Source organism: Nuphar pumila, chromosome 1, assembly GCF_984573655.1.
Source record: "Nuphar pumila chromosome 1, dmNupPumi1.hap1.1, whole genome shotgun sequence".
Lineage (NCBI taxonomy): Eukaryota > Viridiplantae > Streptophyta > Magnoliopsida > Nymphaeales > Nymphaeaceae > Nuphar > Nuphar pumila.
The window spans coordinates 48,330,979-48,403,067 of record NC_143249.1 but is presented as its reverse complement, the minus strand read 5'-3'; the positions used below and the strand labels follow the sequence as shown (position 1 = coordinate 48,403,067).

The 72,089-nt window shown below is 37.8% G+C and overlaps 1 protein-coding gene across 1 annotated transcript; it reads left to right on the top strand.

Annotated features, from left to right (window-relative positions):
* The first annotated feature begins 18,592 nt into the window (after positions 1–18,592).
* On the top strand, positions 18,593–67,098 carry OVA1 (methionyl-tRNA synthetase / methionine-tRNA ligase / MetRS (cpMetRS)). The gene is made up of 12 exons (XM_089997874.1): positions 18,593–19,064; positions 19,163–19,306; positions 20,687–20,836; positions 21,251–21,418; positions 22,655–22,779; positions 61,089–61,182; positions 63,806–63,904; positions 64,957–65,137; positions 65,269–65,384; positions 65,690–65,845; positions 66,214–66,342; positions 66,751–67,098. Exons 1-12 carry the CDS (start codon positions 18,756–18,758, stop codon positions 66,925–66,927), a joined length of 1,848 nt encoding a protein of 615 aa, XP_089854000.1. The 5' UTR covers positions 18,593–18,755; the 3' UTR covers positions 66,928–67,098.
* Positions 67,099–72,089: the final 4,991 nt, after the last annotated feature.

Below are 72,089 nucleotides of genomic sequence, written 5' to 3'. Positions count from 1 at the left end.
ATCATGCGTATATTGTCTACACATTGTCTCCATTTTCATCAAAATCCGTCTCTTTTATGCCATTTTTGTGATTTATGTTGTGTACTCTATAATGTAATTTCAATATCGTTCATTGCAAAGTCCTTATTCATTTTAGTAGAACGTCCACCGACGAAGTTGGGCGAAAACTTAGTCAATCACTCATGGAGGACATCAAACAAATGCACGATGAATTCACACAATGCAACATGATCAGTAATTTTGTTCGTATGAAACTAGTAGGAGTTGTCTATATACGTAAGTCATGTGTACGTACGTTAACAACATCATATCTGCTGCAAATAGACTATATCCGATTTCGTCAGTTATATTAAAAGCAACACACCAAGCAAAACTATAAGCATCGTCAGCCCGTATTTCATGGTATATCGGTTGTATTTTATGTTGCTTTTAGTTATTGATTTAGTCAAGTTGATTCGTATTTTAACATTGGTGTTAACAATGTTTCGGTTTCCAGACTATCTTACGTCGTTTGCCATACTCCAGTGGATTTAAAGACGGCCTACCTTTTTGGGTTAACGGTAATCATTGCAGAGACCTTTTGTCAAGTGAAAAAGTAAGTAAACAAACCTAGAGTGCAAGGTTACAACATAACAGTGTTAACAACATTTTTATGATCCATTTGCAGATATTGATTTCTACACTCTGGCAATCTGAAAAGCATTGGGTCTTATACATGATGGATTTATATGAAAAACAACTATGGTGTTACAATTCGTTGAAAGTTGACAGTGGTTTACGGCTTGACATTTCTCATCTCGTAAGATTCCATCTATATGAGTATCGTGTCGTGTACTGGGGTCATGAATTTACTTTCGGACGCATTATTCTCAGATCGGTTTCGTCAAAGGCATTTTGGGAGTCGACGTTAGCGAGTGGATTTATCGCACGACATACCATGCTCTTTTATAAAATAATGACGTTGATTGTGGCGTATTTGTAATGAAGTACATTGAAGCGATATACAATGGTGCAGGATCCTGTTTCGATGTTGTATGTCATTTCTTGGCCTCTGTTATTGGGGATTAAATGCATGTCTATTGGTTCCACATTACAATTTGTTTTTGCAGGTTGATATATCTGGATTTCGCAAAGAACTCTGCAAAAAATTAACGACCTTTCTAATTGCGAAGGAGAAACTAACAGAGCCGCCACGAGGATCTAAAAGGCAACGAACAACGGTGCCCACCACGTCAGAGTAATTTCATGTTCGTCTATTTCAAGTAGATTTTAGAGACGGTACAACCAACTTGTGTGTAATCTATCATATTTCGACCGAATATTAGAAGTCGTTGTTGACTGCATGAATCGCAATCTTTTTTTGCGGTTTGCATTTAAAGTGTCTCAGCAAAAGAGCGATTCCTGATCAACACACAAATCTTACCGCTATTGGCCTTTATCATGGGCGCATATCTTACAGCAAACATGATTTATGCATGCTCTAAAAAAACATGTATATGTTCGCCCAAAAATAATAATACGAAACAATGATAAGGAACGATTGTTGTTCTGAAATCGCAATATTCTTCGTCGTCATTGAATGCAAATCACAAGGAAAACATAGGATTTATACGGTAAGCATGCACAAATAATGAAAGCTTGTAATTGATAAAAGATGTGCGCTCAACCCGCATGATTGACAGTCGCAAAATTAGATTGCGATGTATGCAATCAACAAAAGCTTCTAATGTTCGAAATGATAATAGTCAACATCGATAGGAAATGCTTGATGTTTAAACATGACTTTATTGCTGACACTCACAGAATGAAAATCGCAGAAGAGATTCGCGATGAATGTGGTGAACAAGAGTCATTAATGTTGCTTTCGTAATTAGAAATAGTACATAGCGATAAGACAAGTTTGATGTTCAGAAATGGTGGTCTAACGCCATCTTCACTGCTACTACCATGAAATCTTGTGTAATAATTTGAAAATTTTTGGACTGTGAAACGACGTTTCCTTTAATTATGATATTGCAGACATATGAAAAAAGTCTAGACGGATACCTCAATTGCGTTGAAGTCGCCTATACACTCGATTCAAGAACAAGTCGTTTATGCAAGAATTGTCGGTATGTCGGTTCCTTATTCACGAAGCAAAGTGGAACACATCCTTAACCTGTGTGATGTGTCATTCATATATTAATAAAACGTCCTATCACCCTCTGCCAGTTTTCAAATAAATACGACAGTTTTAATAAACACAGAGCAAATCTCAAATAAAATACACTCCGCATTAATGAAATTAAACAATGTCATGTCAGAGAGCTATTTCCAAAACTAATCAATGTGATTGGACATAGTAGTTCAAATCACGGTAGCACGTAGAGTATGGGTTTGATTTTAGAAATATTTTTTGGTCTTATATAAATCCACAACTTTGGCCACCTGCGTCCCAACAAATCGCCTTAGGTGTAGATTATGGACTTACACCTCGACAATGGGTTGACCCGAGTCACTCTCATCTACCTATGCATTATATTCGTTCACTGTCGCGAAAATCTATTTCCGCGATTTTCGTTCACGGAGTGTGAGTTATACAAAGATTTCGGAACAACAACAAAATATCTTTCGTTGTGCAGTATTTTTAATTACTGAAGAGCAGCATTACTAGCATTGGTTAAGCGCATACAACACAAAACTATTTCTCGTTACGATTTAATTTTCGTAGATGAAGCAGTACAATGATTTACAAGCGTGTTTTATAAAGTTCAAATTATATTTCAACAGAAACAGATTTACAAAATTTATAGTCTTACAAAATTTGCCTACGGAAATTGGTTTAGACAATCTCAAAAATCTGTTACAGATCTATTTACATCATGGTAAACTTTTCTGGATCGTGTCGTCTGTTTCCTTTGTAAGTAATGTTGTTGGCTGATTATTTATGTCAGCCGACTTTTTAAACTCAATCAAATTTTGGCATATTTCGTCGCGTACTTCCAGTATATCTTTCTGCAACAAAATATGTAATATGAAACCAATATATAACAGGAATCCCTAATAACAAAGGATACAAAGCTCATACAACGTCGAAACAAGGTTCTTCTCCGTTGTATATTGCTTCAATATGCTTCATTACGAATATGCCACAATCGATCCCATTACTTTGTAAAGGAGCATCGTCAGCACATAGCAATATCCACTTGGCAATGTCGACACCCACAAGGTCGTTTAGGAATCCCGTCTGTTTTAAAGGGATAATATAGTACAGTCCAATCCACCTCAAATAGCTACGATTCACCTATAGACAGAAGCTTACCAAATGCATAGCGTCACGTTCTACACCACTGTGGCAGTCCAATGAGTTGTAGCACCATAGTTGTTTTTCCCGTAAATTCATCTCGTATAAGACCCAATGTTCAGGATTTTGCCAGAGTGTAGGAAGTAAAATCTATGAATCGATACAATAATTTATAAATCCATAGACATATCGTGATGGGGATGTTAGGACTAAACCTTGGAGAAGAGGTTTGTTCACTTACCTTTTCAAAATTCGAAAAGTCTACGCACTCATCATTGCTATTCCAATAAGGTAGTGCATCTACGAATCCACTGGTATATGGCTTTCGTCGGACGTACATTTGTTGAACGAAATAGTAAGGTTTAACCACCAAGAAACATGAGTAAGTCATAAAAGCAAATAAAACAATAGCAGACCAGACATACCATGAAATAAGGGGTGATGATGCATACTGTATTGCTCGTTGCGTTGCTTTGAATATAATTGACAAAATCACATATTGTCTGGTTGCAAAAATTTACGAAATTCAAAACATACAAACCGATGACCTAGAAAATGATAATGGTTATATACGTACAAAATTACTGATAGTGTTCCCGTCTATAAATTCATCTTGCATCTGCTCGATGTTATCTACGAACTCTTTAGGGCGTTGTCGCTCACCCTTGTCTATGGATGTTGCACTGAGTGCACCATGAGCGTAGTATTCAGAATTCGACATTGAAATTATTTTCTACAATAAACAACATAAGTCGAAATACGACATAAAAAGACAAATGTTGACTAAATCGGTCAGGAGGTTAAAAAAATATACGCCTTAAGCGCTAGTGCTGGTCCTGTGGATGTGGTTGTCTTCTTCTTCAGTGCCATGCCTGGTCGTATTGCTCTCATCGTCCTCTCCTTTGGCGTCATGCCTGGTCGTATTGCTCCTATCGTCCTCTTCTTCGGCGTCATGCTTGGTCATATTGCTCCCATTATCCTATTCTTCGGCGCCATGCCTGGATGAAGATATCGATGCCACCTTTGCAATGCAGCTACGGAATCGACGTTGTCAGTCAAATATAAAGGAAACGTCCTTTAACATGCCACTCTTTTTCGAAAATTGCCCGCAAATTAAATGATTGCATTTTAAATAAATAAAAAAACATTGTTTCATATGTCGCCCTTTTTTGAAAACCGCCCGCAAACTAAATGATTGTGTTTTAATAAATAAAAAATGTCGTTTGACATGCCGCCTTTTTTCGAAAACCGCCCGCAAATTAAATGATTGCGTTTTAAATAATTAAAAAATCGGTGTTTCGACTGCATATTATAACAATAGTTAAGTGGGAGATTGACCCAACCCGACCAAACCCAGTTTTCAGGTATGTATAATCTTTGACGATTATTGTATTGATTATCATATATGGATACATCGATATATTTATGCCACATACTTTCCTTATCGGTTTTTTAACAACAAACGTTTCTTATCGCTGTTGACTGATGATCATCAATAGCGATTTCTGAGCATCAAACTTTTCTTATCGTTGTTGACTGTGAAAGTGCACTAGGATCGAGGCAACGAGCACTAGAGGGGGGGTGAATAGTGCATTTATAAATTTCTGCGGAATATTGAAGGATTTTGCAAATTGAAAAGCAAAACACACAAAGAACACAAGATTTTATCCTGGTTCGATCTATCCCGACCTACATCCAGTCTCCAAGCAAAACCCGCTTGAGATTTCCACTATCAACCTTGTAAACTACAAGATCACACAGACCAAAACCGGTCCCACTTTCAGTAACAATCCTACTGAAAGCAAACAACTCCTTTACACCAAGGAGTCCTTCTTTTTACAGAAAATAAATAACAACTTACAATACAACCAATGAGCCTTTTTTTTTAATGCGAATGAGATGCAATTGGATTTTGAGGTTGTTGAAATACTCTACTCACGAATTCACTATCTCTCAAAGTGATTTGAGTGAAAAACTGAAGTGAAAATATCAAGTGAGTGAGAAAACAAATACTTGAATGAATAGGAGTGAAAAGCAATAAGTAAATGATTCAAATCGATTGAATTCTTGTTTTAATGAGTGTAAAATGCACTCATATTTATAGTTAAAGTATTCCATACGTTGAGAGTATGAAAGAGTGTCAAAACTGTCCATTTTGAACGATCAAAATGTTTGAAAAACAAAAAGACACGCCTTTTTGAAGTTTCAGGAAAACGGCAAAATTAGTCGACTGAAACATCAGTTAGTCGACTAATAGTTAGTTATTAGTAGACTAACAGTTGTCGTCGGTCGACTGATCTGTTAATCGAGCCGTTTGAAAATCTAAACTTTTGAAACTTAGTCGACTTGAGAAAAATTAGTCGACTGATAATATCATCAGTAGACTGAAAAACCTTTCAGTCGACTGCTGCTAAAATACTCAGAAAAACAAACATGCTGTCCGGTCGACTGATAAAAACATTAGTCGACTACTGCTAAATTTACAGAAAACACATATTCTGTTCAGTCGACTGATAAAACCATTAGTCGACTGCTGCTAATTTTCCAGAAAACAGATATTTTGTCCAGTCGACTGATAAAACCTTCGGTCGACTAATTTGACAAAAATGACGTTTTTAGAAAATATGGCGCGAAAGGATTAGTCGACTGGTAAGTCTATTCGTCGACTAATAAACATGAAAATTTAAGAAAAGAGTTTTCTAAAAAGATTTTCAAGAGTGTTTCTTTTAGAAAAGTTTTTCTAAAGACTTTTAAGGTGAAATGCAACCTAAATATGCACTCTAAGTAAGGCTCTTATAAGAATCTAAGAATTTTAATGAATTAAACAATTGCACACTAGTCTTCAAAGATTCTTCATTGAATTCTTCAATTTCTTCATAGCCTTAGCTGAAATGCAGTTGATTCCACTTGCTCATCATCAAAACCTTGTACTTGAAGTATCATGTATAGCTTCATTGTCGTAACAATCTCCCCCTTTTTTATGATGACAAACTTAATCAAAGATGAAGCATTTAGATGCATAGATGGAGATATTACTCCCCCTATCAATATGCTGCATGTATCATGTATAGCTTCATTGTCGTAACAATCTCCCCCTATCAATATGTTGCAAAACATTAAAAGTTAGCACATTTAAAGCACATATATCACATATTGATTGGTTTGCATTTCCATTCATCATTACTTCATGCATTCATTCAAAGCTTTCTTTCTTTTACTCTTAATTTTGCATTTCTCATGCAAGATCAAGATCTCCTGCAATTTCAATGTAATGCTATCTTTATCAATGTAATGCTATCTTTATCTTTTTCTCCCCCTTTGTCAGAATAAAAAAGAGTAAGGGCAGAAATAGCAAAATAGAGATACAAGTTTAAAATATTACAACCCATAGAGTATGAAAGTTTAGACAACAAAGATCAGAAGAGAGAGTTTAGCAAATCCTTAATGGCAGTTACATCCTTCTGAATTGAAGCAAGTTGTTGAGTCACATCTTCACAAAAAGTGTGTTGATGCAGCTCCAAAGCTTCCAATCTCTGCATAACTTCATCATGGTCTTGATTTGTCAAAAATTTGTTTCTTTTTGCATGAGATGAAGGTGTCGCAGAAGGTGATGGTTCTGAAATAGATGGTTCAGTAGGATCAGATGGTTCAGTTTGATCAACATTTAAAGGAGGCAGATATTTAATTTTCATTCTTTTAAAAATTGTTTGATCAAAGAACTCTTTTTGCTCAATGTATTTCTCATTTGTTAAAGGAACTTTGAAATGTCTAAAAATACGAGTTAAAAGACAACCATAAGGAAGAAATGGTTTTTGTTTCCACAAATTTGTAAAATACACATTGGTAGTGGCCAAAATAATTAAAAAAGTAACAATTCTATAAATTGAGCCAAAATAATCAAAAGTAACAACCCACTGAAAAGGGATGTCGATTCTCCACAGATTTTAGGCAAGATGGAAGAGACGATCCAAAAGTATCATATAAAAGTGAATTTCTGAGTAATCTAAGTGAAAAATCATGTCTTGAAGTAGGTGTAGGAGGAGGAGAACCTAAACCTTTTGCAGATGCAGACTTCGTACGAGGCATGGTTAAAAATATAGTTACCAAAAAAATGTCGGCTTCCAAACGATTTCCGGCAGAGGAAAATGTTGTCCGTCGATGTGAAACAGAAACAGAGGAGGATACGATGGCTGACGGAGAAGAGAAGTCGATCACAAGGGGATTCCGGTAATGCACTGTCACACAAGAGGGTTCCAGCGTGTTTTGAAGATGCGCCAGTTTCTGCAAGAGGATTCTGGCGTTTCAAGATCACGGCCAGAAGACTCCGGCGTCTCCTTGTTACGACAAGAAAATCCCGGCAAAGATGGAATCGAACGACACTCTGAGGGTTTTTTGGAAGAGAGAGAGGCAAAAGAGAAAGAGGGTTTTCAGTTTAAGGGTTTCGTTTTTAAGAAAAACGAAAAGGTACGAAAACGAAGTGAAACGATGCCTGTTTTTTTTAAAAAAAACAGGTGTTAAAAAATCCAAAGGGTATCGAGTCCCTTCATTTAAAAATTTAAAAAAAAAATTTAGTCGACTAAAACTTTATCGGTCGACTAAAAAAGTGCGACTCATTCTAAAAATATCATCAGTCGACTAATATGGTGCGATTCATTCTAAAATTTTAAAACATCAGTCGACTAAAATTTTATCGGTCGACTAATATAGTGCGATTTTGAGATTTTGATCAAAAATCAATATTTTTACAAATCCAAAAATGAGCAAATACCTAGTTCTCTCCTAATTCTTATAAAATCTTCATTTTTAAGAGGTTTAGTGAAGATATCGGCATGTTGTTCTTTAGTGGAAATAAAATTTAACACAATATCTCCTTTTAACACATGATCTCTTAAAAAATGATGTCTAACTTCAATATGCTTAGTTCTTGAGTGCTGAATAGGATTTTTAGAAAGATTTATAGCACTAGTGTTATCACAATAAATAGTTGTTGTGGAGTAATTCAAACCAAAATCTTTTAAGGTTTGTTTCATCCATAGTACTTGTGAACATGCTAAACTAGCCGCTATATATTCTGCTTCAGTTGTTGAGAGTGACACTGAATTTTGCTTTTTACTAAACCAAGAGACTAAGGAATTTCCTAAGAAATGACAAGTTCCACTAGTACTCATGCGATCAGATTTACTTCCTACAAAATCTGCATCTCTATATGAAACTAAATCAAAGGAAGATGATTTTGGGTAAAACAAACCGAAATCTGAAGTATCTTTCAAATAACGAAGAATTTGTTTTACTGCAATTAAATGAGATTCCTTTGGATTAGCTTGAAATATTGCACACATACAAACACTAAACATAATATCAGGTCGACTAGCAGTTAAGTATAATAGATATCCGATCATACCTCTGTAGAGCTTAGTATCTACACTTTTACCATTTTCATCTTTATCAAGAAAAAGTAGTTGTACTCATAGGATTCCTTCTTGATTTAGATGAGTCCATCCCAAATCTCTTGAGAAGTTCTTTTGTATACTTAGCTTGATTGATGAAGATTCCTTCTTCAGTTTGCTTTATTTGAAGTCCAAGGAAGTAGTTTAATTCGCCCATCAAGCTCATTTCAAACTCTTCTTGCATAGCTTTAGCAAATTCTTTACAAAGAGAATCATTAGTAGAACCAAATATTATGTCATCAACATAAATTTGCACAATAAGAATATCTGAATTAAGATTTTTAATAAATAAAGTGGAGTCTACCCGACCAATGGAAAAACCAGATTGTTCTAAAAAATTTCGTAGTCTTTCATACCACGCTCTTGGTGCTTGTTTGAGTCCATACAAAGCTCTTTTCAATTTGTAGACTTTTTCTGGATATTTCTCATTTTCAAAGCCTGGAGGTTGCTCTACATAAAATTCTTCATTGATGTGTCCATTTAAGAATGCACTCTTAACATCAATTTGATATAACTTGAAGTTCATGTAACTAGCAAAAGCAAGCATAATTCGAATTGACTCTAATCGAGCCACTGGTGCATAGGTTTCATCAAAATCTATGCCTTCTTCTTGATTATAGCCTTGTGCCACTAGCCTTGCTTTGTTACGAATGACTTCACCATTTTCATCCAGCTTATTTCGGAAGACCCATCTTGTTCCAATTACTGGATTATCCTTAGGTCTATCAACTAGATCCCAAACATCATTCCTAGTAAATTGGTTAAGTTCTTCAGACATGGCCAAAAGCCAAAATTCATCATCACAAGCCTCATTGATATTCTTTGGTTCTAATTTGGATATGAAAGCAACATTTGCAATATATTTTTCTAATTGCCTTCTAGTTTGGACACCACTCTTTATTTCACCAATAACTTGTTCATGTGGATGATTAGGAACTTCTTTCCAAACAGGTTGAAGAGGAATATTTTGTTGAGAAGTACTCTCTATCAAGGGTTCTTCTTGAAGTATTACTTCTTCTCCTTCGCTTAGAGGTATAACCTGCTCACAATTCTCATCAAATGCAACATGTAAAGATTCTTCAATACAAGATGTTCTTTTATTGAAAATATGATATGCTTTACTTCTAGAAGAATATCCAAGAAATATTGATTCATCTGATTTTGAATCAAACTTATGAAGATTATCTTTGGTATTTAACAAATAACATTTACTACCAAAATTTTTGAAATATGAGATCTTTGGTATTCGATCATAATATAATTCAAAACATGTTTTATGTAAAATTGGTCGAATAAGAACACGGTTTAGAACATAACATGCTGTATTAATTGCTTCAGCCCAAAAGTATTTTGGTAAATTTTTATCTTGAAGCATGGTTCTAGCACATTCTTGCAAAGTTCTATTCTTTCTTTCAACAACTCCATTTTGTGGAGCCGCTCTAGGAATAGCAAAGTTGTGAGATATACCATGTAAAACACAAAACTTTAGAAAAGATTCATTTTCAAATTCACCACCATGATCACTACAAATTTTAATAATAGATGTAGATTTTTCATTTGTAATTCTTCTACAAAGTTTAGAAAATTCTGAAAAAGCATCATTTTTGCTTTTTAGAAAAATTACCCATGTAAACCGAGAATAATCATCTACTATAACAAAAGCATACTTGCTACCATTCAAACTTTGAATTCTAGATGGTCCAAATAGATCTAAATGTAAAAGTTCAAGAGGACGTTTTGTTGAAACTATATCTTTTGCTTTAAAAGAATTCTTGATTTGTTTACCCCTTTGGCAAGCATCACATAGGTGATCTTTCTTATATGGTATTCTAGGTAGGCCTCTTACAAGATCATTTTTGGATAACTTTGAAATAATTTTAAAGTTAACATGTCCAAGTCTCTTGTGCCATAACCATTGAATTTCATTTGAAACAATAAGACATTTTTCATTAAAAGTGGGTAATTCATCTAGATATAGTTCATACACATTGTTCCTTCTTTTACCTTTAAAAATGATCTTTTTAGATTGAAAATCAGAAATTAAGCATAAATTATTTTCAAAAGAAACATGAAAACCTTTATCATATAATTGACTAATATATATTAAATTATGCATTAAACCATCTACTAAAAGAACATTTTCTATCAAGAGAAATTTTGGATTACCAATACCTATCACTTTTCCCTTGTTATTGTCACCAAAGGTGACGGTTCCTCCATCCTTATTTTGGAGGGTGAAAAATAATTCAGGCCTTCCAGTCATATGTTTGGAACCACCATTGTCCGATATCCATTTGCTCCTTATGTTGTGTACCTACAACAAAATAAGAAAACAGAGCATTTGACCCCTTTCTATTTTCGGGTCCATGAGAGTTAGTCTTAGGAACCCATATCCATTTGGATTTTGGTTTCCTTTGATAATAAATATTCTTTCTATAAAAAGATTTATCATGTCTAGAATAATCATGTCTAGAATAATGTCTAGGCTTATAAGTATTATAGTTTCCATGATTAGATGCATTTCTATTTGATCTATGAACAAAAGGTTGATAATAATGTCTTTGATTTTTCACCACATAGTTTGGTCTATTTTTAGTATCAAAGAAACTATATCCCAATCCGGTTTTATTAACCGAGCATCTTTGAGAACCAAGAAGTTTTTCTAGATTCTCTTGACCATTTGTAAATTTGGTCACTATAGAAAGAAGTTCATTTGACTTTTCTTTAAGACTAGATATTTCTTTTTGTAAGAGATTGGTTCTAACTCCAATTTCTTTTATCTCTAATGCTTGGCAAGAGTTTTCCTTCTTGAGATCTTCTATCTCTTGAAGTAACACTTTATTTTGAGAGTCAAGAGTTAAATTTTCAGTTTTTAACTCTTTATTTTTAGAACTAAGACTCTTAAATTTAGCATATAAATCATTAAATGCTTCAAATAACTCATCATAGTCATATTGGCTTACCGAATTTTCTTGTGCTACAAAACACATGTTGGCGACTTCTTCATTTGATTCTTCATCGGAAGAGGAATCACTATCATCTCAACATGCTTGAAAAGCCTTTTTATTCTTGAATTGGTCCTTGGGCTTGATTTTGAGGCGAGGACAATCTTTCTTGATATGTCCTGCCTTTTTGCAGTTAAAGCACTTGACTTCATTGGGATTGAAAGAATCTGCTTTCTTTACCTTTCTTTGAAATCTTCCCTTTTTGATGAATCTTCTGAATTGCCTTGTGATGAGGGCAATATCTTCATCTTCTTCTGAATTTTCTGAGTCAGAAGTAGCCTTAAAAGCAAGAGATTTTTTTCTTAGGCTCTTCTTCTTGTCTGTCTTGAAGTTGGACCTCATATGCCATTAGGTTGCCAACTAAATCTTCCAGAGTAAGAGTATTGAGATCATTTGCTTCTTCAATAACAATGGTTTTTCTCTCCCATTCAGGAGTTAAACACCTTAGAATCTTTCTGACTAAATCCACTTGTGAATATTCTTTTCCAAGTGATTTCAAAGTATTAGTTATATCGGTCATTCTAGTTACCATGTCCGATATAGATTCATTTTGCTTCATTTTGAACAATTCAAATTTATGAACTAAAGAAGCAATTTTAGATTCCTTTACCTTTGACGTACCTTTGTGTGTCACGAGAAGAGTATGCCAGATTTCATTAGCTGTAGAGCATTGAGAGATGCGATTGAACTCTACCTTGTCAACGCCACAATATAATGCATTCATTGCCTTGGCATTAATTGAAGCAGTCTTCTTTTCTTTATCAGTCCATCGGGTGAAATCAGATGATGGAGTTTGGTACTTTTCTGAAACAACTCTCCAAATATCTAGATCCATGGATTGCAAGAATATTGTCATTCTTACTTTCCAGTAACCATAGTTTGTTCCGTCGAAGAGAGGAGCACGAACAGAGGAGCTTCCTTCTTTGTGCTGAGATGTTGTAGTTGCCATGCTAGATGATGGTAAAATCAAAGTAATAGCTAACCTGTGTTTTGATACCAAATGAAAGTGCACTAGGATCGAGGCAACGAGCACTAGAGGGGGGTGAATAGTGTTTTTATAAATTTCTGCGGAATATTGAAGGAAATTGCAAATTGAAAAGCAAAACACACAAAGAACACACGATTTTATCCTGGTTCGGTCTATCCCGACCTACATCCAGTCTCCAAGCAAAACCCGCTTGAGATTTCCACTATCAACCTTGTAAACTACAAGATCACACAGACCAAAACCGGTCCCACTTTCAGTAACAATCCTACTGAAAGCAAACAACTCCTTTACACCAAGGAGTCCTTCTTTTTACAGAAAATAAATAACAACTTACAATACAACCTATGAGCCTTTTTTTTTAATGCGAATGAGATGTAATTGGCTTTTGAGGTTGTTGAAATACTCTACTCACGAATTCACTATCTCTCAAAGTGATTTGAGTGAAAAACTGAAGTGAAAATATCAAGTGAGTGAGAAAACAAATACTTGAATGAATAGGAGTGAAAAGCAATAAGTAAATGATTCAAATCGATTGAATTCTTGTTTTAATGAGTGTAAAATGCACTCATATTTATAGTTAAAGTATTCCATACGTTGAGAGTATGAAAGGGTGTCAAAACTGTCCATTTTGAACGATCAAAATGTTTGAAAAACAAAAAGACATGCCTTTTTGAAGTTTCAGGAAAACGACAAAATTAGTCGACTGAAACATCAGTTAGTCGACTAATAGTTAGTTATTAGTAGACTGACAGTTATCGTCGGTCGACTGATCTGTTAATCGAGCCGTTTGAAAATCTAAACTTTTGAAACTTAGTCGACTTGAGAAAAATTAGTCGACTGATAATATCATCAGTAGACTGAAAAACCTTTCAGTCGACTGCTGCTAAAATATTCAGAAAAACAAACATTCTGTCCGGTCGACTGATAAAAAGCATTAGTCGACTACTGCTAAATTTACAGAAAACACATGTTCTGTTCAGTCGACTGATAAAACCATTAGTCGACTGCTGCTAATTTTTCAGAAAACAGACATTCTGTCCAGTCGACTGGTAAAACCTACGGTCGACTAATTTGACAAAAATGACATTTTTAGAAAATATGGCACGAAAGGATTAGTCGATTGATAAGTCTATTGGTCGAATAATAAACATGAAAATTTAAGAAAAGAGTTTTCTAAAAAGATTTTCAAGAGTGTTTCTTTTAGAAAAGTTTTTCTAAAGACTTTTAAGGTGAAATGCAACCTAAATATGCACTCTAAGTAAGGCTCTTACAAGAATCTAAGACTTTTAATGAATTAAACAATTGCACACTAGTCTTCAAAGATTCTTCATCGAATTCTTCAATTTCTTCATAGCCTTAGCTGAAATGCAGTTGATTCCACTTGCTCATTATCAAAACCTTGTACTTGAAGTATCATGTATAGCTTCATTGTCGTAACAGACTGTTATCATTTACGACGTCAGAACTCGTTCAATTATTGTTCACGGCATACATCGCAAATCCTTTTTGCGATTTTCTATCAAGGCGGAGACAAATACAACGATTGCTGAGCAAAAATGCTCTATCATATCGATGACGACCTTAATCATTTCCTAACGTCGATTACAGGACCATGTTGACTGCATAAATTGCATATTTTCTGCGATTTTCATTAAAAACGATGAGTTATATTACGATTTGTGAACAATATTACTCGTGCCAATCAGACATTTATTGCAATTGTCATTCAAAACCGACGAGTTATATTGCGATTTTCAATCAATCAATGAGGTTAGGCAATGCTATGATTTCTGAACAGACATCTATTTTCGATTAAAGTTTATTTATTTACGAGATCCACAGACGAAACGTGTCTGTTAGATGTAATAAAAAAGAATTAAATAATAGCAGAATGTCACGTTACGATAATTACTTATACAATTACAACAAATACCTATCGTGATAAAAAAGAATACCTAGGGTTTATTCCTTAGCACTTGACGAATCAGATGAAATATGATAGACTCGTCTCTTTCTTTTTCTTGGTGGACTGTCTATCCTGAGTGGCCTCTTGGTTGCGTCCATTTTATTAAAAAAACTGGTCATCATCTCTATCACTGAGTTCAATTGTATCCCCATATTGCTTACATTTGTCCTTAATTTCTTATTCTCCCTCTCCATCAGTTCAAACCTTGCGGCAGAGACAATGTTCTCTTCTATAGCAAGTGTTTGTTCTTCATCGCGATTTGTTACTGAGGGAATCGTTGTTGTACCCGGAGGGAAACGACTAGCGGGTTGTAGAGGCTGAGCTGCAACATGAAAGGGGGCAGTTGGGAGGCATGGCTTCCCAATTTTCTCAATCTCTAGATTTCGCCGCATAGGTTCCCAATACCTTTCGAAATAGAAGGGATCAAATTGTCGTTCTTTATAATCATATGATACAGCACGGACACCACCTGTGTTCCAAATTAATAATTCGTCCCTGTAGTGTTCGTGCAAATTCATGTTCCTGCCCCATCACTATTCATCTTCCTTCTCACTTCCAAAGGCTTATTTGTGATAGACTGCCCCAAGCCGGATTCTAGGAGAACTCGACTACCATGCTGCAACTCAGCTTTATAATTACAAAACAGCCACAAATCGCGGTCAGACAATCTAGCAGCCTCTACAACAACGTCTTGGTCATCGTCCTCCCCATCTCCATACAGTCTCCACAAAACATGTACATTGGTAATTCTTTTTAATAACGATAGACAAATATATTACAATTTACTTAAGAATGATATGACGACAACGATATGTATTACGGAACACAATCCTGCAGCGATGATTACTTAAGAATGCTAAACATTACAACGATTTATAATACTGAATGATAAATGTTGACCCGATTGTAAACAATTTTAGAACATTTACCTCATTTAGTTGCAACCCATCTAAAATTGACTTAGCATTATGAACTGTGACGTTTATTCTAGCCCAACGACCGATCTTTGGAAAATCACAAATCGCAAGACCACAACGTGGACGCAATGGGATAATATGTTCCCACGCCCAAGCCTAACAAAAACAATATATTAGTAACACTACAACCTTCAATGAGCTAAGTCTATAATTACTAAGTATGTCATAAACAAATACCTAAACAAATGGCCAAAATCCCCTAACTGTTTTCGTACCATTACTCGCACGGTAGAGTTGACTGTACAAGTGTGCGAGCATAGCGGCACCACATGCATAGTTGTCGACTTCGTCTAAGTCTGCTAGGTACTGCAGCGACATGTAACTTATTCTCGAACCAGAACAATCAGAAAATAAAGTAAAACCAAAAAAATAAAGAAAGAAGCCGCACAACTCTTGATCAACTATTTCAAATACACAAGTAGCGGAGCGGCCTTCCCATTTATTACGAAAAAATGAGACTTTCATTGATGTGGAATTGATTTCACCAGAAATACATTGACTTCATTCATTCATCGACATTCCTAAAAGGGCCATGTATTTTTCCCTTGCGTTATAGTTTGAATGCCGTAATAGGACAACACTCCCATCACACTTAAGGCCAGTGATCCTCGCCACATCTTCTAGAGTCATGATGATCTCAAAAGAATCAAACTGGAATGTGTTCGTCTTATCATTCCACTTATTTACCAGGTGGGTCATGGTATTCCAGCAAGTTTCAAAATATTGCTGGTCTAAAAGGCCACCGAAGTGCATATTTCGTAATCGGTCTTTCTGATATGCACTCAGCTGACCATACTACGACAGCACTACAGGCCATTGACATCGACCTCCGAGCTTTTCACCTGGTGCTCTACTTCTCCTGTGACCTCCATGTAACACACAATAACATATTATTCCTACAAATTGTAAATTAGTACCATTTGTATTTATAAATAATATTATACTAATCGCTATAAATAATATTGGTTGCACATAAACTATCACAGTAATCGCTATACATATTAATACCTAACACAGTAATTGCTATACCAAAATCGCTAAACATATTATTAAATCTTCACAGACAGGACAAATTTATTTACCTTGATCGCTCTTTTCTCCTGTTCTCCCTCTAACCTAGGCCTTTCTGGTTGGTCCACTGCCTCCCACTGTCTTTCCCTTTCCTTCTCTTTCGGCTCCACCTTCTCCTTCCTTTTTCTCTCCTTCTTTTTTTCGCCCTCCTTCTCCTTCCTTTCTCTCTCCTTCTTTTTCTCGTCCTCCTCCTTCCGCCGCCTTTCTTTCTCTTCCAAATCTTGTTTCCTTCTTTCCTGCACTTCCTCCTCCTGCTTCTTCCTTTCTCTTTCCTTTTGTTCCTCCTCCTCCTTCTTCTTCCGTTGCATTTCCTTCTTTTCCTCATCCTCATTCTCCTTCCTTTGCATTTCCTTACCTTTCTCAAACTCTTTCTCCCTTCTTCGCCTTTCCTTTTCTTCCTCATCCTGAGGCTTATTCTGTTCTTTCTCTTCATTTTCCTTATTCATTTGCCTTCGCCTCTCCTCCGCCTCCTTCAGTAGCTTTACCCTGTTTCGCATTGCTGTAAGCTCCAACAACATCTTGTCCATTTCCATCTTAGCATCCTTCATTAGATTGTTAAATTCCCTTTCCCTCTCCTTCTCATTCTTTTTTTGCTTTTCCCTCTGCTCTGCCTTCTTCCTTTGCCTTCTCTTTTCATTCTCCTCCTTATTTCTTTGCTTTGCCTTCTCTTGGTCATCCTTCTTCTGCATCTTTACTTCTTCAGCATTCTTCCTTTGGTCCGCAGCCTCGATATCTGATGGATAATCCTCCGTATAATACAATTCCAACACTTTTTTCCTTATCGTTCTCAATCTTAAGTATATTTTGGTACCTTTCAAAAACCTTAGATAGATGAGACTAGCGAATCACTTCTCTAATACACAACCCATAGAACGACGGGGTACCTCTTCTCTGATGAGCCACAAACATTGCTAACCTGCACAACACATTAAACGATCATCATGATTATAAATCGTCGGAATATTTGGGTTCATAAGTACACATCGTTGTAAGATTTATCAAACTTACAAATAGTTGTATAAGAAGCAACCTTCAGATTGAATAACGAAACCTTACATGAAACTCACTGAAACGATAGGATTTTGGATATTCCAATTGTAGAGTAAGAAACAGTAAGAATGTATACACAACAGATGGTGACAACGATGCTGCGACTGCGCATAAAACGAAAATGGATGCTCTGGCGGTAGCAGAACAAAGGAAAGGATGCTCCGACGACATCAGAAGAAGGCAACGGATGATCCGACGACAACAGACGAAGGCAAAGTATGCTCCGATAGAGTTTTCTGCTTAGGGCGAGAATGAATTGTTTTGAACTATTTAAATCCTACAACATACATCTTGCTACATACGCAAATTTTGCTGAAAATTTTGGCGCGATAACGATGGAAGGCAGTTTTATCCTTTTCACGAACCGCCGACTCAGTTTTCTAGATGGAGGGCATTTATGTCCATTCGAGGAAGAGGAAGAGAATGACGGTAAAGGGTACTTAAGTCTTTGCGACGACACCAAATTATGATGCAATGAATGCAGACACATATGGGGATACATGCCGGTCTGCATCTTATACGTGGCGCTCTTTGAGAACCCCCGAACATGAGATGGAGCTACCGGCCCTGTTCGGGGGGGGGACATATAACCTGTGGCATCAAAGGTATAAATGATCTAATGAACTTTTTTTTTGTTATTTACATGAATAAACCACCTCCAAGATCAAAGACCTAGCAACTAGTGCACTTAACCTTGTGTTGGGTCGTTGCATGTTCAAAACCCAATGGTATAATTGTATAACTGTTAAGGGTCTGCCTAACCCCAGCTTGCCTATAAAAAAAAAAAAGGTCCGTGGGCTTACCCCTTACCACAGGGAGCGTCCACTGCAGCGGGGGGATTGGGATAAGCCTAATCATGCAATAATCTAAACGTTGGTGGCCAAAGCCTTCTGCTCTGCCGCCTCTGCTTCCACAAGGTGAACTGCAGGGGCCATCCCCCAACTCCCCAACCCCCACAGCCACGAAAAATGGCAGCAGCTAGAGTCCTTCCTTCTTCCCATTCTGCCTTCTGTTTCTTCCCTCCCATCGTTGCCAACTTCAAATCCAAGAGCCCCTCTTTCTTTCGATTCCGCCACCACCACCTTCACGGAAGGTCATCATTCCCATCCACGGCTTCCTTTGTCAGATGTTCCTCCCATCACCGGGAGTTTTCCGATTCAGCCTCCTCCAATCAAGAGCCCTTCGTTCTTACGACTCCCCTCTACTACGTGAATGCCCCTCCCCATATGGGTAGCGCCTATACCACCATTGCCGCCGACGCTATAGCCCGGTTTCAGGTCTAATTCACTCCCCTACTTGGTTTTCTCAATTGGGTGTCCATCAAAAGTTCCAATTTGTCTACTTGGGCTGGCTGATGCCATGTTTCTTGCACCAGAGACTGATGGGGAAGAATGTAATATTCATCACTGGAACGGACGAGCACGGGGAGAAGATTGCAACGGCTGCATCCGCGAACGGCCGCAGCCCCAAGGAACACTGTGACACTATCTCCCATGCTTACAGGGCGCTCTGGAAAGATGTATGTTTGCTTTCATGAATGCCCATCTTTTTAGTTGAGGACCAGTTTTGCGTGTGAATTTGATATGCCTTTCCCTTTCTCGTATATCCATGTTCAGCATGTAGTTCTGTACTACTGTCTTTTCTTTTTTGTTTCGTAAAGAAATTGTTGCCATATAAAAGCTCAGAAATTGCAATTTTTTCCCTTCCAAACAATATCAAGTGTACCAACTCTGCATACGTCTAGTGGACTCTGGCTGTTGCCTTGTTGACTAGTATAATATGTTAGTCTACAGTGGTAGTGTAAACCGTGAGGTATGGATGCAGCCATAAGTAATATCTATGAAACCGATACCAACGATGGTCTTGCATTAATGTTGTACAGTTGCAGTTCTGACCATCAAGACCATTGAACTAGATGAGGTGAACACACTGAACGAAAAACCATTTACAATCCCGTTCCCCCGGTGTGGAGCCACCGTCGAAGTATGACATCGAAAATGCTCGTTCGTTTGTCGTTGGGGCTTACAATTCACCTTGTGAACATTTCAAGTTCCCTCTCCTGAAGCTCTTTGATCTGTTTCTGGAGTTAGTATATATGGTTGCCAGCCTTTTATCATCCAAAGGCTCCCTTTCTTTTTCTACCTTCTTTGCGTATGAGAAATTCATTGATCGCTTTTTGCCACTGGACGGTCTTTTTCAAGAACGGCCATGCTATCCTTGTTGTTAAGAGAAGGGTGAGATGTGAACTCCTTGACAACCTGCTCCAATCCAATTGGAAACTGACCCTCACCAGCAGCCCTTATGCAATCGAAGAGTTTGCGGCGTAATCGATGGAAGTCTTGAGTCCCTGGTTCCCAACAGACATACGATTCATTCAGCTCGAAAAGCCCATACAGGAAATGTATGTATCTGATTATTGCAAATAATAACGGTACCAGCTAAGCAACCTGGACATCTAAGAGGAAGCACTAATTTCTTAAAATGATGTGAACAGAAAGCCTGCAATAGGCCTCTGAGGTTCTTAAGATGTGATTTAGTGGTACAATTTCCCTTTTGATCCCATTGAAACAGAACCAAAATCTTAAAGAGTATAGCTCACCCATGGCGGTGGAAGAACTAATTCCAGGATGGGTCGACTCCAGTGAGCATCCATTTACTGCTCACAGGTTCAGGAAGATCACCATCTCCAAATTGCTCACATTCAACAAGTAGGACAATAATGATAACTGGAGTTGTTTACCTGCAGTGGTATCACATAGTTTGCTGTTTTGGGATTCTGTACCTTTCATTCAAATTGTTTAGTTGTGCTAACAATTTTAGATATCTGATGTCTAAGCTTGTTGTCCATATTGAAATTTCATCCCATGCACTAACAAAATGTTTGTCTTACTGTTTACAGCTGGACATTGCGTTTGACAAATTTATTCGCACCACTGATTCTTCCCATGAATCTGTTGTCAAGGAATTCTACTGTCGAGTCCTTGAGAAAGGTGACATATACCGTGCCCGCTATGAAGGTCTGTACTGTGTCAACTGTGAGGAGTATAAGGTGAAATTTTGCTGCCAGGATCAAAAGAATTTTCATCTGCATTTTGGTGATTCAGTTTAGGTCACCGGATTTTAATTGTTGCATGATTCATCTTTTGTTTAGATTATTAGACATTTTACACTAAATTTTTGTCTTGTAACCAGGAAATACAAGGATGCTTATCTCATACTGTAGACAGTATACACCACCAACGAAGGCCTCATAATTTACTTCATAGAAGACTTATAATATTAGAAATCTCCCTCTAGATTGATAATATTAGAAATCTCTTTCAAAACAAAGTGGGTTCTTATACTTCAAGTGCCCTTAACCATATCAACCATGTCTTCTCTGAATGGCATGCACAATCTCATGTTATTTCCAACTTCTTCAGTTATTTCTAAAGAATGAGCCCAACTTGTCAGCTATGTGCAGGATGAGAAGGACTTGGATGAAAACTACTGCTGTCCCATACATCTGAAACCTTGCGTTCCACGAAGAGAGGAGAACTATTTTTTTGCACTATCCAAGTATCAAAAGCTTCTTGAGGAATATCTCAAACAGAATCAACAATTTGTCCAGCCACCTTATCGTTTGAATGAAGTATGTAAAGGAAGAAGATTACATTCTCCTGCTGGTGTTTTATGTTTTTCTTTTCCTGCATTATCTTTGGGATCGGTTATAAACTTTGTGCTGCTGCAATGCAAAACATCCATTTACGGGGCCAAACTTCTAAGACTTGGATTGATTGCTTTTGTATTTCATTGCTTTTTCTAAATGATAATCTTTACCTCCAAGTTACAGAAGTCCCTGTGACTTGTGTCTAGCAACTTTTTCAGAATCATTGGTTCTTTACAATAATTTGTAGTTGACTAAAGAACAAAATTTGACTTAGTATTGCTTCAGACTCTTTTCTTTTTCTTGTGTCCTTTTTCATACTTTAGCTGTTATATGAATTTGAAGTCAAGCATCAAGCTAATATCTTTCATTTTTTTTATTAGGTTTTCTAGAGCAAGCTATTCTAGAATCAGGTTACTAGATACCTATTTGGTTTTCATCACCAAAACTCATCCTTTAGTTTTTCCACTTATTTTGTTTTATTAACCATTCTGATATTTTTGGTTACCATTCTTAGTGACCCTTGATATGTTGCATGTTCACACATTGTACTTCACAAATCTAGACTTGAACTAATCATCTCTCATCAATGCCTTTCTAGTAATTCTTACGTATTGTCTTGAAGTGGAAAGAATAATTTTATTGAGAAACTAACAGAGAGGGTGATTGGTGGCAGAATGCCCTTAAGTGTATATGTTGATTTCCCTGTGTTGTTGTTGTTAAATAGGCTGCCTTAACTGTGTCCTGATTCTCCTGAATTCTATTTTAATGGCTTATTGAGATCACTTCTGTTTTCATTTGTTTTCTTGTTTTTGCCGCAAAATGTTAGCTTCCTCCATAACCACAGATACCACTGGTATTCTAAATATCAATTTATCATGAGAATTTCACTTACCATGAAAATCCAGTAAAATTGTGAGAAATTCAAAATATCATCTATTTTGAATATATTGTCATTTTGTGACAATATTATATGAAATAGTTTTATTTTTTCATTATTTGTGTTGCTTTTTTAAGCTTAGAAGTACCTAGTTTTCCTGAAAAAACAAACACATCGAATTTAGTGCGATTTTCTCTTGCCAAGCAAATCCAAAGAATTAGATTTGTGACTATGGTTTCCTATTGTTAACTAGAATGTATTCTGTGGGATGCATCTTTACTACTTTGTTCTTTTCTTTCATTCTTTTAATATTTGCTAATAATTGGGGTTACCTTTTTCAGGTAAAAAGTTGGGTGGAAGATGGTTTGAGGGATTTCTCTATATCCCGTGCATCAGTAGAATGGGGAATCCCTGTCCCAAATGATACAGATCAAACCATATATGTCTGGTTTGATGCTTTATTGGGGTATTTTCCTTTATGATCTTTTAGCTCTATTTATTTCTAGTACAAACTGGTTGAAGCATATCCATTGGCTATTGTCAGACGTGGGAAGCATCTCCAAAGAATTTCTATTGAAGTGTCTAGTTTGTTTGACATCATTTTCAAGATGATTTCTCTTCAAGAAATTGTTAATTGCAATCTGTAAACTTGATGATTAGAATGGACATGGGTATTTCTTTTCCAAGTCTGCTTGAAACAGCATTTAGAATACTCTGCATGCTTTAGTGTACGGTTTTGGTCATAGTCACAAATACCAGTGATATTTCCACTTAATGAAAAAAGAAAACATGTTCTACAGCTGAAAAATGCATGTTTAAATCATGATATATGCAAAATATCGCCATATTTATTTGTCATGATTTTATCATGTTTTTTTAAAAAAGACAATAAAATCAGTCTAAAAAATAAGTAAATTGTAGAGGGAAATATCGTCAAATGACTTTTGTGCTACATTAAAACCTTATATTAAATGTGAGAATTTGGAGACTTAGAAGGGCAGGGGAACACCTCTTTTATAAAGGTAGAGTGGTTCTTCCCTCCCTTATCCCAATATGAGGTGAAGCATCCTTATCCCGTCGATATGGGGCCAAACCAAGGGACCTACTATTGAAATACTCAAGTAGCCCAACTATTAAAATTGGTTTATGCCTCTCTCTCTCTCTCTTAGATGCACACGCATGCACCAAAGTTGATTTTTTTCTATATAGTTTCTATTTCTTGAGATATCTATATATATGATATAAATTTTTTATTTTTTATTCTATATATCCCATGAGTTTCCCGATTTTCCCAACTATTAAAATTGGTTTATGCCTAGGGTCAGGGTTACCAGAAGCGCCAATAGGGATGGGGAAGCACACTTTCCCGAAATGCGCTTTGGAAGCGCGAAACGTAGCACTTCAATGCTAATGGGAAGCACAATCCTTGTTGGAATGGAAGCACACTCTCCGATAATGTGAAGTGTCGCTTCTCCCCCTTTTCGGTCTTCGGCCAGAGAGAGATGTATCTACATGCACCGCCATCATCGCCGGAGGGTCTATCTCTATCGGTGGCTCACCACAGGTGAGTAGAGGTGAGGAGAGATCGAGAGAGAGGTATGTGCATGCACCGCTATCGCTACCATCATTAAAGGGTTGATCTTTGTCGCTGGCTCATCGCATGTGAGGAGAGAGAGGGAGAGATCGAGAGATAGGGAGAGATCGAGAGATAGGGAGAGAGGTATCTGCATGCACCACCATTGTCGCCGGAGGGTGATCTCTGTTGGCGGCTCATCGCAGGTGAGCAAAGGAGAGAGAGAGAGGTTAGGGTTCGAACATTATACCCCCTTCCCCCTTTTCTTGATGTTTTTTTTTTTAAGTTGAAAAAGGTCAAAAATGACCCTAAGAAGTAAGGGTGCAAAAAGGTCGGATTCAATCCGGATCCTACCAGGTTTGAATCCAAATCCAAAATATAAATAATAGTTTTGAATCCGGTTCTGAATCTGAATTAGATCTGAAGATGTTGGATTGTATCTGGATCCAAAATAGTTATGGTAATATTGGATTCCCAAAAAAATAGAAGAAAACAAGTTAGTGGGTCTATACTATTGAGTCCAAAAACGACATTACAATAACAACAACAACAACAACTACGCCTTCATCCCAAAACAATTGGGGTCGGCGATATGAACCAACAAAGAAAATCATTCTGGGTCTTCCACATGAATCCTTCTCCTCCATTCATTTCTATCCAATGCCATATCCTCGGTGAGGTTCAAAGCATTCATATCCTTTCCTATCACCTCCATCCATGTCTTCCTAGGCCTACCCCGACCTCTTTTAACTAATATATTTTCCCATTTCTCCATCCTTCTAACTGGAGCATCATTAGGCCTTCGTCGAATATGTCCAAACCACCGTAAACGATTCTCTCTCATCTTATTTTCAATGGGTGCAACACCTACCTTCTTACGTATCTCCTCGTTCCGAATCTTATCTTTTATTGTATTTCCACACATCCATCTCAGCATACACATCTCAACTACACTCATTTTTTGAATATGATGTCTCTTGGCAGCCCAACATTCCGTACTATATAGTAAAGCGGGCCTAATAGTCGTCCTATAAAACTTTCCCTTCAACCGCAATGGCATTCTACAATCGCACAACACTCTAGTTGCACTCTTCCATTTCATCCACCCAACCTTTATCCTATGATTTACATCTCCATCAATTTCTCCATACTTTTGAATAATAGATCCCAAATATTTGAAAGAATCATCCACCGGTATTTCTTGCTCACCAAGCTTCACTACATTCCCATCACTACTTCGTTGCTTACTAAATCGACATTCCATGTATTCTGTCTTACTCTTACTCAACTTAAAACCTCTTGCTTCCAATGTCTGTCTCCATAATTCTAACTTAGCATTAACCCCAACTCTAGACTCATCAATCAAAACAATATCATCAACAAACAACATACACCACAACACATTTTCTTGAATTGATCTCGTAAGCTCATCCATCACTATAGCAAATAGGAAAGGGCTTAAAGCAGATCCTTGATGTAACCCAACCGTTATAGGAAAATTGGTTGTCACCCCTCCACAAGTGCGGACATTGGTTACTACTCCTTCATACATATCTTTAATTATACTAATGTACTTGAGAGAAACACCTTTCTTTATCATTGTCCACTAGAGAACGTCCCTAGGTACTATATTGTAAGCCTTCTCCAAATCAATAAAAACCATATGCAAATCTTTGTTCCTCTCTCTATTTCTCTCAATAAGTTGTCTAAGAAGATGTACAGCTTCCATAGTTGATCTTCCAGGCATAAAACCAAATTGATTCTCCGATATCATGACAACCTTCCTCAACCTAGACTCAATCACCCTCTCCTAAAGTTTCATAGTATGACTCATGAGTTTTATATCACGATAGTTTGTGCAATCTTGTATATCACCCTTATTCTTATATAGAGGCACCAAAATACTCTTCCTCCACTCATTAGGCATCTTATTTGTCCGCCAAATCTTGTTAAAAAGATTTTTCAACCATTCTAAACCTTTCTCTCCCAAGCATTTCCAAGCCTCGATAGGTATACCATCTGGGCCAACTGCCCTTCTTGATTTCATTTTCTTCAAAGCCTCTGCAATTTATTTCTTTTGAATCTTGCGCATGAAGTCACGATTCATCTCATGAAAAGGAATGGAAAAGTCTCCAAGATCCTGAGCATGACTTTCATTAAATAGCTTATCAAAATAATCTTTCCATCTCTCCTTAATCTCCTCATCTTTGACTAAAACCCTTTGCGTTTCATCTTTGATACATCTAACCATACCCAGATTCCTCAATTTCCTATCTCTCATCTTTGCAAGCCTATAAATATCCTTCTTGCTCTCTTTGGTATCCAACTTGTCATAAACTTCCTTATATACCTTATCCCTCACGTTCCGAACTACTTTTTTAGCTTCCTTCTTTGCTATCATATACTTCTCCAAATTCTCATTATCACGACTTTTACTTAGATTTCTATAACACTCTCTTTTAACCTTAATAGCTAATTTGACATCCTCGTTCCACCACGATGTATCCTTACCTAGTGGTGCACCGCCTTTAGACTCACCCAATACCTCTTTAGCCACCTTTCTCATGCCACCCGCTATCTTATTCCACATTGATTCTGAATCCTCCTCAAGACACCAATCAACTTCCTTAACTACCTGCTGTACAAACATTCCTTGTTTAGCTCCTTTCAGTGCCCACCACTTAATTCTAGGATCTATCTTATGTCTATCCCTTTTGTGGCATTGTCTAATTCTAAGATCTAAAATTAAGACTCTATGTTGTGTAGCTACACTTTCTCTCGGTATAACCTTACAATCGATGCAACAACCCTTATCTCTTTTTCTAAGTAGGAAAAAATCTATCTGACTCGTATTAACCCCACTTTTAAATGTTACTAGGTGAGACTCTCTCTTCCTAAACCAAGTGTTTGCTAAGATCATATCATAGGACAAACCAAAATCTAAAATCCTTTCTCCACTCCTATACCATAGCCTCCATGGATACTCTCAAATCCATCCCTACTAATGCCTACATGCCCATTAAGGTCACCGTCGATGAAAAGCCTTTCTCCATAAGATATCCCTTGTACTACTCCATCTAAATCTTCCCAAAATTGACGCTTAATGGAATCATCTAAACCTACTTGAGGTGCATAAACACTAATAATATTAATAATATTCGTACCTAATACTAATTTAATAAGTAAAATCCTATCACCCTTATTACGGACCTCAACTACATTATCTATAAACTCACGACTCATAACAATCCCTACTCTATTCTGTGAACACCCCAAATTTTTCAAAGTCTTGTAAAAATGACCCTTTTGCCCCTAACCCCGTTTTTTTGAGAAAATCAAGTTATTTCTTCAGATTTTTGGATTAGATTCCACATTGACATATTCAAAATCAACTTCGGGTCTGAACTCAGTATTTTAAATCCAAATCTGAGCCCCGTTGTCCGATTTCCAAAATAAAAGCACAAAAATACCAAAAAATGATTTTGAAAGGCTCGGGCGGCTCATCCGGCACTCTGTTGGATCCTCGACCCTATATTTCTCAATTCGAGGTTGTAAACCTCGAATATTTCTCAAAAATCCGGACATAAATCCACTTTCTGAAGAAATCTTTCTCAAAAAGTCGCCTTGAGTTCTCAGAAAAACCCTCTTTTGTAAATATTTTACAAAAACACAAAAAATTAGTTTTAATTTTCGTTTTCTCGTAAAACTTTAGGATTTCATTCTAAAAATACAAAAAAATAGAAAAATAACATAAAAACCAAAAAATCGAGAAAAGCCACAAAAAAAACGGGTGATTTTCAAGCTTTTGAAGCCATTTTTTTTTTTTGCCAAAAACCTCACTTCTTAAACCATCTTTTTAAAAAAAAAAAAAATTTTTTTTGAAAAGGAAACCCCCTTTTGGAAAAAAAGGAGGAATTCTAACAGACTCCTCCCGCATATCTTTCCTCTAGAAGCCTCCATCGCAGAGGGGTTCTCACCATCGTCCATCTTGAACAAACCTCGCTCCCCTCCGTCCTCCATCTCCAACGAACCATCTCCCCCTCTGGAGCCTTCCACGCCCTCCTTAAAAAGAGACCTCGGTCATCTTTGTAGGGGATCCCATTGCAATCCATCTACTTTCACGCAAGTCTCTCTGCAAGCTTCTAGCCGCCACCCATCTTTTCCTTTCCAGAAGATCATCCATCCTTCTTCCTCCACCCCCCTCGTCGGCATCCTTTCATCACAAAGCATCGGGTCTCCTGCCTCTCCATTATCATCCGTCATCAACTCCTCCTTTGAAGCATCCATCCCTCCTCTTTCTTCTGAACGACTCCCCTCAAGGCCACAGAAGAAGCTTCTTCTTCTTCTTGCAGAAGCTCTGCAGACCCAAGTTTATGCGCCTCGGATTTCCGCTGGTTTCTGAATCCCCATTTCATTCGGAACTTCTACAGCTCTGCAGGAGAACCGACCTCTGAAGCCTCCACAACTACGAGAGTTCAAATCGGCTCCGGCCCTCTGAAACCCCTGCGAATCTACAGGTAAGTAGCTATTTCGTTGTTCTTCTCCTAATGCTCTGTTGAAGCTCCTCTCCTATTTCCTTTCTTCCTCTATTCATGGTATTATCTCATTTTCATCCTTCTTCATTGTGATTTTTTTTTTTGAGGCACGAATGGAAGGGTCGACCTGCATATAACAGGATCGGCCCACTTATTGTTGCTACATCAATGGAGTAACCCAACTCCGACATCGGCTTTACTCCTTTCTTCTAAAGATCTCTTCATGTTTTATGTGATTCAGTATTTATTTATTATTTTTTTTTTTTTACTGTTTCTTGCAAATGATTTCCCCTTTTAGTGACATTGGATTACAAATTCGATTCATTCGGATTCATCATGTTTTAGAATTTATTGTGTTTGATGGTACATTCCATAAAATTCATGCCTAAGTCGTGGATTACCTCTTGATTTCAATGTATTGTTTTGATTCATCTGTGATATTTTCAAATTTAAATGTAGATCTGTGATTTTCTTTCAATCCAACATCTGCTCTTCGTTATCTATATGTGTTGTAAATATATCTGTCTTTAGTTGCTGAGCATGAGATATCTGGGTCCAGGACAGGAAATTCCATAAAGTGATTGCTTGTTTTGATCTACTCGTGGATTTCATTTCACTAATTGTTAGATTGTTAAATCTGTCGATCCCTTTGATTGAAGTACTACAGTAAAAACCCACCGACCTGCTTTGCTAGTTCATGCTCAAAATCATCAATCCATACACATGGATCCATTTTATTAATTGGCATTTAAATCCTCTGTTATACTTGTTGGGTTCATGTACCTGGTCCATCCTCTCTCTTTTAGGTTCATTGATCCACCCATTCAGATCATCTTGATTAATATATTGATCACTGACTTAATCCCCTCCATCTATTTACCCAAGGGTTTTCATCCCTGGATCCTCTGGTAATCATCAAATCTGAAGAAGACTTCACAGGGAATCCTTAGAGAGACTATTAACAAATTCATCTTCTGGAGTCTGGGCTGACAATTGATGGGTTTATCAGGTGACAAAATGTTGATTTAAAGATGGGAATGCTTTATAAAAAAAAATTCTTTATTCATGTTAAAACGATAGCTGCCTGTAAGAACATCCATGCTGCTCGGGCAGAAGGTGAGTTAGAGGTGGAAGAATACTCTTTTAGACATGGATCTTCTGTCCATCGTCACAGGTATAAAAGCCTGCAAAAGGCACTGTTCATGGCTTATGACAGGGTTTGGATCTACTGAAGTTGATCACTGAAGTCGATTGACCTTATTGCAAAAAAATCGTTTGGTTTTGAGGTTTTTATAAAATTGGTCTGTATGAAGTTTGTTTTGTTGACATGAAATGCCTGGATCAGTGTACAAGATAGTAACCGGCAAACTTGTTTATGCTTCAATTGCTTACTGTTGCATTTTCGTGATGCTCATCTGCTTTGAGAATTGATTTTCTTAGGTGCACCATTTATCCTCAGGTGATTTTGTTTTGGGTATCAGATTTTAATGCTCCTCTCTTATATTCTTAAGTTGGGCTGGAAGGCTGGTGCTTAATAACTCACAGATCAGGTGGGTGCCCAAGTATTTTACCAAGCACTCAGATATGGTGATTTTCTGTATGTTGTATGTTACAAAAGATCGTTGGCTGCAAGCGGTAGTGATTTTCTGTATATTGTCACTTTGTGTGGCCCGAATATTCTGTAAAGTACTCGTCCTGATCACCTAACCACTTCTCACCACCATTTCACAGGTTTTTCACCCAGCATGTGTTACTTAATTTACCATATAACAATATTATGTCTAATCCCTCTAATCACCTGTAACTATTTTTCCCATATAGCAGCCATACCACTCTCCCCTGTCACAAAACTGTTCTTTCATGAAAGATAATATCGTGGCTGCTTTTTCCACTTCACTGCAAGACATGCAGACATTCACTATCAGGTTCTAATCTCCTGAAAACTTTTGAACTAATATCTTCTACAGTAGACTTCTATGTCCCCCCCCCAGATTTGGGATGGGTTTCTGTGTACAATGTGGCATCAGATCCACACATAGCCCATGGTGATTCCTCTATACCCCTCATCTATGTTATCATTAATACCATCTAGCCTGTAGTAACCATATAGTTTCCAACGACCGTGTGTTGCCCAGCTGCAACCTCTACATAGGTGGACATTAACTTCAAAGATATCAGCCGGACCCCCACTGCAATAGTCACTGGTAAGTTGGGCCCTGTATGGGTATTGTTTCACCCACAGTAATCTCCACAACAGTACACCGTTGCACGTCACCACTACTGGTAACAACACCCATTTTGCCCATTAGACCCACTTTCATCACACAACATTCATGTAGTCACTTACCTCTTCTAATCTTAAAATCGGTCCAGCTGATACAGCAACTCACTTAATACACATCACCTATCCCACTGCATTTTAGCTACCCTTGAAGCGGTTACCTACAGTATTCCACCTCTCTTGTTACCTGGACACTTGTCAATACCCACATCCCCTATACCCCATTACAGGATATATATATCATATCTACTTTCTGCAAGTAGCAGAATATTTCCTGTGCATTTAGGTGTCTTATTTTCTATGTCCCCTCTCACTACCCTTCATTTCCCACTTCACTATGACTCCATCACCTACTGTGCACAGCACCATAAACACTTCACAAACAGCCATAGCATCACTATATTTTGCTCCTAACTACTATTTTTTTTTTTCATGCACAGTGTTCCTGCATTTATATCACACACTTTCACTATGATCCATTTCCAGCACTCTTATCCATCTACACTAAGTATATGTTATATATATACACGTATATATGTATATATACATATATCTATATATCTGTGTGTATGTATTCATATGTATGTAAATATGTATAAACTCTCATATACATACATATATATATATATAAGGATACATGCCATCTCTTTCATCCTTTGTATCATACATATCTTAACATATGACCCCTTTTACTATTTGATTTCCATATATATATATATGATTTTCTTTTTCTTTTCATTACTAACCCGGTTGTTTTTCAGGAATTATGGAAGATATCATTATTTGGGGTTGTAAACTTGATTTTACCCATTGTAATAGCTAGAGTTTAATGAAAATTTACATTTCTTGCTTTAGGTAGAATGAATGAGCATTATAGAATACCATGAATTGTTTATTCCATGCATTTTCCTTTATTTCTCAAATTCTCATAATGGTGAAACACGAATGGCACGTGCACCATTTCATAAAAGATAAGTTAATTCTAAGTTGATGATTTACACCAACGGCCATAGTCGGGGTGTAAACAAGACTTAGTATTCTTATCTTTTATGAAATAACACTGGATCCTCTTTAAAAAATCATCATATTCTTCAAATATTTTACCTTTTATCAGAGTTTAACTTAGAGTTAATTCAATATATATACCAATGGCCATAGTCAGGGTATATTGAGAGTTAATTCCATTCTAAATTCTATAAAAGCACAAAAAAATGTGTTTCATTCTTCACTAGAATTTTAATATAGATTACTATATAATACATTCAATGACCATAGTCAAGGATGTATTATATTTTCAATCTTATTTTAATTCATTTAAAGAATGAAATAGCTTTTCAAATTCCAATTTCAAAATTATTCAAATTCATTCATCATATAGGATAGAATTGCATCATATTTTCAAAAACTTTCTTTTTCAAAAACTCCAAGTGATGTTAATATCTTCTTCAATCTATCTTCGATCCTTATCAAATCCAATTCATCCTTTTCATTTTCAAAATTCAATTTCATTTTTAATCTCAAAGTTCAATTTAACTTTGAGATTTCAAAGTCATTTTATTCAAATTCAAATCAAATTTCAAAGTTCAAATTGACTTTGAAATTCCAAATTCATTTTATATTCATATTTTCAATCAAAATCAAAGTTCAAATTAACTTTGAGATTCTGGATTCATTTTCAGAATTTAATTACAAATCCATTTTAGGACCTAGGATTCAACACTCATCTCAGACTCCAGATCCAATTCCTCCTCAGGATCCAGACTCCGATTTTTGGATCTTAGACTTCTGGTCCAAATTCCATCTTAGGGTCCAGAGCCCAACTCTACATTGGATCTCAGACTTCAGATCCAAATTTATCTTAGGATCCAGACTCAAACTCAACTTTGGATCTCAGACTTCAGATCCAAATCCACTTTAGGATCCAGAACCCAATTCTATTGTGGATCTCAGATTTCATATCCAATTCCATCTTAGGATCCAGGATCCAATTCTACTTTGGATCTCAAACTTCAGATCCAATTCCATATTAGGATCCAGAGTCCAATTCTATTTTCATATCCAAAAACCATCTTGGATTCAAAACCTTGAATCCAATTCCATTCCAAAAATTCCAGATTCAAATCCCATCTTGAATCCCATATTTTAAAATCAACTTCTCAAACCAATTCCATTTCATTCAGATTTCAAGATCAAGTTCCCATTTCGGATCCTAAATCCAAAAATTCAACTTTGAACCTTATCTTGGACTCAAATTTTATCTTGAAAATCCAACTTTTAAATCAATTCCATTTTTCAAATTTTGATCAAAATTCCCAATTCTATCTTTCCTTCTGATTCAATTCCATTTTTTTCTAAATTCAAAGTCCATTTATGACTTTGAAAATTCCTTTTATCTCAAAACTTCAAAAAATCATTTTTCCAAATCCAGATTCATATTCTCAAGCTCTTGATTATTCTAAAAACTTAGAACTTTTAATCTTAAGTTCTAAGTTAGGAATCATTTTCTTCACTTTATCAATTTCACTTGGAAAATTTTCAAAACATTTTCAAAAGGAGCATACATCTTTGCATTTGCACAAGCATGATTCATTGTGCATTTAGATTTAGGATAAACACTGAGATAAATTCTTTGCAAAGCAAAAGGCATAAAACTCGACCCTTGGTTCGATTACCCCTGGTAAAGGCGCCAGGAACGGTCGAACCTCGTACCGACGAGCGGATCCCGTCTCCCGATTTTTCCCGCAAATATTTCAAAAACGGAGGCGAGTTATTTCAAAATATTTTTCAAAATTAAGGTCAAGTGAGACCCGCAAAAGAGTTCCTCTTCTCTTCTCTTCTTTCTCTTCTCTCTTTCTTTCCGTCTTTTATCTTTCTCCCTTCAAAAAGGAGGAAAATAAGAGGTAGGAAAGGAAAAGAGAAGGAAGAGAGAGAACATTATGAGAGGAAAAATTTTGCGATGATCACAGTTTTGGCGACCGAGATGGGACTCGTCTCCGTCCGGTCGAATTATGCCTTTTCTTTTGCTTTGATATTATCTAAGTCTTTATTCTACATATGTCAGCTTCATTTCCATGCAACCCTTAGGAGCTTAGATTTTGTCCTAAGCTGACATCATTGCATATAGGATTTAAGTATGGTTTGGTAGGACCATATTGAGGAGATTATTCATGTTCACATTAGACTTAGGTCTTAAATACAACTCTCCTCAATCCTAGGGATTGAATGCAAAACAATGTATGCAAGTGTGTGCTTCTCTTCATTTTAAATCTATCTCTTTAGGACTTGCATTAGAGCCATCTGATTTATTGCATGTTGGACATATTTTTGAAAACCTCCTTACCTATATTGACCCGGTCTTCACGTTGCTGGGCTGTCTCACTGAACCATAGTTCGGGGGAGAGCCTCACAACTGGACCACTTATTTGGGTTCGCGCCCCCCCTACCACGTACCTAAGGGCCATAGTCCGAGGTATATCGGTAGGTGCTCAAGGATGTTGGGAAGCCATTACCTTAGAACCAGAGAAATATTTCTATGCCACGTACTTCGAGCTTCGGCTTGGGTATATCGGCGTATCTTGATCGGAATCAGATAATTTGAACCTTAGGGTTAGGATTAAGGTCCTACAAGCCATTTCAAATATTGCATTTAGAGTCAGCCTTTAGGGAGTGCTGTATGCGCATCCTTGTTTGTGCAGCCTTGGTTGTGTGATATTTCTCTTATATGTATCAAACCTTTTTTTTTTTCAAAAAACCCTGGGTGTATTATTCAAAACTTACCTTTATTTTCAAAAACCCCAGGTGTATATTTTCTATCTAACTACATCTTCTTTTTCCTCTTTTTAGGATAAATTTTCTCCAAACCCTGGAAAACTCTTTTAAAAATCCCCTCAATCTTTCAAAATGTCCAGGTTTGATTCTTTAAAAAGTCTATCCGTAAGTTCTGCATTCTATCTGACTCGCTTCCTCCTTTTGTCTCAGTATCACTCCGATGGCATCTGAATCTCCCGATACTATCTTTCCTTGGGATCATGTCCTCTATCAAATAAGGGATGGAACCCCAGATCTGCGGGTCATCCAGTCTCGTACTTTCTTCCCACGGTGGTATTATTCTTGGTTCGCCACCTTCTCACGTATGTTCCCAGATCACTTGGATGACTGTGGGTTGGAGATGGCATCAGCGGTAGGCAAGCAAGTCATCAATGGAGCGTTGATTCAGGCCATGGCAGAACGATGGAATCCACGTACCTGCACATTTTGGTTTCCATGGGGAGAGATGACTCTACTGATGGACGAGTTCAACGACATTATGGGATTGCCCGAACCAGATGGTCAGCCAGATGATCCTGTCGAGCAGCAATTTTTGATCAACATCAAAGGGGTAGATGTTCGAGAAGCCTTAGCAAGAGCAACAGGGAGCAGATCCTGGCCTCTCACCGAGATTGGTGAGAATCAGTTCATCGACCTGTTCGAATTATATCAAAAGTACGGAGCCTACAAAGAGGTTGACACTTTGTCCCGAGCAGCGAAGGACAGAATTCAGCACGCCATGATCCTGTGCACAGTGGGGTTAGCCTTCTTCCAAGATGGTCAGAATTTTATAGACATCAGAGTTGCCCAGCTCTTTCGGAGATGGGGAAGCAAGCAGACCCGTCAGCTCTCAGTCTCCATGGCCGCATTAGCCTTCCTTTACAGAGGTTTGGCTCGATTCGCTCTTGGGGAGACCATTCTGGTAGAAGGATGCACTTATGCCTTGCAGTCGTGGTTCCTACGCCACGTTCCCTCAAAAGCCAGTTCTTTCAGGTTCAACAGTAAGCAACCAAAGACAGTCATCCAATGCCGAGCTCTGATCGAGAAGCTGCATCAGGAGGAGATCACCTGGGATTTCTTTGACAGAAGAGAGACTGTTCCTCGATACACTTATGCTCGTGACAAGCGCTACAAGTTGATGGGCCCTTTCTTTTGTGTCGATTATCAGCCGGAACGATGTCTGAGGCAGTTTTCACAGCGGCAGGTCCGTGCCAACACCCGTTTTCCGACAGGCAATGTGTCAGAATTCAACCTGCAGTCGGATCAGTGGTCTGGGGCATATCATGTCGCAAAATATACCTGGAACTCCTTTATTTCTCTGTCTATATTTCCTGGGCCAAATGTATCATCTGAATATCAAGAGTGGTGGCAAACTGTCTGCCCACCCTCTCTTTGTCCTTGAAAGTTACAAATATCAATAAAATTTTTGTTTTTTGGCCAAAAATGTTATTTTCTGTATTTTGTTTGTAGCACAAATAAAAGTCACAAAAACTTGAGTGACGACCTAATCCCAGGTAAAAGGGATATTCCTTCCGCATTTCTTCAAATCTTATCATGGTTGACGACCTCGCCTAGGTAACAAGGCACATTTCTCTGTTATCATCAAATGGTAACACAATAATCACAAATCGTGCGATGACCCAATCCCGGGTAATGGGATAATCTCTTGAAATTGTCTACCAAATCCCCTCATTTCTTGCTTTCTCTCGAAGAAATTATGATTTTCAAAAAGCTTCTCCATACTCTAACCATTCCCATATTCTACAGGAAAGCTTAGGCATCTGGAAAATGGTTCAGACAAGGGCTGACAAGAGGGCTGCTCAACAACACAGTGACAACGAGTCAGAGGAGATGAATTCTCCTAGATTGACCAAGAAGCATGACTCCGGAGATGAAAGCGACATGTACCGGATTTTTCAGAAAATGATGACTAAAATGATGGCCGAGCAGGCTAAGGTGGCTCCAAAGAAGGCGGCTTCTAAGACCAAAGCTAAGAAGAAGCCCATGAAAAAGCCCGTCAAGATCAGCAAGCAAAAGGTACAGCGTGACAGTACCTCTGAAGATTCTGAGTCAGCAGAAGAAAATTCTGAAGAAGAGCAGTTGATTTACATCCCGAAACATCTGCGGCAGTCCAAGAGGCCGGTAGAGGAGCCAGTGTCAGTGAACAAGCCCAAATATGGGGCCCCCGCAGAAGACTCGATCCAGGCATTGACAAAAATCGTCAAAGACCTGCAAGTCCGGGACAAAGGAAAAAGGGCATACACTAGGCAGGATTTCTACCTTGGTTTGGAAGGAGACATCAATTTGGAGAATCTCCCCCGAAAATTCATTAAATTCGATGGATCCGGAGACCCCAAGGCCCACCTTGCCATGTTCTTCACAGAATGCGCCCGGTTCAGCGAAGACAACCGTGCCCTCTTCCTCTGTTTTCCCCGCAGTTTGGAGGGAATAGCCGCCAAATGGTATGCCGAGCATGTCAATCCCATCGAGTTAAAGGATTTTGACAAAGTCGTTAATATGTTTGTGGAACGCTTCCTATTCAACACGGAAGCTCTGCCCACCCTGAACCACCTGTGCAACCTGAAACAAGAGCCCAATGAAAAGGCTAGGGATTTTATCCACAAGTGGAGAAGCCTGTGCAACAAAATGAGAAACCCTATCTCTGAGGAGCATGCCCTCCAAGTCATTCTCAACAACTTCTCCCAGCCCCTAAAAAGCCTCCTCTTCCCATATCCCTCCAAATCGTTTATTGAGCTGACGGAGCGAGCAGAATGGCTCGAGATGGGAGTAGAGAACGGGATGTACGAAGGTGTTGCCTTAGCCAAAAATGTGCAAGACCCAAAGAAGAAGGCACACTTCACCTACTCCGCCGAGGTTCCAGGGGATGATCAGGGCAGTAGCAGCAAACAGGGCAGTGGCAGTGGCACAAAGCCCGAGCAGAACAGAGGAAGGAAAGGGAAATTCTTCAAGAGCAATGATAAGCCTCTCCCGACCGGTCCTCAACAAAAGGGGGACCTTCAAGAAAAACCTAAACATATAAACTGGAGCAGGGATCGGAAGTTTACTCCCCTCGACCAGCCACTGGAGAAGATTTTGGAATATTTGCTGTCTCACGGGATGGTAAAACTTTCCAAGGTGGCAGATCCACCAGTGCTCATGGGAAGATTTAAGGAACAATACTGCAAATTCCACAGAGCGATGGGCCACGACACTGAGTACTGCTTCGTCCTGAAGCATCTGATTCAGGATTGTATTGATAAAAGCATCCTCATCGAGGATGAAGAAGAGGGCAAAATGGACATTCTGTCCGCCCCATTCCCAAAACATTCAGTGTCAACCGTTTCAGAAGGTTCTTTTCTCCCGCAGAGTCACATACATCCTTGCTCCAGCAAAGAAATAAGTTTGCAGCATCAGGTGACGGTTCTACATCAGAATCAGCCTGCATTTCAGAGAGGGGATATCCTCTCATTTTTAAATATTAGAAACATGTCAGTTGAGAGTGGAAAGATCCAAGTTTTTCCAAAAAGATTTGTGAAAAGGGAAGCCTGCATAGAGGAAGCAGAAACCTCGGAAGCAGCAGAAGAACGGGCCAAAAGCCTTCAGAAGCCCATCACAGCGCTCTCCAACATCTCCATCTTTGAGTTGACTCACGACTCTCCCCAGCATAAAGAAAAACTAGATGATCTATTAAGAAAGATCAAAGTAAAGCCGGGCACCACGCCCGAAGACATGGCGCAGATAGTAAACCAAGCAATGACTAACGCGCCTATTACCTTTTCAGATGAGGACTTGCCTAAGCCTCATTCATTCCACAACAATGCATTGTATATAGTGGTCAGGACCAGGGGCATGACTGTCTCGCACGTACTCATTGATGGGGGCAGCAGTCTGAATATTTGCCCAGAAATGACAGCGAAAGCATTGGGATTAAAGGAGGAAGAATATGTGCCTGATCCCATCACCATCTATGGCTTCGATAATCATGGGCAAACTGCCAAAGGCAAAGTCTTTTTGGAAATCTTCATCAACTACTCAGTGCATACTGTGTTGTTCCATGTCGTCAATGTACCACCGACTTACAATCTTCTGTTGGGACGAACATGGATCCACAATGCCAATGCCGTTCCATCAACTCTCCACCAGTGCATCAAGTGGTCTAAGGGTGGAATGATCACCACCATTTTGGGTGAAGATCCTGAAGAGAGGCTGCCACAGCCTATGATTCCTCGTCCGACATTCACAGCTGATATTCCAAGCATCCGAGAAGCGGATGAGATCAATCTCAGTGACAGTCTAGAGATGCTGAAGCTAAAAGATGTCATGGAAGAAGAAAATGTCGCAGCCACGGTCCAATGGCAGGGACCTTGTTTCTTCAAGTTAGGAGGACGCATTGATTACGCCTCCTTCAAAGATCACCCTTTATTCCCCCAGTTCTCCAAAGCCAGAAAGGGATTTGATCTGCTGATAAAACATGGATATCAGCCATTCCGGGGCATAGGAAAGAATGAAGATGGTATAGTGGAGCCAATCGTTCCTACTCAGCATTCGGACAATTCAGGGTTGGGGTTCACCGGCCAGGATTCCAGCAAAAAGACAGTTTTTGTCAAAGGAAACAAGTGAAGATGATGCCTTAGTTTTCCTGCTTTCTTTTATTCTCTTTTTTGTAGGGACAATACAGTCCCATCTTTTGTTAAAATCTTGTAAATACTTTACTTCAATCAATGAAAGATCAAAATTTTCTTTTCAAATATCCATCAATTCCTTCTTATACTTTGTCTATATCATCACTCTTGCTTTATATAAAATTTTTTTATTTGGCTCATCATACTTTCTCTTAAAAACAACCTCTTTTTGGCATTTTCAGGACCATTAAACTCCTGAATCAATGACAAGATTTGTTATCAATCCCAAGTATCTAAAATTGGCAAGGTTTTCTGAGATGAAAGACAGAGCAGAGGTCAGTCAGGCAACAGAGCAGACTGAAGAGCCAGCTGAATTTGATTCCACTATTCAGAATTTACCAGAAATTGCTCACATTCAGAAGCAGGATGAACCATCAGCCTTGGTTCAAGATCCAACTGAGGATATCAACATTGGGTCGGAAGATGATCCGAAGATTCTCAAAATTGGGTCGAGCCTAAGCGAAATTGAAAAAGCTAGACTCATCCAATTCCTCCAAAGGCATCAGGAAGTATTTGCCTGGACTTACGAAGATATGCCAGGGTTGGATATCAAACTAGTTGAGCATCGACTCAAGTTGAAACCAGAAGCCAGACCAATCAAGCAGAAATTGAGGAAATTAGACCCTCGAATTGAGCAACAAGTCAAAGAAGGACTGGAAGATTTATTGAAAGCAGGCTTCATCCGGGCCATTGATTACCCAGATTGGTTGGCAAATATCGTAGCAGTCCCTAAAAAGAATGGAAAAGTTCGGATCTGCATTGATTTCAGGGATCTCAATAAGGCTACCCCGAAAGATGATTATCCACTTCCTAATATTGACCTCTTGATCGATAGCACAGCAGGTCACGCCATGTTTTCTTTCATAGACGGATATTCAGGTTATAATCAGATCAAGTTGGCCGTTCGTGATCAGTCGAAGACCTCATTTACTACTACATGGGGAACCTTCTGCTATATAGTTATGCCATTCGGGCTCAAAAATGCCGGGGCGACTTATCAAAGGGCAATGGCCGTTATTTTCCACGATCAAATGCACAAGAATATGGATGCGTATGTGGATGACATTTTGGTTAAGTCTAAAGAAGAAGAGGATCACCTCGATGCTCTTAGTCAAGTTTTTGAAAGACTTATTCTTTACAAATTGAGGCTTAACCCTCAGAAATGTGTTTTTGGAGTAGAGTCCGGCAAACTGCTCGGCTTTATTATCAGCAAGAAAGGGATCGAGGTGGATCCGGCTAAAGCAAAAGCCATTATTGACATGCCGCCTCCAACTAATCTGAGAGAGCTGCGAAGCCTTCAAGGGCGTATTCAGTCTATTCGCAGGTTCATCTCCAATTTGGCTATGAGATGTGAGCCTTTTAACCACTTGCTGAGAAAAGGAGTTAAATTTGAATGGGGATCAGAATGTCAGCTCTCGTTCGAGCGCATCAAGCAGTATCTCCTTAATCCACCAGTTTTAAAGCCGCCTAAGCTGGGAAAGCCTCTCTTGCTATATATTTCAGTCAATCAAAATGCCTGTGGTGGATTCCTCGCTCAGTATGAAGAAGGCAGTTTGATAGAGCACGCCATCTACTACGTGAGCAAAACATTCATTGATTATGAAAAGAAGTATTCTCAGATGGAGAAGACTTGTCTAGCTCTGGTCTGGATGTGCCAAAAATTGAGACATTACTTGTTGGCTTCTGAAATTAAGTTTCTTTCAAAGCTCAATCCGCTCAGATACATTCTTGAACAACCTTTTCTCACTGGACGAATCGCAAAGTGGCAAGTCCTGTTGATGCAATATGACTTAGAGTATGTTTCTCAAAAGTCAATTAAGGGCCAAGCGATCGCAGATCAGCTGGCAGATTTCCCTCTGACAGAAGAAATTAAAACAGAGGATGATTTTCCTGACGAGCACATCTGTAATGTCCAACAGCCCCCAGTTTGGAACTTGTTCTTCGATGGCTCTAAAAATATGTCTGGCATCGGGATTGGAGTCCTGTTGATCACTCCAGAAAAAGAAATGATCCCTTATTCTCTTAAGCTTGGTTTCCAATGCACTCATAATATGGCCGAGTATGAAGCTTTAATACAAGGCCTCAAAATTCTGCAATATTTCAATGTCAAGAGAGTGCACGCCTTTGGCGACTCACTACTTGTTGTCAGTCAAGTTAACACTGAATGGCAAGTGAAAGATCCCAAATTGATCCCATATCAGAAGATCGTCTTAGCTCTTGTTGACAGCTTCGAAGAATTTCAGCTCAATCACATCAGAAGAGAGCATAATCAGATAGCCGATGGCTTAGCCAGTTTGGGCTCCATTTTATCATTCAAAGGTGGCAGTCATGTCGCTCTTTCGAAGTTGGCAGACTCGAACAACCCGCTTTCGATTCAATTATGCAGGTAAATCAGGTCAATCAGAAGGTGGAGCCTTGGTATCAAAGTATCAAGAATTTCATTGAGTCTGGTGAATTTCCACCAGAAATGCCTAAAAGGGAGCAACGTGCAATCCAGCGTATGTCTACCCGATATTTCATTCTCGCCAATGTCCTCTACCGCCGTGGATTCAGTTCTGAGTATTCAAGGTGCTTAGACAAAGAAGAAGCTATGGAAGTTATCCAAGAGGCACATGAAGGGATTTGTGGTGGTCATGCTGGCTATCAAACTCTCGTCAAGCAGATCGTTCGAGCAGGGTACTATTGGAATACCATGCAGCAAGACTGTCATGGATTTGTGAAAAAATGCGTCAAGTGCCAATTACACGCGCCTTATATTCATGCTCCGGCCACATATCTACAATCAGTTGTTTCTTCTTGGCCATTTTCTATGTGGGCTTTTGACGTTGTCGGCCCGATTACTCCTTCTGCTTCCAACGGCCACAAATACTTCCTGTCTGCGACAGAGTATTTCACGAAATGGGTTGAAGCTGTTACTCTACGCACAGTGGAAGGCCGCCATGTGGTTTCTTTCATTCATAAGAACATCCTTTGCCGCTTCGGCATACCACATGATATTGTCTCAGATAATGGAACCCATTTCAAAAATGAGAGGATGAAAACATTCTGTTCTAAATTCAGAATTTCCCATCACTTCTCAGCTCCTTATTATCCTCAAGGGAATGGCCAAGCAGAGGCCACCAATAAGATCTTGATTCGTATTTTGGAAAGGACTGTGAAGACAGGTCGAGATTGGCACGAGAAAATTCATGACGCGCTTTGGGCATATCGGACCACCATTCGGACTCCGACTAATGCCACTCCTTCAGAACTCGTTTACGGGACTGAAGTGGTGTTACCTCTCCATATCCAAAAGCCCGCTCTCAAATTCGCTTCTCTCATAGAATTGCCACTTGATCAGTATCAGCAGCAGAGATTGGTGCAGCTGGATCTGCTAGATGAAAAAAGGCTCAAGGTAGCAGAGCATGCTCAAGCTTATCGACAGAGGATAGCTCGACACTATGCCAAGTCCGTCATTGAGAGAAAATTTCGAGTTAACGATTTGGTACTCAGATCGACAGCTCATCTCAAGCATCGATCACAAGGCAAATGGTCACCCAATTGGGAAGGCCCTTATGTGGTTAAGGAAGCTTTGCCTCGCAATTCGTATTGTCTAATCAACGCAGATGGAGTGGAGATGCCAGATCCCATCAATGCTCTGCATTTGAAGAAATTTTATACTTAGAATTTTCATTCAAAAATCTTTTGTACTATTCAAAGAGCCATTTCAATAAAAATAATGATCTTCTATCAATTCTTACATTCTTCTCCATGATACTGGGGCATTTTATTTTAATCCATAATCATCTTCTTCCATCATATGCAGGCAGGATTAGACGAAAGTTCCTCTCCTCAAATTTTGATAATTCTTAATTGGTCCTGTGATTTTTATTGTCTTTTCATTTGATTCATTTTGCTTTGATCAGATTTACATCAAGCTAATGCTCGTTTATGTCAAGTTTTAACAAATTTTCCAATCTTATTTAAAAAAATTTTCTCTACTTTTATCTTCAAATCACCCCTTTCAGGATAAGGGATAAACCTGATGCCTCCTTTCAATGAGGTATTCTTCCTTTTATTTCCCCGTTCAGGATAAGGGGATAAATCCTGAATTATCTTCTAAAAACTCATTTTGAAAAATCTAAGCTCATCTTCAAAACCCAGTTCTCGCACTGGTTGTTTTCAAACTTTTCAATCATATATAGAAAAACCCGGTTCTCACACCGGTAACCTTCTAAAATCAGTCTTCTGACCAAAGACCTTTCTCCTTCTAAATTCAAGTTCTGACTTAAGTATTCCCAAAACTTCATGTATTTTTCAAAAGATCCAGCTTTTGCCGGTCATGTATTTCCAAAGGATCCAGCATCTCGCTGGTCATATATTTCCAAAAGATCCAGCATCTCGCTGGTCATGTATTTCCAGAGGATCCAGCATCTCGTTGGTCCTGTATTCCAAAAGATCCAGCTCCCGCTGGTCGTGTATTCCAAAAGATCAAACCCTTAGGGTGCGACTCCTCAATTCTATCATTTCAAGGTCTTCAATTCTATCAGTTTCCCAACCTCTGGTTGTAATATCCTCAAAGTCTTATCATTTTCTCAACCCTCGGGTTATAATCTCCCAAATTCAATCACTTCCAAACCATCAGATTAAATCCTTCATTCTCAAAATCCAGTATTTTTCACTGGTCGGGATTTGAAATCCAGTTTTCATAACTGGTCGGGATTTGAAATCCAGTATTTTTCAACTGGTCGGGATTTGAAATCCAGTTGTTATAACTGGTCGGGATTTGAAATCCAGTTTTCATAACTGGTCGGGATTTGAAATCCAGTTTTATAACTGGTCGGGATTTGAAATCCAGTTGTCATAACTGGTCGGGATTTGAAATCCAGTATTTTTCAACTGGTCGGGATTTGAAATCCAGTTGTTATAACTGGTCGGGATTTCAAATCCAGTTTTCATAACTGGTCGGGATTTGAAATCCAGTATTTTTCAACTGGTCGGGATTTGAAATCCAGTTGTCATAACTGGTCGGGATTTGAAATCCAGTATTTTTCAACTGGTCGGGATTTGAAATCCAGTTGTCATAACTGGTCGGGATTTGAAATCCAGTTTTATAACTGGTCGGGATTTGAAATCCAGTTGTCATAACTGGTCGGGATTTGAAACCCAGCTTTATAACTGGTCGGGATTTGAAATCCAGTATTTTTCAACTGGTCGGGATTTGAAATCCAGTTGTCATAACTGGTCGGGATTTGAAATCCAGTATTTTTCAACTGGTCGGGATTTGAAATCCAGTTGTTATAACTGGTCGGGATTTGAAATCCAGTATTTTTCACTGGTTGGGATTTGAAATCCAGTGTTTTCACTGGTCGGGATTATCAAAAATCCAGTTTCTCATAAACTGGTCGGGATTTCCAAAACCTAATATATATTTCATCTGTCCAGTTTTCTAAAGACTGATTTCTTGCACCATTTCTTTAAATTACAGCTAAATGTCTCATCAAAATCTATATTGAGTGATTATTTCATAAGAAATTCGTGAAAACTTTGCCAATTTGCTAAAAGCATTAGTTGATTCTAAAAGTCTGACTGCACGAAAAGAATTTTCTCAGATTACCTCTTCTATTTCCTTCCAAAAAAGGTGAAACTTTTCGCGAAAAGAGGTAAAATTCAAATCTTTTCCTGTTGATCAACCAAAAGGATGTAAGAAATGTCCTCGATATGATCAATAAAAGAAATATTCAATGATGTTGAAAAGCCAAGAGTGATTTGCTATTGATCATGGCTATGACGCATGTTTTAAGACGACTTTCTGACAATCAGGCAGTGGAAATATCTTGAGCTATAAAAAGAATCCACTCAACCCATCCCTTCTCATTTTCGTTTAAAAGTTGCAATCAAATATCCGCAAAAGGGATCTCTCAATTGTCGTCAAGATGAAGGCGAATTAAGCGAGTAGACCCCCGGGGCCAAAGAAGATTTGAAACATCTCCAAGATGACGGAGTTTGTGACGGATCCTTCCAGGGAAAGTTCAGATCACCGTCGAGATGAAGGCGAGTGTGATGAACCTACCAACAAACCCTAAAAGATATTTGATTTCTGCTATCGTCTAAAGACCTTTTGAGCCAGTGAGATCAATAGAACCCCTGAGATGAAAGAAGGATCGGAGCATCTCCAAGATGAAGGAGTTTGTGACGTGCCCTTCCCTGAAAAAAGAGAAAAAGTTAGGACATCCAAATGAAGGATGATAAGAAAAACCCGAGAAAGCCCAATGACTCAAAAGAGTGCAAAAAGATCATTGTGGGAAAAACACCCGGATATCAAACTGCCGAAGCTGCCAGAAGTCATCTTTTCTCGTGCAAAATTCTTTTATCAATATCTCTTCATTTCTCGCTTTTATGAAATTAAGAATATTTCTTCTATTCTCATATCAGGGAAATGGATAGCTTCCTTGAAGAAAATCATCAGTGCTAAAAATTTGAATCTGACTCTTAGAATTGAGGAGTTAACCTCATTTGGGGGAAATACTCTAGGTAAAAGAGGGCATATCTTTTGCACATACATGCACATTTCCAAGCATTTGAATCAGCTATAATTTTATCCTATTGGCAAAATTTCTCTAGCCATTTCAAGAATGAAATAAACATTCAATATCCATTTTGATGCAACTTAGCGTTGTCTATATCTTCCAGAAGAGTTGCCTCATCCAGTGGAAGCATCTCTTCCTGTCCCATCACGGTTTTCTCATTAAAAGAATTCCGTAGGGACGACCCACTCAGGATAAGGGTTAAACCTGAACCATTTGCAAAAGATTCTTTGATTTCAAAAGCTATTTCAGTCTCAGCAATGAGGCGCACCATTTCTTCTCCCTTTTCAAAGCTTTAGGGAACCCTATATTTCCTCCTTTCACAAAAACCCCTATCGCATTTGTTCGTCCAAATTCCGAAGGTCCCATCGTGCTTTCTCCATTTTGAGAAACCCATATGGTAGATTTCCTATCCAGATTAAGAGTTAACCTGGAACCTCGCTTCGCGAGGTATCTTCCTTGCAGGTTTGGGTTAAACCTGAGTCACATTCTAATAAGATTCCTCGTTTTTGAAGAGATGTTTTCTTCCAGTCCCACCATAATTCTTCCCATCAAGGGACCCATGCTTCATATATTACTCCAAGAAAGGATCATACCCAAGCTTCATTTTCACGAGGCCTCCTCCAAAATGTCCCATCAAGGTCCTTGTGTATTTCTTTCCTCACTTCAAATTCATTTCTTGACATATCTTCGTCCCATCCAGGTTAAGGGCTAAACCTGAATCATTCCAAAAAGAGTATCTTGTCTCACCCATGAGACCTGATCAAAATTTTCATTTCCCACCATTTCAGAATTTTCACCTAAAAGTACCATCACGATTTCCTCGTTTTCTACTCGATCATATCATCTTCGAGGATTTCGTCTCCCCACAACCATTCAGGATAAGGTCTTTAACCTGAGAAGTCATATTTTCAAGATAATTCTTCCACACCCAGTTCAGATCTGCTGACTGGGGCATTTTCAAAATTTGGAGTGTTGTCTTTGCCACTAAGCTCGGCTCTCAACCGGCTTAGTAACAAAGAGGGGCATCTGTGAACACCCCAAATTTTTCAAAGTCTTGTAAAAATGACCCTTTTGCCCCTAACCCCGTTTTTTTGAGAAAATCAAGTTATTTCTTCAGATTTTTGGATTAGATTCCACATTGACATATTCAAAATCAACTTCGGGTCTGAACTCAGTATTTTAAATCAAAATCTGAGCCCCGTTGTCCGATTTCCAAAATAAAAGCACAAAAATACCAAAAAATGATTTTGAAAGGCTCGGGCGGCTCATCCGGCACTCTGTTGGATCCTCGACCCTATATTTCTCAATTTGAGGTTGTAAACCTCGAATATTTCTCAAAAATCCGGACATAAATCCACTTTCTGAAGAAATCTTTCTCAAAAAGTCGCCTTGAGTTCTCAGAAAAACCCTCTTTTGTAAATATTTTACAAAAACACAAAAAATTAGTTTTAATTTTCGTTTTCTCGTAAAACTTTAGGATTTCATTCTAAAAATACAAAAAAATAGAAAAATAACATAAAAACCAAAAAATCGAGAAAAGCCACAAAAAAAACGGGTGATTTTCAAGCTTTTGAAGCCATTTTTTTTTTTGCCAAAAACCTCACTTCTTAAACCATCTTTTTAAAAAAAAAAAAATTTTTTTTTGAAAAGGAAACCCCCTTTTGGAAAAAAAGGAGGAATTCTAACAGACTCCTCCCGCATATCTTTCCTCTAGAAGCCTCCATCGCAGAGGGGTTCTCACCATCGTCCATCTTGAACAAACCTCGCTCCCCTCCGTCCTCCATCTCCAACGAACCATCTCCCCCTCTGGAGCCTTCCACGCCCTCCTTAAAAAGAGACCTCGGTCATCTTTGTAGGGGATCCCATTGCAATCCATCTACTTTCACGCAAGTCTCTCTGCAAGCTTCTAGCCGCCACCCATCTTTTCCTTTCCAGAAGATCATCCATCCTTCTTCCTCCACCCCCCTCGTCGGCATCCTTTCATCACAAAGCATCGGGTCTCCTGCCTCTCCATTATCATCCGTCATCAACTCCTCCTTTGAAGCATCCATCCCTCCTCTTTCTTCTGAACGACTCCCCTCAAGGCCACAGAAGAAGCTTCTTCTTCTTCTTGCAGAAGCTCTGCAGACCCAAGTTTATGCGCCTCGGATTTCCGCTGGTTTCTGAATCCCCATTTCATTCGGAACTTCTACAGCTCTGCAGGAGAACCGACCTCTGAAGCCTCCACAACTACGAGAGTTCAAATCGGCTCCGGCCCTCTGAAACCCCTGCGAATCTACAGGTAAGTAGCTATTTCGTTGTTCTTCTCCTAATGCTCTGTTGAAGCTCCTCTCCTATTTCCTTTCTTCCTCTATTCATGGTATTATCTCATTTTCATCCTTCTTCATTGTGATTTTTTTTTTTGAGGCACGAATGGAAGGGTCGACCTGCATATAACAGGATCGGCCCACTTATTGTTGCTACATCAATGGAGTAACCCAACTCCGACATCGGCTTTACTCCTTTCTTCTAAAGATCTCTTCATGTTTTATGTGATTCAGTATTTATTTATTATTTTTTTTTTTTTACTGTTTCTTGCAAATGATTTCCCCTTTTAGTGACATTGGATTACAAATTCGATTCATTCGGATTCATCATGTTTTAGAATTTATTGTGTTTGATGGTACATTCCATAAAATTCATGCCTAAGTCGTGGATTACCTCTTGATTTCAATGTATTGTTTTGATTCATCTGTGATATTTTCAAATTTAAATGTAGATCTGTGATTTTCTTTCAATCCAACATCTGCTCTTCGTTATCTATATGTGTTGTAAATATATCTGTCTTTAGTTGCTGAGCATGAGATATCTGGGTCCAGGACAGGAAATTCCATAAAGTGATTGCTTGTTTTGATCTACTCGTGGATTTCATTTCACTAATTGTTAGATTGTTAAATCTGTCGATCCCTTTGATTGAAGTACTACAGTAAAAACCCACCGACCTGCTTTGCTAGTTCATGCTCAAAATCATCAATCCATACACATGGATCCATTTTATTAATTGGCATTTAAATCCTCTGTTATACTTGTTGGGTTCATGTACCTGGTCCATCCTCTCTCTTTTAGGTTCATTGATCCACCCATTCAGATCATCTTGATTAATATATTGATCACTGACTTAATCCCCTCCATCTATTTACCCAAGGGTTTTCATCCCTGGATCCTCTGGTAATCATCAAATCTGAAGAAGACTTCACAGGGAATCCTTAGAGAGACTATTAACAAATTCATCTTCTGGAGTCTGGGCTGACAATTGATGGGTTTATCAGGTGACAAAATGTTGATTTAAAGATGGGAATGCTTTATAAAAAAAAATTCTTTATTCATGTTAAAACGATAGCTGCCTGTAAGAACATCCATGCTGCTCGGGCAGAAGGTGAGTTAGAGGTGGAAGAATACTCTTTTAGACATGGATCTTCTGTCCATCGTCACAGGTATAAAAGCCTGCAAAAGGCACTGTTCATGGCTTATGACAGGGTTTGGATCTACTGAAGTTGATCACTGAAGTCGATTGACCTTATTGCAAAAAAATCGTTTGGTTTTGAGGTTTTTATAAAATTGGTCTGTATGAAGTTTGTTTTGTTGACATGAAATGCCTGGATCAGTGTACAAGATAGTAACTGGCAAACTTGTTTATGCTTCAATTGCTTACTGTTGCATTTTCGTGATGCTCATCTGCTTTGAGAATTGATTTTCTTAGGTGCACCATTTATCCTCAGGTGATTTTGTTTTGGGTATCAGATTTTAATGCTCCTCTCTTATATTCTTAAGTTGGGCTGGAAGGCTGGTGCTTAATAACTCACAGATCAGGTGGGTGCCCAAGTATTTTACCAAGCACTCAGATATGGTGATTTTCTGTATGTTGTATGTTACAAAAGATCGTTGGCTGCAAGCGGTAGTGATTTTCTGTATATTGTCACTTTGTGTGGCCCGAATATTCTGTAAAGTACTCGTCCTGATCACCTAACCACTTCTCACCACCATTTCACAGGTTTTTCACCCAGCATGTGTTACTTAATTTACCATATAACAATATTATGTCTAATCCCTCTAATCACCTGTAACTATTTTTCCCATATAGCAGCCATACCACTCTCCCCTGTCACAAAACTGTTCTTTCATGAAAGATAATATCGTGGCTGCTTTTTCCACTTCACTGCAAGACATGCAGACATTCACTATCAGGTTCTAATCTCCTGAAAACTTTTGAACTAATATCTTCTACAGTAGACTTCTATGTCCCCCCCCCAGATTTGGGATGGGTTTCTGTGTACAATGTGGCATCAGATCCACACATAGCCCATGGTGATTCCTCTATACCCCTCATCTATGTTATCATTAATACCATCTAGCCTGTAGTAACCATATAGTTTCCAACGACCGTGTGTTGCCCAGCTGCAACCTCTACATAGGTGGACATTAACTTCAAAGATATCAGCCGGACCCCCACTGCAATAGTCACTGGTAAGTTGGGCCCTGTATGGGTATTGTTTCACCCACAGTAATCTCCACAACAGTACACCGTTGCACGTCACCACTACTGGTAACAACACCCATTTTGCCCATTAGACCCACTTTCATCACACAGCATTCATGTAGTCACTTACCTCTTCTAATCTTAAAATCGGTCCAGCTGATACAGCAACTCACTTAATACACATCACCTATCCCACTGCATTTTAGCTACCCTTGAAGCGGTTACCTACAGTATTCCACCTCTCTTGTTACCTGGACACTTGTCAATACCCACATCCCCTATACCCCATTACAGGATATATATATCATATCTACTTTCTGCAAGTAGCAGAATATTTCCTGTGCATTTAGGTGTCTTATTTTCTATGTCCCCTCTCACTACCCTTCATTTCCCACTTCACTATGACTCCATCACCTACTGTGCACAGCACCATAAACACTTCACAAACAGCCATAGCATCACTATATTTTGCTCCTAACTACTATTTTTTTTTTTCATGCACAGTGTTCCTGCATTTATATCACACTTTCACTATGATCCATTTCCAGCACTCTTATCCATCTACACTAAGTATATGTTATATATATACACGTATATATGTATATATACATATATCTATATATCTGTGTGTATGTATTCATATGTATGTAAATATGTATAAACTCTCATATACATACATATATATATATATAAGGATACATGCCATCTCTTTCATCCTTTGTATCATACATATCTTAACATATGACCCCTTTTACTATTTGATTTCCATATATATATATATGATTTTCTTTTTCTTTTCATTACTAACCCGGTTGTTTTTCAGGAATTATGGAAGATATCATTATTTGGGGTTGTAAACTTGATTTTACCCATTGTAATAGCTAGAGTTTAATGAAAATTTACATTTCTTGCTTTAGGTAGAATGAATGAGCATTATAGAATACCATGAATTGTTTATTCCATGCATTTTCCTTTATTTCTCAAATTCTCATAATGGTGAAACACGAATGGCACGTGCACCATTTCATAAAAGATAAGTTAATTCTAAGTTGATGATTTACACCAACGGCCATAGTCGGGGTGTAAACAAGACTTAGTATTCTTATCTTTTATGAAATAACACTGGATCCTCTTTAAAAAATCATCATATTCTTCAAATATTTTACCTTTTATCAGAGTTTAACTTAGAGTTAATTCAATATATATACCAATGGCCATAGTCAGGGTATATTGAGAGTTAATTCCATTCTAAATTCTATAAAAGCACAAAAAAATGTGTTTCATTCTTCACTAGAATTTTAATATAGATTACTATATAATACATTCAATGACCATAGTCAAGGATGTTTATATTTTCAATCTTATTTTAATTCATTTAAAGAATGAAATAGCTTTTCAAATTCCAATTTCAAAATTATTCAAATTCATTCATCATATAGGATAGAATTGCATCATATTTTCAAAAACTTTCTTTTTCAAAAACTCCAAGTGATGTTAATATCTTCTTCAATCTATCTTCGATCCTTATCAAATCCAATTCATCCTTTTCATTTTCAAAATTCAATTTCATTTTTAATCTCAAAGTTCAATTTAACTTTGAGATTTCAAAGTCATTTTATTCAAATTCAAATCAAATTTCAAAGTTCAAATTGACTTTGAAATTCCAAATTCATTTTATATTCATATTTTCAATCAAAATCAAAGTTCAAATTAACTTTGAGATTCTGGATTCATTTTCAGAATTTAATTACAAATCCATTTTAGGACCTAGGATTCAACACTCATCTCAGACTCCAGATCCAATTCCTCCTCAGGATCCAGACTCCGATTTTTGGATCTTAGACTTCTGGTCCAAATTCCATCTTAGGGTCCAGAGCCCAACTCTACATTGGATCTCAGACTTCAGATCCAAATTTATCTTAGGATCCAGACTCAAACTCAACTTTGGATCTCAGACTTCAGATCCAAATCCACTCTAGGATCCAGAACCCAATTCTATTGTGGATCTCAGATTTCATATCCAATTCCATCTTAGGATCCAGGATCCAATTCTACTTTGGATCTCAAACTTCAGATCCAATTCCATATTAGGATCCAGAGTCCAATTCTATTTTCATATCCAAAAACCATCTTGGATTCAAAACCTTGAATCCAATTCCATTCCAAAAATTCCAGATTCAAATCCCATCTTGAATCCCATATTTTAAAATCAACTTCTCAAACCAATTCCATTTCATTCAGATTTCAAGATCAAGTTCCCATTTCGGATCCTAAATCCAAAAATTCAACTTTGAACCTTATCTTGGACTCAAATTTTATCTTGAAAATCCAACTTTTAAATCAATTCCATTTTTCAAATTTTGATCAAAATTCCCAATTCTATCTTTCCTTCTGATTCAATTCCATTTTTTTCTAAATTCAAAGTCCATTTATGACTTTGAAAATTCCTTTTATCTCAAAACTTCAAAAAATCATTTTTCCAAATCCAGATTCATATTCTCAAGCTCTTGATTATTCTAAAAACTTAGAACTTTTAATCTTAAGTTCTAAGTTAGGAATCATTTTCTTCACTTTATCAATTTCACTTGGAAAATTTTCAAAACATTTTCAAAAGGAGCATACATCTTTGCATTTGCACAAGCATGATTCATTGTGCATTTAGATTTAGGATAAACACTGAGATAAATTCTTTGCAAAGCAAAAGGCATAAAACTCGACCCTTGGTTCGATTACCCCTGGTAAAGGCGCCAGGAACGGTCGAACCTCGTACCGACGAGCGGATCCCGTCTCCCGATTTTTCCCGCAAATATTTCAAAAACGGAGGTGAGTTATTTCAAAATATTTTTCAAAATTAAGGTCAAGTGAGACCCGCAAAAGAGTTCCTCTTCTCTTCTCTTCTTTCTCTTCTCTCTTTCTTTCCGTCTTTTATCTTTCTCCCTTCAAAAAGGAGGAAAATAAGAGGTAGGAAAGGAAAAGAGAAGGAAGAGAGAGAACATTATGAGAGGAAAAATTTTGCGATGATCACATATTCCTATTCCTATTTATTCCTGTATACCAAATCTTATATCCCCAAGATTCTATCACTTTTGCTTTCTCACCTACCCATTTAGTCTCTTGTAGACATAAAATATCAATCTTTCTCCTACACATAACATCTACTAAGTCTACCAACTTACCAGTTAAAGATCCTATGTTCCAAGTGGCTAACTTAATTTTATAGTCTTGGACTAACTTCTTTACCCCCACCAGTCCAACAAAGTGAGGGAACCCTTGCCTATTTGACACCACACCCGGGCGCCGGTGTGACGCGTCGCTTCCGGGCGACGACCTAGCAACCCTTGCCCATTTATCACTGCCTCCGGGCCTATAGAGTACAACGCGTCACTCAGTAGGGAACGCTCCAACAAAATTCTCATATTGGTTCATATTCATAGGGTATGACTAAGTTTTTATGCTGGCTATCACAGGCCTACCGCAACCCTCCTCCTTTATCCGGGATGGGACCGACAGTGTATACAAAGACATTACAATAGAAAGATAAAAACAAACTAGTGGACAAAGGTTATACGTATATAAAAGTGCCTCGCTTCTCGCTTCCTAAAATTTTGGAAGTGATTCGCCTCCCGCTTCCTCAATTGACAACTCTGTTTATCTCTCTCTCAGACACAGACACACACATTCACCAAACATGAATTTTGTTATATAATTTCTATTTATTGAGATCAGTGTTATCAAAAGTGCGCCTTGAGGTGCAAAAGGCACGCCTCGCCTTGAGGCGCGACCCTCTGTGCCTCAAGGCGCAAATTTTTTTTTTTTTACAACAAAATTTCAGAGACATGATCAACAAAGTTTTTGTAGGTTAATCTCATATATTTTCCAGTTATTTCAGTTATGTAATAAGTTTATTAATATATTACTATATTTTAACTTTTGTTGATTAATCTCGTATATTTTTCAGTTATTTCAGTCATGTAATTAGTTTCTTAATATATTTTAACTTTTGTTGGTTAATCTCATATATTTTTCAGTTATGTAATCAGTTTTTTAGTTAATTTTATATGTTAATCTCATATTTTTTAGAATAATCTCATATATTTTAACTTTTGTAGGTTAATCTCATATATTTTTCAATTATTTCAGTTATGTAATCAGTTTCTTAGTATATTTTAACTTTTGTTGGTTAATCTCATATTTTCCAGTTATGTAATCAGTTTTTAGTTACTTTTATATGTTAATCTCACATTTTTAGAATAATCTCATATATTTTAACTTTTGTAGGTTAATCTTATATATTTTCCAGTTATTTCAGTTATGTAATCATTTTCTTAGTATATTTTAACTTTTTTTTTGTTAATCTCATATATTTTCCAGTTATGTAATCAGTTTTTTAGTTACTTTTATATGTTAATCTCATATTTTTTAGAATAATCTCATATATTTAAACTTTTGTTGATTAATCTCATATATTTTTCAGTTATGTAATCGGTTTCTTAGTATATTTTATCTTTTGTTGGTTAATCTCATATATTTTCCAGTTATGTAATCATTTTTTTAGTTACTTTTATATGTTAATCTCATATTTTTTAGAATAATCTCATATATTTTCCAGTTATTTCTGTTACGTAATCAGCTTCTTAGTAAATTTTAACTTTTTTTGGTTAATCTCATATATTTTTCAGTTATATAATCAGTTTTTAGTTACTTTTATATGTTAATCTCATATTTTTTACTACTTATTTGAGATTTTCTATTTTTTATTGGTCGTTATTTCATCAATAAAGCATTTCTTTATTTATTTGTATTTTTAGATATTTTTGTATAATTTTTTTAAAGTTTTCAAAAAAAAAATTTGAGGCTTACGCTTTACGCCTAGAGGCTTGCCCTTCGCCTCGGTTTTTGGTGGAGTGCCTCGCTACGCCTCAACGCTTTTCACAACACTGATTGAGATATCTATATATATTATATATATTTTTTTACTTTTTATTCTATATATCTCATGAGTTTCCTGATTTTTCCCATTTTTTTTCAAAATCTTGTGATATCTTCTCTTGATGAGAAAAATCCGAGAATGACTTTGTGACTATGGTCTTTGGTTAGTCACATTTTGACAAGTGCTCCTTGTAATGAAAAGAGGCGGAAGCTCCAATGGAGTAAAAATCACTCTTTAAGAGTGACCTCAAGAGCCAAGAACACAAACACTAAAAGTGCACACACAAAACTCTCAAGAGTAGAAAATGACTTAAAGTCATAAGTTGATTTGATTGAAGAAAGGAAGAGAAGGGTGAAAACCCAATGCTTACAAGAGGAGAATACCTCCTCTATTTATAGAGGAGGGAGGCTCAAAGAAGGGACCACAAGGGGCTCCCTTGTAGTCGTTGGGAGCCCCAACGGTCATAAATCTGACCGTTGGGGCCCCAACGACTACAAGTGTGGGGCCCTTGTGGTCTTACAAAAAGGGGAAAAATGAAAAAGAAAAAAAGTAAAAAGAAAAAGAGAGAAAGAAAAAAAGTAAAAAAGAAAAGATACATTGTGGTTTTACAAGAATACCCCTATCGGGTATTTCACTAAAAAGGAAACTGATATATACTTATATATATACGAATGTATATATATATATATAAGTATATGTATATATATATATATATACATATTTTAACACGCCCCCTCAAACTTTACGGGGAGAAGACCAAAAGTTTGCTAAGAAGAAACATAAATCGTAGAGTTGGGAGCGCCTTGGTGAAGAAGTCAGCTAGTTGATACTCTGAAGTAACATATGGTAATGAGATAGTCCCTCTGAGATATTCGTCTTGAACATAATGGCAATCCATTTCGATATGCTTGGTCTGCTCATGAAAGGTGTGATTGCTGGCAATGTATATCGCACTTTTGTTATCACAGCAGAGCTTGGTGGGAGTGGAAATGGGGACGCCCATGTCACCAAGGAGACTCCTGAGCCATACGATTTCCATAGTTGTCATTGTCATGGCCCGATATTCAGCTTCAGTGGATGACAGTGAAACCTTCTGCTGCTTCTTGCATCTCCACGAAATGAGGGATTCACCTAAAAAAATACAAAGACCTGTTATTGAGATACGATCATTGGGATTTCCTCCCCAGCCAGCATCAGTAAAAGCAGTTAAGTCAAGAGATGAGGAAGAGGATAAGAAGAGTCCTTTGGATATAGTATTTTTGATATATCGCACAATTCTCATTACAGCCGCCATATGAACCGAAGTAGGTGCATGCTGAAACTGGCTTGCTGCATGAACCGCATGAGTTATATCTGGACGTGTGATGGATAGATAGGTGAGAGATCCGATTAATTGACGGTAGGGGGTTGGATCCTCAAGAAGAACAGCATCTCCAAGTCTCAGTTTCGCATTAATAACTTCGGGAGTCTCAACTTTCTTTTCATCAGATATTCCTGATTTGGTACAAATTTCTGCAGCTAATTTCATTTGAGATAGGATGTATCTTCGCGGGGAATAACCTACTTCAATCCCTAAAAAATATCTCAAATATCCAAGATCAGACATATCAAAAGTTTCTTTTAACATAGACTTTACATCATTTACTCCATTTCTGTCATTCCCAGTGATGATCATATCATCAACATACAGTAGAAGCATAATAATGGAGTCACCTGTTCTTTTAACAAAAATAACAGTGTCAGTATAGCAAGAAGAAAATCCTAAATTGATTAATACATTACTAAACCTATCATACCAAGCTTTAGGAGCTTGCTTAAGTCCATATAAAGCCTTTTTTAATTTCAAAATTTTTCCATTTAAATTCATACCTGGAGGCGGTTCCATATAAACTTCTTCATTTAAATTACCATTCAAAAAGGCATTTTTGACATCAAGTTGAAAGATAGGTCATTTTTTAACAGAGGCTATAGCAATAAGAGCTCGAACACTAGTCATTCGAGCAACTTGGGCAAAAGTTTCATCATAATCTACCCCATACTCTTGGGCATATCCTTTGGCTACCAACCTAGCCTTATATCTTTCCAATGAACCATCACTCTTAGTTTTTACTTTAAAAACTCATCTACATCCAATGGGTTTCTTGTCATTGGGAGGATCAATGATTTCCCAAGTTTGCGCCTTTTTAAGAGCATTAAGTTCTAGTTCCATAGCTTCATTCCAATGAGCATATTGTTTAGCATCATTGTAATGAGATGGTTCATGAAAGAAGTGAAGAGCAAGTAGGCATGCTCAAAAGTTAGGAGAAAAAGAATCATAAGAAACAAATCTATTGGGTATTTTGGAAATCCGACTTGATTTTCTTTGAGGGGTCTCTTCGATTGACTCACTTTGAGAAAATTTTTCAAGGGCACAAGGAGGATTTCTTTCATTCCTTCTAGAGTAGACTTGTATTTGTCTTGAAACATTTTCTTCTAAGTTTTGATCATCATTTGGATGTTCAAAATGATTTTCACCAAGGGGTTCACTAGGATCAATATGATCATCTATGATGTTTTCTTGAGGCAATAAGTCATAAAAAAGAATAATCAATATTTTCATTTGGTTGGTGCGAAAAACCATTTTCTTCTTCTAGGAATGTGACATCTTTTTGAGATATAAAGTTTGTTTTTGAGTATGTCAAAACATCTATAACCTTTTTGTTTTTCGCCATATCCCAAGAAAATACATTCAATAGCCCTAGGAGAAAGTTTATCATTTTTGTGAGTTAGAACAAAGCATTTACATCAAAAAATCCTTAGTCTTTTATAATCGGGAGACATATTGTAAAGTTTTTTAAATGGAGAAAGATTTTTCAAAGAGGATGAAGGGGTTCTATTGATAAGATACGTTGAGGTTAGAACCGCTTCGGCCCAAAAGGATTTTGGGATATTTTTTGAAATTAATAACGTTCTTGTAGTTTCTATTATGTGTCTATGCTTTCTTTCCGCAAGACCATTTTGTTGCGGAGTGTTGAGACAAGAACGTTGATGACAAATTTCATTTTCTTTTAAATAGCTTTGAAATTCATTTGACATATATTCGCCTCCCCAATCGGACCTAAGAATAGATAGATTTCCCCAAAATTGATTTTTAACCATTGCATGAAATTCTTTAAAGAAGGTGAAAACTTCGGATTTGCGACTTAGGAAGTAAATCCACGTGAATCGAGTGAAGTCATCAATAAAGACCACATAATACGAAAATCCTCCTTTAGACAAAATAGGGGAAGGTCCTCACACATCGGAATGAACAAGTTCAAATGGTCGAGTGGTAAAGTAACTTCTTTGAGGAAATGGAGTAGCTTTAGATTTCCCAAAAATGCAATCTTTACAAGTCATGTGATTGTCTTTACAAGTATTGTTCAAAAACGGAAAAAGAGACATTTTTACAAAATTTGGATGACCAAGTCTCTCATGCCAAATTCCAATACTTTTGTCTTTTACAAGATTGCAAGATGATTTAGATGGAAGAGTCAAAAAATCCATAAAATAGAGATCACCCTTTCTATGGCCTTGCCCAATCAGCTTCCCTGACTGGAGATCCTGCACGGTGCAATCTTTAGGTGAGAAAGAGACTTGACATCCATGATCGGTGATTTGAGAAACAGAAAAAAGATTTAAATTAATTTTTGGAACGATTCTTACTTTAGGAACGGAAAAATTTTGAGAATTTTTAAAATCAAGCGTTCCAATACTTTCAATTTTCAATGATGTTCCATCGGCCGTTGAAACATAAGAGGATATGGGTTCGGAAAAAACATTTGAAAGAGAGTTTTTATGAGATGTCATATGAAAAGAAGCACCAGAGTCTAGTATCCACATACCTGGAGGTGATGAAGAATAGGCGATGGCGGCTCCGGATGTTGAGGAAGAAGTCTTGAGAAGATGTTGAAGAACTTCAGAGATATGATTAACAGTCTCTTTGATATCTCCCTCTTTGGCATTTTCTTCTTCCTTCTTTGGAGAATTTTCTCCAACCGTGGTTACTTTTCCTTTATGTTTGGGACAAATCGGTTTAATGTGTCCCGGTTCATTACAATAATGACGTATTATTCCCTTTCTAGGCCCATTACTATTTTTGTTAAAGTGAGGATGTCTATAGACTTTAACATTTGATCCGGGCCTAATAACGACCAAAACTTCATCATTCTTAATGCTTAAGCCAAGTTGAGTTTCCTCTTGGCATATTTCGGCGAGGGCATCTTCAATAGGTAAGGCTTTGCTTCTATGGAGAAGAGATGCCCTAACTTGTTCAAATTTCGGACGAAGACCATGAAGAAATTGAAAGAAGTGCTCCTTTTCAATTTGTTCCCTTCTTAATTCAATATCTTCCGGAGCCACCCATTTAGGCTCAAGAAGAGCAAGTTCATCCCAAAGAGGGGTTAGAGAGCTAAAATAGTCCCGGACACTCATATCCATTTGTTTGGTGGAACAGATTTTTTCTTGACAAAAAAATTGTCGAGCAAGATCCTTTTGGGTATACATACCCTTAAGGAAAAACCATGCCTCATTGGCCCTTCTAAATTTGGCAATATTAACACAATTTTTAAGGTCAACATTGTTCATAAACCATGCCAAAATTTTGGCATGGTTACTTTCCCAATCCTCAACTTTGGATTGATGGTCATTGATAGCTTTGATGCGCTCATCGCTATCTAAAGCTTTTTCAATCTCATTTTCGATTTTAGTGAGAACAAGAGAGGGTTCGGGAGTAGTTCCCATAACAAAACCCCAAAGTTTCTTACCTCTCAGATGATTTTCTATCGCGGAGGCCCACATGAGATAGTTGAACCCATTTAGCTTAAAGGAAAGCTCCACTTTAGAATCACGTTACATCGGCACTAAATCCTTCTTAAAATTTGAGAGGCACACGTTCCAAGATAATAAAGAGAAGCCCAATCACCAACCGAGCTCTGATACCATGTAATGAAAAGAGGCGGAAGCTCCAATGGAGTAAAAATCACTCTTTAAGAGTGACCTCAAGAGCCAAGAACACAAACACTAAAAGTGCACACACAAAACTCTCAAGAGTAGAAAATGACTTAAAGTCATAAGTTGGATTGATTGAAGAAAGGAAGAGAAGGGTGAAAACCCAATGCTTACAAGAGGAGAATACCTCCTCTATTTATAGAGGAGGGAGGCTCAAAGAAGGGACCACAAGGGGCTCCCTTGTAGTCGTTGGGAGCCCCAACGGTCATAAATCTGACCGTTGGGACCCCAACGACTACAAGTGTGGGGCCCTTGTGGTCTTACAAAAAGGGGAAAAATGAAAAAGAAAAAAAGTAAAAAGAAAAAGAGAGAAAGAAAAAAAGTAAAAAAGAAAAGATACATTGTGGTTTTACAAGAATACCCCTATCGGGTATTTCACTAAAAAGGAAACTGTATATATATACATATATATATATACGAATGTATATATATATATATATATAAGTATATGTATATATATATACATATTTTAACACTCCTCGCATAAATAAATTCCATTTATGTAATGACTAAAGCCGAGGTAGATGCTATCTAGATCCATCTTTTTGTATGCTTTCTGTTGTTCATCAAATATTTTAAAAACATGGTTGAACTTGAACATCATGTGCAAAATGCTCTAAGGTTATGTGATCTTGCCAATTCTGCCATTCGCATCTCCAAGTCCACGAGTATGTGGTTGTCATGAAGTATCTTAATATAGTTACTGGGACTTTTGGATATTGCTATCTTCGGCTCCATTACATTTTTATGCAGAGGAAGCAGCTTTTCCAACTCATTGGAAGAGAACATATATTTTGAGTTCTTGCAAATGGACTGTGGTCATTAGTTTGGTTACACCTTTTTGTATGATGCAGTTACATTTCAGCAATGCTGGAGGCAGGGATTGAACCAAATTTACAAAATGCAGTTTCTTCAGGTTGGCCTGCTTCACTACATTTAATAGGCAAGGTATGTTTGATGACCATTTTTTTCCTCAAAGCATTATATATATATATATATATATATATATATAGAGAGAGAGAGAGAGAGAGAGAGAGAGAGAGAGAGAGAGAGAGAGAGAGAGAGAGGTGCTTGAACATACATGATGATACATGCTTGATGGGGTTTTCAGGTTTTTTTTGTTCTATTTTTAAATTCTGACCAGACAGATGTGATGTATGTACTTGATTTTATAGGGATCAGCTCTTGAAGTGTTCGATTCCGACACATGGGTGGGTTTTTATAAGGTTCGAAAAATCAACGGTCCAAAATCTTTGTAAATTTTTGAGGCTCCAAATATCATTTTTTTCATCGAAAACACATAATCTAGGTGTGGATTCCTCGTAAATCGACCATGCCCAACACATTTATGGGGTCGGAACTGCGAAAAAAACCACAGAAGAGCAGAAAAAACCATCAAGCACGTATCGTCAAGCACCTACACACTACTATATATATATATAAAGACTCACATACATAAGATATGCACAACTGCATAGATACAGATATAAACACGTAGATGTAGACTTGCATGAATACATACATATGCATATTCATTAGCATTTTGTTGTGCAAGTTAACGTCTTTATACAAACAAAAAAGGGCATAAATTTATCAATATTATGTAGTTTAAAGCTTGGATGGTTGTATATGTTTTTGAAAGATGAATATGTTATATGTGTAATTATTTCCAAAATAATTCTGTTACGCTTTAGTTACTGAATATGGTTTTGGATGAATAATATAGGGAAAGAAATGGTCTCTGTTGAATTGTATGAGTCAATGGTCTTACTGAGCCTGTTATTCTTGAATTTTTTGCATTTTGTGGTATTTCTTAAGGTTGTTTCCCTGTTTAGCTAATTTCCTACCGTACTTTTATATGGGTATCTCCCTTAGTATGTCTTGTAGTTGTAGAGTTAGAGAAGATTCAGATTGTTGTGACAGCCATTTTCAGCCATGTCACAACACTTCACTTAGCATGTGTATCTCGTACCGACACAACACAACACTCAGACACTTCAAGGGCACAATACGTCACTTCATCAACATAGTTGAACCAGTCTCACGTACAATCAACAGTGTCATTAACTTTATCTATTTTCTTGTATGATCTTATATACTTATTTTATATTCACTTGATTTATTTCTTTTAAAATTTGTCATCAATTACAATATATTTCAATTTCATCTTAGTTTCATTATTTGATGTTCCTAATTGTAGTAATTTTAAATTGTTGTTTTATACACACACCCACACACTTTCATAAATCTATGTGTGTGTACGGCCATGTCCCCATGTCCTAATTTTTGAAAATGATCATATTGTACTAAGCGTATCCACATTGTCCCGCACCTGCATCCATATCCATGTGACAGATTTTCAGGCATCACCTTCTTTCTTAATTTCAATGGTCTCGATTTCATGATTATAACCTATTTGAAGTGAAGGTTAATGCAGTAGTTAGATACCTTATGCAATGAATAACCGTTCCAGTGATCCCATCAATTTGATTTTGTATATTTTTAATTTGTTAGAGATCTGATAAGCAGTGCGTTTGAACAAAGTGGAACTTGTTGCTGATCTGTGAAGAATTTCTACTGTTAGGAGCATGTTTTGTAGAAGTGTTAAGAGGCAAGCAACAATTGTATAGAGAGGGCTCAAGGCTACAGAAAGAAAAGAAGCTGCTCTTAACCTATAGGGCTGTTAACAGATTGGTTTTGAATTATGTTCTGACATGCTCCATCCATGTTCGTCTTTTCAATTTTAAAGATTATGTTTCCTCAAAAAAGAGTTGGATATTCTTTTGGAGTTCTAGATATGATAATATTTGGATAGGATTTAATTTTTCTGTTAAAACTCATTGGGTCATTATATGTCCAAACAGGAAACAACACCATGCAGAAATATATTAGTAGTCTATGTGAATATTTAGGGAGTTTTCTGCCTTTTTCTAACTTTTTTTTGCCTTTTCTTGTCTGTGGTTGCTCCCTACGAGCATGGTTCTCTTTTAATTCATTCTTTAATTCTCTTATTCATTGAAAAACTCTAATGTGAGAATTGTTATCAACAAGTATAGTAAATAGGAGTTATTTTCTTCATTCTTCACTTTATCTCTTTTAGCTATGTTTGTAAATCAATATGCTATGGCTATTTCTGCCAAAGAGGAGAGAACCTTGATTTGTGAGCACATCTGATGGTTATATTTAAGGTTGAAGACATCAGATAAGAAGAGATTAATGGATGATCCTCTGAGGGCTGACATAAACAATCACTGGAATGAAGGGGTATTCTTCGGGATTGAAGTTTGGGTATTTTGCTTCCATTCGAGTAACTAAAAATGAGATTCAAGGACAAATTACATGATTTCTGGAGCATCATTGAAAGAGTTTGGTTTTATTAGGGCAAGAGTTCTGTATCTTGGATTTTACTTTCCCGGGGCTTTTCTATTCTGAAAAAGACTTTCTCTTGGGCTATTCTTGATAGATTCTCTTAAGTTATCCTTTTACCACAGCAATGGGGGTTTTGACTCTTCTTGCAGTTTGTGTCATACATTTTGATGGCGTCCTGCTAATTTTTGTTGTTATTTCACAGGACATCTTGAGGTTTCATGCAGTTTACTGGCCAGCAATGCTGATGTCGGCTGGATTGAGTCTTCCAAAAATAGTTTTTGGTCATGGATTCCTGACAAAGGTAAATCTCTCCTCCAAAATAAATGTTTTCTTTACTCGATGCTTTATATGTGATCTTATTAACTTGTTTTTATGCAAACATGAATGTTGAAGTTGATTTAGACCTTCACAAAGCCTATTAGTCTGATTAACTAATTTTCCTGCACATCCATAAAAGTTGAAGCACCCATGCCTGCATATTTTCAAACATTACTACTGTGTTTAAGGTTTGTGTTCTAGGAATCTCATTCTTCCTGCGCTCACATACTTATTCCTTTGATTGGATTTCAAATGATGGATTACTATTGTTTACACAAAGTGCAGAGTTTCTTCCATGAGCACCACCACTCTCTGATAGTCAGAAACTTCATAGTTGAAAATACAGAATACAATTACTCTATGTTTGCCTTCGTGTGGATCGAATCATTTATCTGGAAGAAAGGATATGAAGCATTCGTGTTAATATTGATTTGTCATGCTATTATCATGATAAATCGGCAATAATTCCAAAATAAATAATCATGATTCTATTGTACTATAGGGTAACGAGATTCCACTGGATGGTCACGCTTCATCAAGAATGGTATCATGATATTTTCTTGGGAAATTCATTAAAAAGAAAACAAAAAACATCGTCTTTGTTCTTCATGAAAGCCATGGAACATATATTTGTTAGTCATGAACTTTATGACTGCTTTTTGTCTCATGTTTAACTTTAAAATCACATTGTTCCATGTAAAGTGTGTATATAATGCTGCTATTTTGATCGTGTAACACATCCATAATACCATCATGGAGATTGATGTTCTTGTTATGCTTTGTTTGGCTCTGGCCTTTCTCCTGTTAGTCATTGCTAAGTTTCTTGAGCCTTCAAGAGCTTTACATCATTTGCAATTCTGTACAGCTGCTTTAATTTTCAGTGAAATGCCTTAAGATAGCCCTGTTTGGCCTATATGAAGGTTGTTTGCAGCAGTGGATAACATTTATTAAAACAGCAGTGGTCAACTTTCATTGAATAACAAACAATGCTTGTCATTATTTACCTTTATTCATTTTCATATTGAAAATTTATAGGATGGTAAGAAGATGGGAAAATCTTTGGGAAACACACTTGAACCAAAAGATCTTGTGTCTAGGTTTGGGTCTGATGCAGTGAGGTACTTCTTCTTGAGAGAAGTGGAATTTGGAAATGATGGTGACTACTCAGAGGATCGGTTTATCAGCATCATCAATGCTAACCTTGCGAACACAATTGGTATGTTGGGGTCTCCTTTTAGAGCTGGTTCACATTGATATAAATAAAAATGACAGCCATGTAAAAGGATCCTTTAGACTTACCGTAGGAGTTGGCTATGCTGATGTAAGCATAATATATTTCTTTTACAGGCAATCTTCTTAATCGTACACTTGGGCTTTTGAAGAAGAATTGCAGATCTACTTTGGTGGTTGATTCTGCTGTTGCAGCTTTAGAAAATCCATTCAGAAAAACTGTAAAGGAACTGGTATTCTTTCTTCCTGGAGATTTTATTGTTTGGTCTATTTTATGCGTATAATGCAAGAAACCATTAGATTGACAAGCTAGAAGAATGAACCTCAGATTTTTCAAAGGATACACTATGTGAGACTTGTTCGGCATAATATTTGACATTTAGCAGATTGTCATAAACTGATCAAAAACTACCTAGACTATTATTCTTTTGTGGCAAATGTTATGAGCCTGGACATCCTCTTAACAGAAGCCATCTTCTTTTAATTTCCTGAAATTCAGGAATATAATATCGTTTTCTCTGCAATTTCTCTTTTCCAGGTAGACAAGGCAAGGATCCATTTTGAGAACTTGTCTTTATCGAGTGCTTGTGCCTCTATAGTGGATATTGGAAATGCTGGTAATTTGTATATAGATGAGCATGCACCATGGTCAAAATTCAAGGTCGGTGGTGCTAGTTCTGAAGAAGCTGCCAAGGTAAGGCTAACTTGTTAGTGTCTTAGTTTGCCAATCATCGTCAAGGCATGACACTTCTTTTCTATTGAATGGGTCTTGTTCCGTTTTCTTTAAGTGGGATTTATTGTGCCAAATAAAATGATTGAATGACTTCTATTTTGTATAATTGCACCCTGTATTATCTTTGATAAAAAGGGCAGGTGGTGATGGATCTTGAGATTCTTTTTGAAGGTTTATGTTTTGTTAAAAGATAAAGTTGATGGCAGCTCTTGTGGCCCCCCTCTAAATGCCAATGACGCACAGCCATTTATTGCAAATTTTCTGTATGCCTGGTTTCTCTGCATCTTTTTGTGATTTTCTGTAATTCCTCAGCATCCGCATGATTGCAGGACCTGGTTATCATATTGGAAGCAATGAGGATAATAGCAGTTGCCTTGTCACCAATCACTCCTGGCCTGTGTTTGCGCATATATTCACAGCTTGGTTACTCAAGGGATGAATTTGATGCAGTTACTTGGGTATCCCTCTCTCATATGTTATCCTTTCTCATCAAACCAGTCCTTTTCAACTGAAGCTGTTAGACATTCCTTTTTTCATTGAAGAAAATGCAACTAACAGCTTCAGACTAGCTAACAATGCTTCACCAGAGACAATAAACAACCCTTGGGAAAACTTATCATGTTGCTACCCGGCAAAACTGGTTAAATGATGCAACGCTTAGGAACTCAAATGTACTAGTCTATGGGGCATCCAGTTTTGTTCTTTCAAAAAGGAATCTTTCAGGAGAAAATATTTATGTTAAATTTACAAGAAATGTGCTTCTTTAAACAAAATAACTTATGGTAAATTTACTTCTTCTGTCATACAATTTGCTGGCTGCAACTCTTTTATGTTTTATTAAGTTTCTCGTTTGCAATCAAATGCAGAATGATACAGTTTGGGGAGGGTTGAAAGCGGGTCGGGTAATGGCAGAGCCTGCACCTATATTTGCAAGAATTGAGAACAAAAAGGAAGGAGATGATGAATGTCAGCTCCCAACAAAGGCACCAAAGGTGAAAAAAATACCACAAACTCAAGGGGCAGCACAGGCTCAAGCATATTAGAATAAACCAAATACATTCCATTGACCCTAAAATATTTTGTTATAGAGAGTGTGGCCTTACTAATTGCTTTTAGTTTTTGAAAAGTTTTCTCAGAGATAGAAAGCATGCGTGTAAAATTTCATGTATATAACGACTATTAGCAATGAAATATGTTGACATTTGTGGGTTTCTGCTATTTACTGAAATATAACATGGTTCTATGGCACACCATTGCTTTAGGAGGGTCTGCAGATCTTGATCAACCAACAACCTCATGGTCTATCGATTTAGATGACAGGATATCCTAATTGTGTGTTTACGGCATATTGGGATGGGTGTCGGCCTGGCATTGGATGGGCCGTTGAGTATCTGGATTGGGATGATCCTTGGTTCAGCCGTTCAGTCTATCTTACAGCCAAAACCGGAGTCCCATGACCTGGCTCTTCCCATCAGTAAAACTCAGGTCAACCAGTCCAGGCGTGATTCTTGCCCTTTTGGGTATGATATTTCTTCAATGAGACCCAATCTGGCCAGTGCCTAATCTTGATCACTTGGTTATGTCTGCCTGGTATATGTTATTACATGGGTACGGCTGGTACAATACGACTTGTTTTCTAAAAAGGGTTCAGAGTGCAACTGGGTTGTGTGTGTTGAATTGCATACATAATATTCATAATTTTGTTACAATATTACACTCAGTAGGTAGTGCTATATGTGTGGTCGAGAAGATAAATGGAACCACTCTACAGTCGATTACCTCACACTCCTTTGATTTGGTACTAACTATATTAAAATATGAACATATAGATCACTTATAAAAATACAATGTATACAGCATTTTTCATGTAGCACCAACCAAAATATCAATGTCGACATGGGATGCAGGGCGTCTTGAATTGCTCATGTTACATAAACCCCAACTTGATTACCATATGCAGAGGCTTGAGGGTAATACCTGGGCCAATTTGTTGGTGCTTTGGGCCTTCGCCCAGGCCTCTTGGACCACCCCAACATGATCAGAAATCCCTAAGGGTGCGTTTGAATACCTCGGATTTCAGATCTGAGGATCTGATGTGGCATAGGTATGCCGATGTGTTGGTGTGGCAGTGAAATCCAGGGTTTTGCAAACACTAGATCTCTCATCTGAGGCTACCTCAGATTTGAAATCCTCACTTTTGTGAGATATAGAAGAAAGTGCCATGGATTTGAAATCCGATGGGGAGGGGCCCGACTTCAAATCTGCAAATTTCAAATCCTTGGATCTGAGATCCAAGGCATTCAAACGCACCCCAATCATCTTGACCGTTTTCAAATTAAATTGATTGATGTTCTGCTATGGCTATACTCGTCTTATTATGGATCATGCTTATAAAAGCACCTTGGAGGGAAAGAAGTCAAATACACTCAATAGCCAGAGTTGACTTAAAAAGATATGAAGAAACTAAAATTTTTGAAAATGAATTCAAGGCAATTTGTTATTTAGAAAGATCATTTTTGTACCTCACTACCCTTGATCTTTAAGCAGTATACAGAATGTGTTTGGAAAAACATAGCATCCACAACTAGGAGAAGGCATCAAAAGCTGCCATGGACTTAACCCCAACAAATTTGAGTATCATAATCAGTTTTCATATGGATGTACTTTTTCATCTATTGTCGGATCACTACAGCAGTACCCCACAGTGAGAAGGGAAAGAAGAAACATACGGTTTCTGAAAGACAACCATCATAGGGCGATGCCTATGGCTAAGAAAGCATCTACAACATTTTCTAATGGAAAGAACTTGAAACAGCCCTTTTGGGACCCCTTATGTATAAACTACTAATGACCCACTTCATTGTATTTGAAATCTGAAGTGTTTCTCAGGTTATGGTCCTTGGTCTCACAACAGATTTCATATCTATTTGTTTCCAAGGACGCAACCCATGAATTACCACTGAAATGAAAATATACTGAATGTTGCAACCTGTTACTCCATGCATGAACTAGCCACGTGGGATTTGAACTTTCATAGCAGAAAAATGACCACCAGCCTTGGATGCACAAGATTGCTCAGTAAGCACCAGAATAAAATAGTAGCCGCATATGTGACACCTGTCACGGGCCTATTTTCTTCAATGGGCCAGCGCGGCGCCATGGTCCTTCCTTACCACCGCAAGCCTACTTGTCAGCTCGCTTGCCAGTCGTGAAAGCTTGTAATCAGAGTGCAAGAGAGAATAGAGAATAAAGGGAGAAGAACTGCAATCACAAGAAACAATCACAACGAGGGTGAACAAAAGAAAGCTCAACGCATTTAATTCATTCACAATTTTGCCCGAGGGCTATTACAGTTCAAGCATACAGGCCGCCCCTTCGGGGTATTGATTCACCTGAACCGAGTAGCTTACATCAGACTCAACAAAAGCGAAACAGACTCTAAGCACAACTTTACAATGTAAGTCTCAAGGGAACATGCTCCCCCCTTCAAATCATGCGCCGTCCTCGGCGCCATCTGTTTCATGGTAAGCTCTGACTTCAGTTGGGTAGCGGTTGTTCATTCAGAATGCAGACTCCCACATTGTATCTGCTATTTTCTCTCACTGCACTAGATATTTCTTTGCTTCGCCCAAGTAGTTGACCTTGTGACGAAGGATCTTACTGAGGCGCTTCTCAGCCCGTTGTGCTGCCGAGGCCCTCTGCGTGATGGGAGCGCGTTATGGCACAGCGCGTTTTAGATCTCCATCATCTAGATGGAACTTCTTGAGGTTGCACATGTAGAACACTGGGTGCACCTTGAAGTATGGGGGCAACTCCATCTTATACGTCAGCTTTCCCACCTTCTTTATGATAGTGAAGGATCCTTCATACTTTCTGAGCAGTCCGCGGTGCCATCCACAGAAGATACCTGTGCACCCAGATATAACTTCACCAACACTTGGTCCCCAACTTTGAACCCAACGGGCCGACGATGCTTGTCCGCCCACTTCTTCATTTTCTTTGCTACCTTGTGTAAGAATGCCTTTGCCAACTCATTCTGCTCATGCCAGTCGTGAAAAAACTGATAGGCGAAGGATGACCTTCATTTTTTTTTGTGCGGCAAGAATGTGTGGGGTCAGTGGCTGCTGCCCCGTGGCTATCTCAAATGGGTTGTGTCTTGAAGACTCGCTCTTCTGCAGATTATAACAAAATTGTGCCACGTCAATGAGCTTCACCCAATTTTTTTGATTGGCACTAACAAAATGCCTAAGGTACTGCTCAAATATCCCGTTGATGCGCTCGGTCTGCCCATCTGTCTACGGATGAAAACTTGTTGAAAACAATAAATCGAAGCCAAGTAACCGAAATACTTCACGCCAGAACTTGCCTGTGAAGCGAGCATCACGATCACTCACAATGCTCTTTGGTATACCCTAGTGCTTCACCACATGCTTTACGAACAACTCTGCAGTCTTCTCTGCAGGGCACTCCTTAGAAGCTGGGATGAAGGTGACATACTTTGAGAAGTGATCCACCACAACCAAAATAGAACTTAGGCCATCTACCTTTGGCAGACTAACAATGAAGTACATGGAGATGCTATCATAAGGACGTTCTGGAATCGGCAGAGGCTCAAAGAGACTGACAACCTTTTGGTTTGTCCCCTTATCTTGCTGGCAGATGAGACATGTCCGCACATACCCCTCAACGTCATCCCTCATCTGCGGCCAATAGTAGCCGTGCTCAAGGAGTGCTAAGGTCCACTCCTGACTAGGATGGCCAACTCATAGTGTATCATGACACTCCTTAAGCAGTTCTCGGCAAAGGTTTCCCCACCGTGGTACGAAGATGCGTCCCCTTTTTTTCATGAGGAGGCCGTCTTGTAGCCAAAATTGTTGAGTCTTCCCTGCCTACGCCAGAGAAACAAGGTGTTGTGCTGTCAGATCCTACTACATCCCTTCGCGTATGCGGCTCAACAATGTGTCCTCCAAATGCACTTTAAAAGGCTCCGCGTGCGCAACTGCCAGTTCAGCCCTGCGGCTCAGGGCATCCTCAACAACATTGGTCTTTCCAACCTTGTACTCCAAGGCAAAGTCGAACTCAGCAAAAAACATCTGCCACCGAGCTTGTTTAGGCGTCGGCTTCTTCTGTGTCTGAAAGTAGCTCGTGGCCACATTGTCTGTCTTGACGATGAATTCGACACCTAGAAGGTAGTGCCTTCAGGTCCTGAGGCAATATACGATGGTGGTCATCTCACGTTCATACACCGTGTAACGCCTTTCTGCATCCTTCAACTTCTGACTCTCATATGCAATCGGATGACCCTTCTGCATAATAACTCTGCAAATGGAAAAGTCTGAGACATCTGTGTGGACCTCAAAGGGTTTTGAGTGATCAGGCAATCGCAACACTGACTCCCTCATTAAAGCTTTCTTCAAGCCATCAAAAGCATCTTGGCACACTCCTGTCTAGAGTTATACCTGATTCTTCTTTAACAAATCTGTGAGGGGCGCAACAATAAGAGAATAACCTTCGATGAAACACCAATAATAATTTGCCAAACCAAGGAATGACCACAATTTTGACACTCTGCTTGGCAGAACCCAATCCTGGATGACCCTTATCTTCTGTTCATCCATACGCAGCACACCATGCCCCACCCCACAACGTGGCCAAGGAAGCTGATCTCATCCTACCTGAAGAGACACTTTTCTCATTTGACACAAAGGCCATTCTTCTTCAGCACCTGAAACACTGTTCGCAAGTGCCCGACATGTTCCTCCATGTTGCTGCTGTAGATCACGATATCATCCAGGTAAACTACCACGAACTTGTCTAAGTAAGGGTAGAAGATCTGGTTCATTAAAGTCATGAACGTGGTTGAAGCATTTGTCAACTTGAATGGCATTACTAAGAATTTGTAAGTACCATAGCCAGTGACGCAAGTTGTCTTCGACTCATCACCTTCAACAATCCTCACCTGCCAGTAACCTGTGATCATCGCAAAAATTTTCCTCTTGTGGTTTCTCTCTCTTCCTTCTCTTTTCCTTTCTAACCTCTATTTCTCTTTTTTGAAGGGAGAAAATAAAAGACAGAAAAGAAGAGAGAAGAGAAAAGAAAAGAAGAGAAAAGAGGAACTCTTTTGCGGGGTCTCATTTGACCTTAATTTTAAAAAATGTTTAGAAAATTACTCTTCTCCGTTTTTGAAATATTTGCGGGAAAATCG

Excerpts from the sequence above, each read along its gene's own strand:
- OVA1 (XM_089997874.1), top strand. The coding sequence starts at position 18,756 with ATGGCAGCAGCTAGAGTCCTTCCTTCTTCCCATTCTGCCTTCTGTTTC. Across the intron at positions 21,419-22,654 it reads CACCTTATCGTTTGAATGAA|GTAAAAAGTTGGGTGGAAGA; the intron begins GTATGTAAAGGA and ends TACCTTTTTCAG. Across the intron at positions 61,183-63,805 it reads CACTACATTTAATAGGCAAG|GACATCTTGAGGTTTCATGC; the intron begins GTATGTTTGATG and ends GTTATTTCACAG.